General features: G+C 45.9%; 1 protein-coding gene and 1 long non-coding RNA gene across 4 annotated transcripts; both read left to right on the top strand.

Moving 5' to 3' along the window:
- Window positions 1-14,532: 14,532 nt before the first annotated feature.
- LOC143435355 (uncharacterized) lies at window positions 14,533-24,757 on the top strand. The gene is made up of 3 exons (XR_013105586.1): window positions 14,533-14,866; window positions 18,701-18,986; window positions 24,342-24,757. It is a non-coding gene; the product is annotated as an uncharacterized LOC143435355 (long non-coding RNA).
- A 5,234-nt stretch (window positions 24,758-29,991) lies between these two features.
- On the top strand, window positions 29,992-68,051 carry Cdcp1 (CUB domain containing protein 1). 3 transcript variants are annotated; one of them, XM_076918051.1, is made up of 9 exons: window positions 29,992-30,082; window positions 48,675-48,884; window positions 53,122-53,484; window positions 54,695-55,063; window positions 56,037-56,258; window positions 57,973-58,350; window positions 60,504-60,869; window positions 62,524-62,608; window positions 65,261-68,051. In XM_076918051.1, exons 2-9 carry the CDS (start codon window positions 48,722-48,724, stop codon window positions 65,682-65,684), a joined length of 2,370 nt encoding a protein of 789 aa, XP_076774166.1. In that variant the 5' UTR covers window positions 29,992-30,082; window positions 48,675-48,721; the 3' UTR covers window positions 65,685-68,051. The 3 variants fall into 3 exon arrangements, with proteins under 3 accessions (XP_076774166.1, XP_034340037.1, XP_076774167.1); XM_034484146.2 differs by lacking the exon at window positions 29,992-30,082 and adding an exon at window positions 30,090-30,289; XM_076918052.1 differs by lacking the exons at window positions 29,992-30,082; window positions 62,524-62,608; window positions 65,261-68,051 and adding exons at window positions 30,090-30,289; window positions 61,087-62,512.
- Window positions 68,052-71,489: the final 3,438 nt, after the last annotated feature.

The following is a 71,489-nucleotide window of genomic DNA, read 5'->3' as shown; positions in this document are numbered from 1 at the left end:
AACTCAGCAGTGTGGTGATTGTTGCTGACTCAAGGGCCAGTCGGGAGTGTCCTTAGCGCCTGCAGGCTGGGAAAATCCTTTGTCTATTTATCTTCCGATATATTCCAGCTTCTCTCCCAGCCCTCCCTGTCCGCCCACCCAGTGTGACGGAGGTTCTCCCAGAGTGTTTGATAACTCAAAGACTCAGAGATGTTTTAATCAGCCGCCCTTCTTTGTCAGTTTCTGATGGGTTTTTATGTTCTCTTCACGCGGGAGGTTAGCTTAGTTCCGTGCCTTTTCTAGGATGTGAGCATCCTGCAGGAATGGTGGACGACGGTCTCTGTCTACAAATTAAATAGAGATCGGGAAATGGCGCTGGATTGGGTGCTTGGCACGGGGGAAGATTGGGGATTAAATCAGGTAGAAGAACTGGGAAAGTGTGGATCAGGAGGGCCCAGTGAAGAACAGGACCTCTCCAAGGAAAGTTGGAAAGAAAGATTTCTCCATGTTTTAAAGGGCAGTTGCTGTTGTATTTCCCAAACAACAACAGGGCACCATCTCCCACCTCACCCCCACCCTTGCTCTTCCTCAGATCTGTCCTTTCTTCAGCATAAGCTGGAATATAATGCATCTCCCCCTGCTGGTGATTATGGGCTGGCTCTGATAACTGTTTGATGACCAGTCAGTCCATAGATCAAGGGTGAAGGTCACAGGACTGATTCTGGAATATAACTCACCTCCCCTCACTCTTAAATTGTTTTCTTGGGTGGCTTACCATAGCATGAAAGGTCTAATATACCATCATGGTTCCGACACAGAGGCAAAGAGGCCAGTCTGCCTCACGGCCAGGGCCCCACACTGCTTTCTAACCCTGAGCCAGGTGTTCTGGGCTCAGGGCCTCAGAAACAGCTTCAGTTTTTTTTTCTTCTCTATCATGACAGGAATACAGATCCCACTGCATCCTCTAGTCTCCCTCAGCTCTCTCTTCCAAACATCTCTCCCACCCTCCTTACAGTTCCACGCAGACAATGAGATGCTGGGTGCTTACCGAGTGGATTTCACATACCTCACCCTGCTCAACCCACCAGAAACCGCTAACTGGAATCACTCAGCCAGCAGCTGTACCCACCCACAGTATACACTGGATCTTTGAGGAGCTAAGAATTAAGGGCTTTTAAAGCTATGTTTCTATCTGAGTAAAGTGGTTTGTGACTGTAATCCTAGCACTCAGGAGATGGAGACAAGAGGCTCACCAGTCTATGGTCCATCCTTGGCTACAGGGTGAGTTCCAGAGCAGACTCAGCTACAAAGTATGACACTGTCAAGAAGAAACAAAACAAAAGCAAAGCCCAGCAGTGGTGGCGCACGCCTTTAATCCCAGCACCTGGGACGCAGAGGCAGGCGGATTTCTGAGTTCGAGGCCAGCCTGGTCTACGAAGTGAGTTCTAGGACAGCCAAGGCTATATAGAGAAACCCTGTCTTGAAAAACCAAAAAAAAAAAAAAAAAAAAAAGCAAGGGGTAGGAGAGCTACTGAATGCATTGGTGAACACCTTTAATCCCAGAGCTTGGAAGGCAGAGACAGGCAGATCTCTGTAACATTGAGGCCAGCCTGGGCTAGATAGTTCCAGGACAGCCAGAGCCGCACAGTGAGGCCTAGTCTTGGATGTTTTGTTTGGGTTTTTGTTGTTGTTGTTGTTTTTAATGAAATGGAGGTGAGGCTGGGGGGTGCCACTCAGTTGGTAGAGTGCTTGCTCTGCATTCAGGAAGCCCTGAGTTCTAACAGAAGAGGGAGTGGCAGCTGTTGTGTGACAAAACTTTTCCTGGAGATCCTTTCTACCCAGGCAAGATAGGGAGTCCACGACAGACCAAAGTGTGGTTACCACCAAGTCCGACCTGGTAGGGTTACTTATAGTTGCATCACCAAACCCACCCCAGCACGGTGGCAGCTCACAAAAGCTCGGAATCCTCAACATACACCACACAGCCTGAAGCAACTCAACAAGTTGGAAAGTATCCTGTCCAACTAACTCTAGTCTCACACCTCTTCCAGGGAGCTCAGCTGGTATCTGCTTCCAGGCAGCGAGTCTGGTCTCAGTCTTGTTTTCTTGCTTAACTTAGGGAGGAAGGGGCCTAGAGAATCTGGTGAGTTTCAGGAACTTCCTGAAGCTGTTTTGAATTGTTTATCTCACTGCTTAAAGAGTTTCCCTGGAGAAAAGATGAATGTTTCAACCTAGAAGGAAAATGTTACACAAGTGTGTCACATGCCTAAAATTCCAGTGCTTGGGAGTCAAGGGAGGAGGGTCAGAAAGTCAACATCATCCCCAGCTACAATGCAAGTCTGAGGCCAGCCTGGGCTACAAGAGACCTTATCTCGAGAAGAGGAAGGAAATTAGAATACAAAACCTTCTGGCAATTAAAGCTTTTATTAAAGCTTTTTCCGAGTAGGAATCTTCCACAGTGGATACTGCACACATCATTGTAAGTTTCTCTGCGCTTAGGCAGACAATGTGTCCGTCATGGTAACACACAGTCTACAAGCCTTGTTGCTTTTAAAATTGCATTTAAAATTATATCATGTAGTGACTGGTGAGATGGCTCAGCTCTGCTCTTCCAGAGGTCCTGTGTTCAATTCCCAGCACCCACATGGCGGCTCACAACCATCTGTAATGGGATCCGATGCCCTCTTCTGGTGTGTCTGAAGACAGCGGCAGTGTACTCAAGATACATAAAATAATTAAGTAAATCATTTTTAGAAATTATATAATGTAGACTGGGGTGTCTTTACACCATGGCACTGAAACCAGGAAAGAGCAAAGGGTATTTCCACCGAGGCACTGGGAGTCTGAAAGGTCAGCTGCGGCTGTATAGAACGTTTTTATTTTGGTTTTGGTTTTGGTTTTTTGCAGCCACACAAAGAAGAATCTGAGCCGAACGCTCATGCAAACTCGCACATGCGTGCGTGTGTGTTTCCACCACACTAGTTCCCGGCCTGAGCGTCTACACAAATCGTAAGGACAAGGAAATGATTTTCCTAGATCTTATGGAAATCAGACGTGGAAAAGGGTTGAAAACCATAGAAATAACTCTAAAGAGTCTGGGACAAAGACAAGCCTGATGTTAGAACTAGGTGCAAAAGAAATCTGAGTAGGGAAGACTCAGAAACAGCCGTGAAGCTGACCCTGGCCACCACCTGCCAGGAGGTGCCATGGCCTCTGAAATGTCCACATTAATGGTTCAGCATGACTATGGCAGATGCTTGGCCACTTCTTAATGGCTTCTCCATCAAAGTCACTTTTTCTCTCTCTCTTTCCTGCTCTATTACCCAGTTGGGAATAGGAGCTCTGCCCCTCTTTTCCATTTCTTCTGGGACCCCAAAGATAACGCTGTAGTTGCTGATAGGTTTAAGACACAGCTCAGCTTTGTACTGTATTGTAGATGTGCAGGGTCCTAAGTTTTGAATTAGAAACAGAGGTAGAGAAGTGGTCCAATGGTTAGCGCTCGATCAGTGAGTTGGCAGATGGCTCACAAAAGCCTGTAACTCCAAGGGATCTCATACCCCCTTCTGGCTTCCAGGGATACCTGCACATGCACACATCACACACACACACACACACACACACACACACACATATACACACACCACATATACACACACCACAAAGGCTTTTTTAAAAACTGGAAATAGATCAAATTCAAAGTGAAGGCTGTAGATCTGATGTTTAGGGCCAAGCTCGGGTTTTCAGATTCTGGCCTTCCTCTTGTCTCACCAAGAGAGGAATGCCAAGCAAGTGGGACATTAAATGCTGCTGTGCAATACAGAGGACAAGCCAGCTGACAAAATGGGCACATGTACCAGTTTGAGCCTGTTTCCCGGTGTCTGCATTTGAAACCCTCTCCTTTTACTCTCAAGATACCTGTCCTGGATGATGAATTACGTGTTGTTTCTTTGGAGTTCAGACACAAGCTTTTGGGGGGTTTGGGTTTGCTGTTGTTTTTGAGACAGGGTCTCCTGTAGCTCAGGCTGGCCATGAATTCGAATGCAGCCAAGGCAGGCAGGCCTCAGGCTCCTCATATTCCTATGTCTGCCTCCTAAGGGCTGGTACCACAGGTGCGCATCCCAACACTCAGCTCGCACAAGATTGTTTAAAGAAGGCAATTCAGATTCAGAAATAGGCAGACGCTTGGTTTTCACTATCAAAAGAGACTTCTCTGAACTCCAAGTGCTTAAATCCACAGCTACTGCCATAGGTGAGGAGGAGGCAGGTCGTGCCAGATGTGTGCGAGGCATAGAACCGAAAGTGAGAGAGGAAAGTTTGGCTGGCAAAACAGGCTTTGCTAGTCACACGTCCCACCGCATTAGGGAAAGGCTGGATCGGATCCTGTGATGTGGTCCAGTGAGTATCTCAAGACGTAGCCACAGCTTCTTATTCCCTGGGAGCAGCCGTATAAGGAGGGAGGCTGAGAAGCCCCCTCCATAACAGACATTGAATCCTGGGAGTGCCCCCCCCCGGGAGTTACAAGATGGGGTTCACGGATCCCAGGAGGACCTGAGATGTGGGCCATCTTTTGTTCATGTTAAATGAAATAAGCTAGGCTCAGAAAGACAAATCCTGCGTGGTTTTCTCTCATGTGCAGATTGTGTGTGTGTGTGTGTGTGTGTGCACGCTTAAAACTAGAAAGGGGACCGTGAGGTGAGATACACAGATCTTAGGAGGAGAAGATGCTGGAAGAAAGGAAAGGGTAACAAAACTCATGTGACATGGCTGCCAAAGGCACCCAGAGAGGGAAGGACAAGAAAGGTGGTGAGGACGGCACAGAATACACTTAAGTCAGACACCAGACTCAGGGATGTGTGTCTGTAGTCCCAGCACCCCGTGGGGTGGGAAATGGGAACAGAGGGACCCTCCAGAAGCTCACAGCCCAGCTCAGAGTGCACAGTGCAATAGGAAAGAACAGAGGACCAACATCAGAGGTTGGTCTCTGACCTCCACACGCAGGCTGAGGCATTCCTGTACCTTCTTCACATACACCTTGTATACACATACATGCACAAGCATGAATAAATATTTTAAAAAAAGAACAAAGCCTCATGACCTTTATATGAAAATATAATGAAACATATCACTTTGTATACTAACTTAATTCAAAAAGTAATAAAAAATAGGAACTTGGAAATAATGAAGGCATAAACGAATGGATGAACCAGAAAATACTTTTCTACAGAGGAGCACGTGGACAGAGCTGCCAGCGTAACAGGTGATTGCAGCCTCCTGCTTCCCTTACTTGACAGGTTTTCCTCTAGTTCCCACTCAGCATGGAGGGTTTTGTTTTTGTTTGTTTGTTTGTTTGTTTGTTTGTTTTAGCTAAGATCTCCAGACAAGATGTCCACAATAAACTACCATGGATGCGACCGAGTTGACCAAGAATAAGCAGAAGTTTGATGTCGGGGGAAGACAGAGATGGATTCCAGTGTGCAGCTCACTGCCCCCCTTTTATCCTCCTGGACTGGGATGCAGTGTGACCGGCCGCCTCCCATGCTTGCTGCCGGGCCTTCAGGACGTGAGGATGCTACCTTAGAGTGTGAGCGGGAATACGCCTTTCCTCGTGTTGCTTTTATATGTAATTAAGTACTGTGTAGGCATGGCTATGAGGTCAGGGAACAACCTGCTGGAATAGGTTCTTTCTCCCATATGGATCCTAGAATCAAACTGAGGTGCTGTTGGGCTTGGTAGCAAGCATCGTTACCTGATGACTGACCTCACACACACACACACACCAGACACATACACACAGAGAGAGACACACACACACAGACACACACACCACACCACACACAGAGAGAGACACACATACACCACACACACCACACACACAGACACACACAGAGATACACACCACATACACAGAGACACAGACATACACACAGACACACACCACACACACCACACATACACACACACACACACCACACACATACACACAGAGAGAGACACACACAGAGACACACATACCACACCACACACAGAGAGAGACACACACACACACCACACATACACACAGACACACACACCACACATACACACACAAACACACACAGAGTTTCCCCTGGGAGCAGCCAAGAGCCCAACCTCTTTGGCATACTAGCTAACATCACATTTCCCCACATTCACAAGGATCCATTTCCTCTTTACAGGTTTAAGAATATCTACATTATAGCCGGGTAGTGGTGGCGCACGCCTTTAAGCCCAGCACTTGGGAGGCAGAGGCAGGCAGATTTCTGAGTTCGAGGCCAGCCTGGTCTACAGAGTGAGTTCCAGGACAGCCAGGACTACAAGAGAAACCCTGTCTCGAAAAACCAATATATATATATATAATTATTGAAACAAAAGGTTATCTGGCTCATTTGAGAAGCCTGTGGTTGAGCTCTCAGAAAGGGAGTGTGTCCCCTGCACAAGCCAGATCCAGGAAGCAGTTCCCCAAACAAACAGACGAAAAGCTGACTCTCTTCCACCACCCTTACAGTAGAATAGTAAATAGCAGAAAGTCCTGTCCTGTGTCAGCCCCCTGAGCAGACACTCACCAGCCTGCCCTCATTTGCGTGGAGGGAACTGTACTGGAAAGGCACGGTCAGCATCTTACCCTACCCGGGAGGCTCCCTCCACAATGGGACGCCCACGGTGCTGTGTTCTCCTATCATCTCCACTGCTGCTGCTCTTTTCAGTGTACTAAATAAGCTTGTCCTTCTCCCAACTCCGATCTAAACAGTAAATTCTTCCACCAATCCAGGAAGTTCCCCAACACAGACTTGGCAATTCAGCTTTTTTTCTTTTTCCTGATGCAATTCTCAAATACATAAATAAATAAAATTAAATAAAAAATAAAATAAGCCCGCTGAGCCTCAGCCTAGAAGAGAGCTTGCCTGAGGTCCTCGCTCCTGCTCTAACTGCCAAGACTCTTTGTGTCCCCTATAAACAAGAACAATACTTAGGTGCTCCTGTGGACACGGGCCAATTTGTGAGCTGAACTAACCAGGGCTATAGGGCTTGACAGTAATTATAGCCCTCAGAGTTACTTCTGCAGGGACTCACACACCATGGGTCATCGTTTTAAAAAAGAAGGAGGAGGAGGAGGAGGAGGAGAACGGGAAGGGGAAGGGAAAGGGGAAGGAGAAAAAGAGAAGGAGAAGGAGAAGGAAGTTCTATCTGCCTTCCAGGGACGGGCTGTCTGGAAACAAGTTCACATTGTGAGTGAGGTAGGGGTTCTTTAATTCTGGCTTGTTCTAAAATAACAGCTTTTAAAGAGTACTTTTGTGTCTGTGACTTAGTTTCCTAAAGACGGGCCTCCTTATCCACCAACTTCCCCACCCCCACGCCCACCCCATGCACAATAAATTCCCAAGTTCCTGATTGCCCTTTCCTGGAGGCAGATGGAAGCTGGCAACAAGGGGAGCCACAGGGGCTGGAGCGCCTGGGAGGCTGGCCAGGGACCTGCCCACAACACCTGGGGCTCGCCCCTCTTGCCTGTTCCCACAGGCTTCCCATTAAGCTGCATTGTCTTTTTCCTTCTAGTTCCCTCAGCCTCTGTGGCAACCCTCCACCCTGAGAGGAACTGAGACGTCGGTGAGTCTGCACATTGCCCCCTGCTGACTCACCTACCGGCCTGTGCTCAGTCAGCACCCATTCCAGCACTCAGGGCGGGTGTCTGTCTCTCACATCTGCATTTCTCTCTACCACATCCACTGGGCCAACTCCTTTAAGGGCAGCTCTAGCCTCACTGCCCACAATTCGCATGACCCCATGAAAGTGCAGAAACTAAAACTGCTCTCAGGTAGAATTCTTCAGGCAGCCACACAGAGCAGTGTCTCTACCCAGCATCCTTAGAACCTGGGTCTCTAGAAGGAGAAAGCAGCAATCTGGATGTTCCCTTGTGTCCCTGTAGACCTCTGCATGCCCTAAAATTGGGAAATTAGTTTAGATTGTCCCCACACTTGAGAACTACATTCCAAGTCAGAGCCTACAAAACTATCTTCTCTTTCCCTTCCTGAAGTGAATTTGAGCAGCCAGAGAGGAGGCTGTTTCCAGGACCATGCCAGCTCCATGACACTCAATGTTTGCAAGTTAGGCATGTCCATACCCTGCTCTTAACTCCCCGTGTTCATCATGACCCTCAAGACCAGCACACCAAGGAAAGATTAGACAAACTGGTATAATTAGAAAAAACGCATGGGTGTCATCAAGCCAAGCTGAGAAGGAGCAAGGCCCTGAGTGTGACTCTCACCCATCCAGGCTCACTAGATTTAACAAATGTGCAGCCCAGATGCCCACATAAAAATGAGCCTCAGATATACAATTGTTTTTATGCACACACACACACACACACACACACACACACACACACATTTTGAGACATAATTACTGTAAGGATTGCTTGTGGCTTCATCTGTCTACTGTGTGCCCTTGGGACACAGAGCAGGGTCTTCCCACGTGATTTGCACAGAGGCAGATTAACTGTATCACACCTGAGACAGCAAAAGGTTTGAAAGGCAGCGCGGTAGTGTCTGGAGTTAGAAGTTACAGCTGATTCAAGGCGAGAGCTTCACAGAAAATGACAGGTTTATTCATCGTTCCTCCCTCCCCAGCCCAGTGGTTTTAAGAAAGATGTCTGGAAAGACCAAAAGGGCTTCAGATGAGAGAACAAATACTGTCTTACATCTGCTTAAAGATGTAAGGGTCAAACAGGAGATGAGAAGAAGCAAAGGACTAGCTTTCTCTAAGGGCGGATTTCAGGTACCTACAAGCCAGAGGAAGGGTTGTGTGTGCGGAGGTGGGGACTTTCCCATGAGCCGGAAGTCCTAAGGGATTTGACTCTAACAGTCTTACAGCAAGCTGTAGCCCAAGGGAAGGGATTCTGGGGGAATGGAAGGAAGAGTTACACAAAGCACCATTCAAGGAAAGCTGCATGTAGTTTACGCCATGCCAGGGCCCTAATGGGCTGTGTGGCAGCTTTGACTGGTCTGTAAAGCGGGCATCCTTACATGTGTCGTTGGTCTCAGACGTCAGCTTGAGAGATGCCTAGGACTGGAGAAAGAAAAGTACCTGTATCTGTGAGACTGTTTCCAAAGACAGCTGACAAGTGGGATGGCAAGTAGTTAGAAGGGACCTTGAATGGGATTAACACCTTAAACAGGCCAGCTTCCTGGATGAAGTGGAATGGAGGTTTGGCTGTGAAATGGCTCAGCAGATAAAGAACTTGCTACCAGGCTCAACGACCAGAATTTGAGTTCCAGAATCCACATGGTGGAAAGAAAGAACCAAGTCCTGCAAGTTGTCCTTCTACTTCCACACAAGTGCTGTGATACATAACACACCCTGCACAAAACAAATGTAAAAAAAAAAATGTAGGAAGTAAAAGAGAGGCAGAGCGGTAAGCCAGGAGGCATCTCTCTGTTCTGAGTGACAGCAACTATAGCTGCTGCCACTGATATCAGTCAGACTGCAGTGTTGGCCTTTCATTGAGGACTCAGCACCAGCAATGCTCCAGGGAGAGTGTAGGCTTTGGGGCACTGGGTTAAGTCTGTTAAAAATAAAAATGGCCAATTTAAAAAAAAGAAAAGAAAAGAAAAAAGAAAAAAAAATGTCCAATTTCCTGGGTGGGAACCTGGTTCTCTACCATTCTAGTATGCAGATAGCCATTGTTGGACTATCCAGTCCATATCATGTAAGCCAACTCAAGAGAAACCCTTTTATAACACACACACACACACACACACACACACACACACACACACTTGGTTCTCTTCCACTAGAAAACCCTAATACCCTTGTTTTCCCATAAGGAAGCTGCAGCCCAGAGACTGCTCCACGGATGGCAGTGCCAATATTGTTACCCAGATTTGCTTGCACCAAAGTCTGGTGTGCCTCCCCCCCCCCCCCCAACCCCATCTCAGTCCTGTTTTAGCTTCAGGTAGCTTTAGGAAGATATTAAATTCTTTGCGACTCCAGCCTACAATAGATAGAAGGCTTGTCACAAAGATCTCTCAGCCTCTGGGTTACACATTTCTCTTTCTGTTAAGCGTCTATGCAGAGCTGCATATCCTCAGCTCCCGGGTCCTGGCCATGTCTCACCCCATAAAAAAATCACAGCTACCCAGAGTTCAGCACAAAGTAAAGGGGTTTGGATGAATAGATGAAAAACGATAACTGTCAGTATGATGATAGCCAATGCTATCCTTTTGACAGGATCTAAAATCACCTAGGAGACAAGGCTTTGGATAGACCCATGAGAAATGATGTATATTAAGTTAGACTCTGGCTGACCCTTCCAGGGATCACATTAATGAGCTTTCTTGAGATGAGAAGACTCACCTTAAATGTGGACAGTCTTACCACATACCACACCATGGGGTCTTGGACTGAATAAAATGAGAAAGCAAGCTGAAACCGCCCTTCATCTTTCTCTGTTCCCCCACCATAGACGCAACCTGACCAGCTGCCTCACGCTCTTTCCCTTTGCCTTCCCTGCCACAGTGTAACATATCCCTTCCAACTTGAGCCAAAATAGCCACTTTGTTTCTTTTGTATAGTTTATTTACTTATGTGAATTGGTATTTGGTCTACATGTATATCTGTGTGAGGGGGTCAGATCCTGGAGTTACAGACAGCTGTGAGCTGCCATGTGGCTGCTGGAAATTGAACCCAGGTCCTCTGGAAGAGCAGACAGTGCTCTTAACCATCTCTCCCACCCTTCCACTTCATTTCTTAAGCTGTTTTTATCAGGTGTTTTGTCACAACAAGACGCAAACCTTCCTTCTTGTTCTGCTGCTAACATCAGCTTTGCCTGCTGCACTGTGACTTAGAAACAACTTCCCTCCTGACATACATGCTTGCTAACAAAAAGTCTTGGGTCTCTATGGAAAAACACTGAAACAGATGTCTATAAACTATTGTAAACAAGCAGCTTTAGTGGAAATCTACCAGCTTGAGTAGTTATAGACCTTGTAAATAGGCAGCCTTGGCTGATAGTACCAACTTAGATAAGGAAAAGTGAAGCATAGGCAGAGTCATAGTGACCTGACCCCTGAGCCTTCACCCAGCTGATACCCTGTTCTGAAAGATATCTGTACTCCCCCTGAACACCTATGCTCCTGTGTCATCCCCTTCCCCACATCCTGCATTTTTGTGTTTATAACCCCTGTGTTAAAAAGTAAAAATTATGATTTGATAGTAATAAAAAAAGACAAAAAAAAAAGAAAGAAAAAAAAGAAATGAAAAGAAAAGAAATGACACACAGTGTCCCCCTGGCTCTGCTGACTTAGCTTCTGACAATCCATTTTCTTGTTCTCAGAAATACATTGAATTATAAAATGTTATTGTGGTTTTTATAGTATGCTGGGTAAAATAATTTTTATTGATTTCATTTTAAATTTCAAAGGTTGTAGTGAGTTAAAATGTCCTTCAACATAATTATAGGTCATATTTATTTTCATATTGTAAAATGCAAATTAATCTGTTGAACAGTTTTTTAAAAATGGATTCCTTTTTGAGAATTTCATATATGAGCACTGTATTTACATAATTTTTTTTCTCTCCTTCCTCTCACTCTTTCCAACCCCCAATACTGTTCAAATACATCTTATTTAATTATTGTTCATATATGTATGTATATATGTATACATTTATAAGTATGTATGTATATACAAATACTGATAAATAAAGTGTTTTGGGAAAAAAAAAAGAAAAAAAGGAAACAACTTCCCTGTAAGTAATTGCTGTTTTCAGAATTATAAAAGCAAAGCTGAGGCAGAAGGATTGCTGCAAGTTCAAGAGCTGCTTCGGCTATGTGGTAAGTACCAAGCTACCTGGGTAGCAAGACCTTGTCTCAAATGTCAAATAAATAAATAATTCAAATAATTAAAAATAAATATTAATTAATAAATGTAGACCGGGCATGGTGATAGAATCCTGTCATCCCAGTACTAAGGAGGCTAAGGCATTAGAGACCAGTGTGGACTACAAAATAATACTCTCTCAAAACAAAATTAAGCAAAACAAAATCACAGATGGAAGATAAGTATATTGAGAGTGTGTTTTTCAAAAAATCAAGAAAAAAAATTACTCTCCTACCCTGCCAATGATAATTATTACGCTCATTATTTCCTTCAACAAAAACTTATCGCAGGTTTTTGAAACCCAATTTAAGTAGTACTTTATAGTCAGTTGTGGTAATGCGTTCTTCACTCAGCACACACATTTTGTTGAAGTCTTCTTTCTGAATTACTTTGGTAGCACTGATTTGCTGAAATACTTTTCATTTAATCTTTTTATTGAGACAGCGTCTCAGGTAACCTAAATTGGTCTATAAACTCACTAGGTAGGAAAGGATGACCCTGAACGCCTGGTCCTCCTGTCTCCACCTCTTAAGTGATGGATTACAGGTGCTTTCACCATGCCCGGTGACATTAGAAATGGAACCCAGGGCTTTCTGCATTTAGGCAAGCACTGGACCACCTGAGTTACATCTCTAGACTGTTGAATCGTTACACTGTTAAACATTGAGGTTTAACAGGAAGATGTTTTCTCTACAGGAAACATCTTCCTTCCTGCAGGTTTTTCTGAGAATAGAATTACTTTTGGGGGGACAAATTTCTAAGAGAAGTAATGGGCCTGAAGCAACTCTAAAGAGATGTTTCTCATGAAATTATCAGTTAACTTTTTAAAAATATTTTATTTATTTTTATCTTATGTGCATTCATGTTTTGCCTGCAGGTTTGTCTATGTGAAGATATTGGACCCCCTGGAACTGGAGTAAGATGGTTGCGAGCCACCATGTGGGTGCTGGGAATTGAACCCAGATCCTCTGGAAAAGCAGCCAGTGCTCTCAACCACTGAGTCTCTCTAGCCCACACAGTAAATTGTAACTGTGCATTGTCATTGATTGTTGGAGAAAATCCTGCTATTGTCATGGAAACATTAGATTTTAGGAATGTCGTAAGAAGTAAAAATCACCCACATTTCACCCATTCAGAAGTGGTCAGTGACATTCGTGTGTTATTTCCTTTCCATTCAGTTTGAATTTGAGTAAGTAAGGGAAGATTTTTGTCTGTTAGTTTTAGTACACATGTGAACTAAAGTAATTATGACAATACCCTAAATAAATTAGAGATTGTCTTTTCTTTGCATGTAGCAGGTAAGTGTTTCCATTTCATAAGTACTGGATCAAGTAGAGTATAATTTCCTTTGAGTAGATGCAGTCTGTTTCCCATTATCTTATTTGAAGACACTTAAACAAACTCCAAACTTTTGCTTTTAGAAAGGGTTGCCATGAACAAACTGGAAAGTCATAGCTTAAAAAACAATCTGTGCTTTGAGTAAACAAAAATAAAACTTTTTTTTTTTTTTTTTTTTTTGAGACAGGGTTTCTCCATGTAGCGATGGCTGTACTGGAAGTTGATCTATAATGGATCAGGCTGGCCTCGAACTCAGAGATACTCTACTTCCCTAGTGCTGGGATTAAAGGTGTAGGCCACCACCTCTGGTTACTTGCATGAATTTCTTGACACCAGAAGAAAACCAGAGACAGAATCTTAGCCAGGAGCCCTAGCAACTAACTCACTACTTGAGAAAACTTTGACTTTCACTGTGTGGCTTCAGGCAAGTCACACAGCCTAGATCAAAGCTTCTTCAACTGCAGGCTGTGAGCCATACACATAGGGTAACGGTGCAGGGGAGGGGAGCTACAGGGTAGGGGGTTGGTAACACTAAAAGATTTCTGAACATAAAACAGACAAAAATTAATTTAAAAGTGTATGAGTTGGGCTGGAGAGATGGCTCAGCGGTTAAGAGCACTGACTGTTCTTCCAGAGGTCCTGAGTTCAATTCCCAGGAACCACGTGGTGGCTCACAGCCATCTGTAATAGGATCCGATGCCCTCCTCTGGTGTGTCTGAGGAGAATGACAATGTACTCACATACATAAAATAAATAAATCTTAATTTTTTTTTTTAAAAGGGATTCTGGGGGCACCTCCCAAGGTCAATTCCCTGCAGCTGTGGTTCTGGATACACCGCATGCACACTTTGCAGGGAGCAGGCTGCCATCCCACACAGGGCCAGTGAAGGCTGCCAAAGCAGCTCTGCTCGGTTGTGAGGTTATCCCAGGCTAGGATTGCACTGTTTGGCTGAGCATGCAAAGGTTTCTCCTCTTAAAACATAATGGTTTGATTATGGAAAACAAAGACTTAATCTTTTCCTGCCATCATTCCTCAGCATGTAAGTGTCAGATTAATATAATCTTTGGGTTGTGTTTTGTGAGAGAAACAGATATGTCCATCTCATTAACATGTAAATGATTTCATGTTTAATAGGACCCTGGTAAAAAGGGTGTAAAGTTTCAGATTAGATGGTGTAGGCCCTGATACAACAGGCCTCCTGGCTATTTCCTTATACCTGCCCACACCCTGTAAACAGATTTCTCAATACACCCCACTAGTCTCTCTGATATTGCCACCTGCTAGCTGCCCCACCTGGAGTCACAAGTATTTCCTGAGGCAGCTGGGGTGTGCAGAGCAGGGCCAGGGTGCTTCCCTGAAGGAGCCCGTCAAAACAGGTGGTGCTGCTTCCTATGTGTGGAGAGGGAAGGGCAAGCTTCCTATGCTGAAAAACAAAACCACCACCAAACAGACAACCAAAATACCCTCGGTGGGAGAGGGGGACAGAAAGCCAAAAACACAAATATTAAAAGAAAACTAAAGGAAAGAAGGATGGCTGATTGAAAGATGGATTAAAAATAATAATAAAATAAAGCCCCAGGCTTGGGGAAAGCAGTGAAGAGGCCACTGTGGGCAGTCGCCGAGCTGACTGCGTTATACCTTTACCCACTGAAGTGAACAGGTAAGTGATGCCGGTGTGGGGATGTGTGTGTGTGTCATAGCAGCAACAGAAGATCAGCATCCTTCAGTCTAGGAAAGGAAAGCTGTTACGTTCTCTTTAGAAATAGGTTTATTAAGAGAAAGGATTTCAAAACCATAATCAGGCCTCAAGGTGCTAGAGCATGCACACACAGGCACACACACACGCACATGCACATGCACATGTATGCACACTCACACATGCACAAACATACATGCACACGTGCATACATATGTACACACATGCACACACGTGTACGCACATCCACACATATGCACACATCCACACATATGCATGGACACACACACAGGTCAGACTTGACAGAAACTTTAAAGGGAAGGAGAGAAGGAGAGGCTTGTTTTTAAAATCTAGAGAGGAACTTTATTAGAAAAGAGATAGGAAGAGGGACTAGGGGGATGGCTCAGTGGTTAAGAGCACTGACTGCTCTTCCAGAGGTCCTGAGTTCAATTCCCAGCAACCACATGGTGGCTCACAACCATCTGTAATAGGGCCTAATGCCCTCTTCTGGTTCGTCTGAAGACAGCTACAGTGTACTTATAAATAAAATTAATTAATTAATTAAAGAGAGACGGGGTGGGAGAGAGAGAGAGAGAGAGAGAGAGAGAGAGAGAGAGAGAGAGAGATAAAGGTAGCTTTGAGAAGGATGGGAGTGAGGCCAGAAGAGCCTCTTCAGAGAAAATCCAAGAGTAAAATCCCAAGAACAAAGGAAATATTTGATCTTTATGGGTCTGAGATTCGGGGAGGGGGGAGTGGGGGAAAGGGGGAGGAGGCAGGAGCTACATGTCTCACATCATGTGATTTAGTTCAACATAGCCTGCATAACAAAGAACATGGAAAAGTCAGATAACATAAGACTGCTTCCTAACTGTCCCAGAGAGAGAGCTGCAGGGAAGTGTGGCCGGACTTCTGCACTGTGGGATAAAGCCTCTTAACAGTGACCATGGTCTTAAACAGCAGGCCTGTGTTCTAACAGGTAGGAGGAGGAAAGCCAGCTGCATAGCCTTCCAGACACTCATAGCTCAGAAACTGATGTGGGAAAGAAGGCTGGGAAGTGTGGGCGAAGGGAACAGGATGGGAACAGAATGGAATAGAGAGGGAAACGTCAGGCATCTTTTGATGGAACACCCTACCTTGATGGAACACCCTACCTTGATGTTTCACTTAGCACAGGCTTCCTTCTCTAAGGAAGCCTAGCCTGCCTTTCTCAACCTTCTCTTGCCCTTGTCAGGTATGGCCTGGCTTCCCACTGCAGCCTGGCAGTTACCGCTGGGACTGGGCTTGAGGATAGGACCTGAGACCCCAAAGCTTGAGCTAGAGCGCCACACAAGAGCCTCCCTCCTCAGCCCATGGGATACAGAGTCCCAGCTCCTGGCCAGGCCATAGCAGTCTTTCAGGGAAGATTAGAAGTGGCAGGTTCACAGTTTCTAGACTAATAAATTATTTCTCTGCTGGTGAAATGAGCCAATTTAAACTAGATTAGATTAAATTAAATACAGGTTGATTGGGAAGCTGCTCCCAGGCTCCCAAGGTAGGAGGCCAGGGAAGTCTCCTTGGGAAGAGAGAGAGAAGAGAAGGGGAAGAGAGAGAAAGAAAAAGCAGGCACATACACACACACACACAGAGAGGAGAGAGAGAGAGAGAGAGAGAGAGAGAGAGAGAGAGAGAGAGAGAACACAGAAGGGCAGCCCAGCCCCTGGGCTATAAAGTTCAGGGTTGGGGCAGGGTATGCCAGGTAGGGACTGAGGGATGATGGGAGAATCTGGAGGCCAGGTCTGCTATGGTATGTAAAATACCGTGAAACCAAACATAGATGTCATTTTATCTGTCAGGACTCATTTTTGGCGACAGAACCTTTATACTCAGCAGAATTCTCAGAAGAAAGATGAAGCAGATGTTCTGAATAACAAAGAGACAGCCATGGGGAGATCACCAGTGAACATAAAATCCTGCCCAGCAGCCAGGCATAGGAAGGATAGGAGAAAGCATAGACTCGGAAGCCCAGTCAGTCTCTGAAGCCTGAAATAGGCAGCTTCTCTGATTGACAGCTCAAAGCCTTTGAGTGCTGAGGGCCCACACATAGAGGCCAGGACTTGTGACAGCAGCTGGCCTTGGTGGTGACAGCATTATGGTTCTTATAAGATTAGGTGTGGAGACCCTATGTCCCAATAGCATCCAGAGTTAACAGTACTTGGTTCTTGGATATCAGGACTCTCAGCTCTTAAGGGGTAGCAAGAGAACAAGGACGCACAGACACAGAAACAGCTACGATTGAGTGGTCCAAAGTCTCAGATAGAGAAACCACAGGACCTTGGAAGCGAAGCATGCTTTTTATATATGGTTGAAGAGAGAGGCAGGATAATTGCATACAGCTGAACAAGGAGGTGGGGTTATTAATTGCAGATAAACAAGGTGTCAGGGTTTGGGGCATACAGCTAAATAAAAAAGACAGGGTTAGTTAATCTCAGTAGGAGCAGTCCCTGTAGGGGAGCCCTATCTTTAAGCTGCAAATATCTGGGGGTAGGACGCTATGGTGAACGTTTCTTGGCTCTCACTATCAACATTTACACAAGAAACCCTGAGAAGGCTTTGCTATTTTCCAAGGGGTCTGAGGCTGGGACCCTTGACATGGCAGTGCCTATGTTAGCCACACACATTCACTCCCAGCTTCCTCAGCTCCCCACACTGGTCTTCTGCTCCCCACAACCTTCCACATTCCTCAGTCATAGCTCCCCATTTCCTCTTGGCTGCTTCTGCTGATCTTCCTTATCTCAGGGGCCTCTCCCACCCTCACCCTCCCTGTTTCTGCCTCCAGTTACTCTCTGGAACTCTTCAGAACCCTTTCACCTCTACCACGGTGTCCAGGTTTCCATTGTTGTACTTCGCACCATTGTCTCCTTTGTGTTAGCCCCTCAGCCAGCTCTACCTGTGATGAAGAAAAGACCGTTCATGAGAAGCCTCTTATTGGCTTCAGTGAGTCAGAGGCAAGAGGCAGGTTACTCCCAAAGACTTGTGGAGAAAGACCACTGACCCAAATCATCGTGGCCAGATTAATTAAAGCAAGCAATTAACTAAAGATAGCTTTTTTAAAAAAATTCACGTACATGGGCTATCTCTCCCTAAGGCAAGATTCAAGAGGTTAGCATTGGATGTGAGAAAGATAAGGTTTTTATAGCTCAGGATAGGGAGTTTCTAAATGGGGGAGCAAAATAGTCAGGGTTACAGAAGTAGAAAATAACAAAGTAGTCATAACAACTTTTTGAAACAAAGATAGGGTTGCAAGATGGTTATATTAACTTTTAAAAACAAAGGCACACGGTTGTCGTTTCCTGGAACAGGCAGTACAGAACCATTTGTAGTTAAGCTTACAGTTGAGGCAGAGCCCAATCCTTGAGAAACAGAGGTTTAATCATAAACAGGAATGAACCTAGCCTGTCCTTACTATAAAATAGCTTTAAGCCTAAGATGGAGGCAGGCTGGTTCAGCAGCAGCACAGCTGTTTCAGAAAGTGAGCTGAACATCTGGGAAGGTGAAGTGGCATGCAAATAAGGCTTGAATTTGGACCAATCACAGCACAGCTTCTACTCCCACCAATCACCAGCTTCTCGCTGAGTTAATGAGGAGCTACTCCCCCTCCCATCTTCATTTAAAGTTTTTTCTCATTTGTGAAATCTAGATTTAAATATAAATGCATGCATATATATGCCAAACATGGACTGTGTGTGGAGGGGGAGATCCGAGGGGAGGGAGGGGGAGAAAAAAGAGAGAATAATGGGGGGAATGTTTCTCTCATTGCAGTATGTGTTTGACATGAAAGCAGAAGGGAGACTGTTTTAGGGTAAAGGAACCAGGAAGAAGCTGGAAAGAAGGAAAAGAGAGAAGAATATGAGCAAGACAGAATGATATTTACATATGAAACTGTGATGGTTTGGTGGGCAGAAGTGCCTGCTGCCAAGTCTGACAACCTGAGTTCAAACCCCAGACCCCACTGTAGAAGACAAGTGACTCCCACTGGCTGTCCTGATCTCCACATGTGCTCCATTGTACATGCGTGCTCAGGCACAAAGAAAAAATACACAAATGTGTAAGTTTGTTTGTTTTTAATTTTCAAGGGGAAAAAAGGGAGAGGGTGTCATAAAGAAAGCCATTATTTAATGCTAACAAGATGGCTCCCCAAGTGCTCTACGCCTGCCCCTATACTCTTCTGGTGTAAAAAGAGGAGTCCAGCAGGAGAGGCGTGTGGCAAATTCCTCCCCAAAACAACCATGGGAATGACAGAGATTCCCAGTAAACACCATGTTGGCTGGCATCCAGCAACTACAAAGCTGTATTAATAGTTTGTGCTCTGGTAAGATAAACTAAATTATCATTTAATCTCTTCAGTCTTCCTGGTCCAGAGCCAGTGACCCTAGTATAGCCAAGAGAAAACCACCAGACAACCAGGTATGGTGGTGCTTGAGGGAGACTGAGGTAAAAGGATCACCACCTTACCCTACCATCTTCTCCCATCCCTTCTCACTTTGCTGCCAGGTATCTTCCTGTCACCAACCTCCACACTGCAATGACTAAGGCAATGAGGGTCTTTGGCCAGTCTGGAAAGAAAAGTCATAGCAGCAGTGGTTTAGAAGCCAGGCTGTGCAGTGTTGTCACTGGAGGCTGCAAGTGATGAGAGAGTGGGGTAGGCACGGGAAGCTGGACAGCCAGATGTGCAAGCCAGATGTGCCAGCCCAGTTGGGAGCCAACTTTTAGCAGAAAGCAGCTAGAAAGCAGCTATCCACATGCTAGCCACGCCTCCAAGGCTTCCATCATATCCACATGCCTACAAGGGGCGTGGCAAAGTGTATAAATACCCCAGATTTCCCTTCAATAAAAAAGACTTGAGACTTGATCAGAACCTCTGTCTTGTCTCCATTCCTTGCATCTCTTCCCCTTATCCTCTCTCTCTCTCTCTCTCTCTCTCTCTCTCTCTCTCTCTCTCTCTCTCTCTCTAGACCCTGACCGGAAGACCTAAGCGGCAGTTTGAAGATGGGCAGTGGTGGCAAACGCCTTTAATCCCAGCCTTTGAAAGGCCAAGCCTGGCAGAGCGGAGCAGGCCACAACATAGTAACTATTCAGGCATTGTTAAGTCTTTTGTCTCAAGCCAGGTAGAGTGGAGCCAGGTCGCAACACTGGAGGAACACCTGGGTTCTACTCTGAAGGTCCCCTGCTATGTGACCTAACTTTGCCATGTATCTTCTCTAGAGCCATGTCCATAAGAAAGGCGTCATAAGGCATCAGCTGGGTGAGACCCAAGCACTGTGGTTACACTACTTAACTCCCTCTCTGCCAGGAGGGAAATCCCTGAAAACCTCACACGCACATAACAGTTATCCCCTTTCTACACACAAAGCAACAACAGCAAAAGAAGAAGTAAGGCTGGCAAGCTGGGCCTGACAAGGCTCTGGGTCATATCCGAGGGCGGTGTGGTCTCCAGAACTAACAGGTCTGGCTCCCTCTCCCCCACAGGCAGGTGACTGAGAGCCAGTTGCACAAGCTTAGGAAGGAGCTGTCTCTAGCTCTGTGCTTCCCTGTTCTGCCCCTTGCTTGGTACACTGACCTCTTGGATGGTGCAATTCATGGAGTGCTGTGCCTGTCTGGGCTTTGGGTCACTCTGGGGTGACCACAGAGGTGCTCCCTGCTTGCTGTGGAGTTCCTGAGTCACATGCATGAGTTCACTCAGCCCCCAGCCTGTGACAGTGCGTTCATGGCTCAAGGAAGATTTTTCTTAACCTGTGTTACTCATCCTAAGATTAAAAGTGCACCAGGTGGTTCCCCTAGGGCAAATTACCCGCAAAATTAAGGCCTGAGAGAAGAACTCCTCTGTGTCAGGTTCACAAAGGGGTCTTCATCCAAATTATGACCTGTTCCTCTCAAACTGCACCGGGCATTTGCAACATTAAGAACTGTTTGTGCCCTGAAAGAATCTCCCTCTGCAAACCAGATTGAACCATTTCATTCAAAGAAGCTTCTGCCAGACTCAGACTGACATTTCCTCTCTCTTTGTTCCAATCTGATTAAGTCCTGACCTAGCTGTCTCCAACCAGTCCAACAGGTCTGGGTCCAGATTGGACCACCATGGCCTTGTTTGGGAAGCCAGAGGCTCTATTATCCTCCTTCCTTTTTTGGGAGGAGGGGATACAGTGAGCAAATAAAGTGTCTCATGGACAAGCAACCTACTACTGAGTAAACCCCAGATAATGTGTTTGGGGTTGGAAGGGGCCCACACGGTATCAGGTCCTCTAGAGCTGGAGTTACAAGTAGTTCTGAGATGTCCAGTATGGGTGTTGGGAACTGAACCTCAGTCCTCTAGAGGAACAGTAAGTGTTGGTATCCAGAGCCAGCTTGGCAAACCTGTTCCAAATTCAGGAATGTCACACATAGGCGACATCTATTGCCATGACAACCCTCTGCCACATGGAACTGCTTTGGGCTGGTGTGGTCTATCTGGATGCAAGTCACCATTCCAACACAACAGTAAGTATTCTTAACCCTGAGCCATCCATGGCTCTAGCCCCTAGCCTCTTTTAAAATGGCAGCTGGATTTACTCAGAGTTGCAAAGTTCGAACAATAGTTGGGTAGCAGGGCAATCTACGAGTTCTTGGCCAGATTGGTTCATGGGTCTTCTGTTTGTTAAGCTCTCCTTAACCAAACAGGAATGTAAAGATGAGTAAGAGGAAGACAGCTTCCTGCCTGAGCGCTGACACTTCCAGGTGTAAAGGAAGCCTTAAAGAAGTTTGTCTCCAGGGTTCTCTTTTAGCCGCACACACCTCTAAGCCCAGTACTTGGGAGGAGGCCGAGGTAGGAGGAACTGTATGAGTTTGAGGCAAAGTGAATCCCAGGCCAGTCTTAGCTATAGTGTCTCAAAACAAAACAAAACACAAACAAACAAACAAACCAGAGGGGTGTGGCATGTTCGTGTTAGCAGCTGCCAAGTCATCCCATCTACTCATGTTCATCAAAAGTCTTTCCCAATGTGATGACTAGCATCTGTTTTCCCAGCACCAGCAGCATCTCCTGTGCTTAAGATAAGGCTTGAGTCCAAGAAACTAAGTGTTTAAAGAGGTGGAGGCAGGGCTGAGACATGGTTCAGCTTTTAAGACCACTTACTGCTCTTGCAGAGGACCAGGGTTCAGTCCCTAGCATCTACACAGTGGCTCACAAGCATCCATACCTCTAACTCTAGGGGATCAGACAGGTCTTCTGATAGCAGTCTCCTGTACATACATAGTGCACAGACATATACTCGGGCACACATAAAATTAAATCAAATAAATATATTTTTTTAAAAAAGAGACCCAAAGCTTAAAAAGAGATATCTCAGTCAGTAAAGCACTTACCTTGCAAGCACAAAGTTCCAGTCTCAGAACCCAGACAAATCTACATAAAAACCAGGCATGGTAGTGTTCCTTTGCTGGAGAGGCAAAGACAAGCAAGATCCCTGGGGCTCACTGCCAGCCAGCCTAACTTACTTGGAGCCAGTAAAAGACTCATTCTAATGAAAGAGGAGGAAGAGAAGAAGGAGGAAGAGAAAGGGAGAAAGGAAGGGAGGGAAGGAGGGGAAAAGAAAGAAAAAGAAAGGAAAGGAAAGGCAGACACCTAAGGAATGGCACCCAAGGCTGTTTTCTGGATATTCTCTCTCTCTCTCTCTCTCTCTCTCTCTCTCTCTCTCTCTCTCTCTCTCTCTCTCTCTCCCCTTTCCCTCCACACTATCACAGTTTCCTATAGAATATAGTATTATTGAATGACTTCAGGAGCTTTGGGACCTGACTAAGGGAATGTTAAATTCTTGATGATACATTTCACTGAGGTTTGGCAAGAGGTGTTTACCTAATTCACAGTCACCTTATAGTTCAATTGTCGTGTAACCTACTACTGTAGTAATGGCTTCGATGATTCCTCCATCTACCCACTGGGCTGAGTCACAAGAACAAGTCCAGAGAGGTATCCCCTTATGACTTGCCCAAACCTGGTCAACATCAGAAGTCTATGGGTAGTTCAGGAAGATGAATGCAGCTCAAAGTGGGAAGAGCCAGAAACAGCCAATGAGTTTTTTAGAGACAAAAGCAGGCAGATCTCTGTGAGTTTGAGGCCAGTCTACATAGCAAGCTCCAGGACAGCCAAGGCTGAATACTAAAACTTGTTTAGGAGGAAAAAAAAATATGTAAAAGAGCCAGTGAGGTGGCTCAAAGAGAAAAGACTCTCACCATTAAACCTGACAACCTGAGCCAGGTATGGTGGTGCATGCCTTGAATGCCAGCACTCAGGGAGGCAGAGATAGGTGGATCTCTGTAAGTTCAAGGGCAGTCTCGAACAGCCAGGGCACTCAAAAACAGTGTCTCAAAACAAAACAAAAACCAAACCAAAACAGCAAAAAACAAAAGCCTGACAACCTGAGTTCAATTTATAGTCCCATGTGATAGAAAAAGAAGACCAATTATTCTCTGACCTCCACATGCAAACTATGTTACAGGCATTTTCATGTACAAATTAAATAAATACAATGTACCTTTTAAAATGACCTGAAATAAAAAGCAGTTACTGGTAAAAGCACTATGTTTCCTGAACTTTCCTGAATTTGGAGACATTTGTGATCTTTCAAAATTGTTTCCAAGTTTGTAATTTGTTGTGACTTCTTTCCTTATTCTAAAGAAATGGATTTTGTATCTGTCTCGGGGTTGGGGATTTAGCTTAGTGGTAGATCGAAAGCACAAGACCCTGAGTTTGGTCCTCAGCTCTGAAAAAAAAAAAAAAAAAAAAAGACAAAATAAATTTGTAACTTTTTTAAAGCTGATCAGTTTTAACTTGTAGAAACTTGTGTCCATCCTGCCTATGTTTCGTGTAATTTTTTTTTTTCAGAAACTGTATTCCACTTATTTATTTGTATGTGTGTGCAGGCACAAGTAGACCATGGTATACATGTTGCAGTAGGAAGACAACTTTGAGGAATTGGTTCTCAGCCTCCACCATGTGGATCTTAGACCACCCACTCAGCTTGTCTGGCTTGACAACAAGTACTCACTAAGCCATCTTGCCAGCCCTTGCCTATTCTTATTTTAATGGAATGTGTCCCTTAGTATTGTCCTATAAAAAGGTGTATGGGACCCATAATCTTAAGAAGTCAGCCTCTTTCAAGTTTTTGAAAGTATTGTCTTCCAGCTTAGACAAATCCAAGTGACAGTCGTGCTTGTTCTTTTTGGAAAGGCCCATTTCTTATCTCTGGAAGTTATAGAATCTGTTTGTTAGAGGTTTCTGAAATCTCACCACGGTGTGTCTTAATGAGAGTCCATGATAGTTGCTGTTCAGGACACTCCATAGGATGTCAAATCTGGAAGCTCATGTCACTCTTCCCTGATTGAATGTCACTGTTGGTGACCTCTTGTTTTATCTGTTATTTTCCAGGGAACCTACTGGAGTTCCTGAGTTCGAGCTCGATGTTCTTCCCTCAGGTCTTTTGTGTGCTGAACAAGCCCTCTCCTGCTCAGCTGCACACACAGCATGCCTGCTTGGTTTTAAAAACATGTACTACTGTTGCATTTTTTTTCCCAAAAATTTTAAATTTCCCTAAACAAAGCAAAAAAGAAAGAAAGAAAGAAAGAAAGAAAGAAAGAAAGAAAGAAAGAAAGAAAAATTTAGCCAGGTGGCAGTGTGGCACACACCCTTAATCCTAGCACTGGAGAGGCAGAGGCAGGCAGATCTCTGAGTTTGAGGCCAACCTGGCCTACAGATTTGAGTTTTAGAAAAGCCAGGGCTACACATAGAAACCCTGCCTGGAAAAACAAACACAAGAACAAAATAAAACTGAACAAATCTCCCTATGCTGTTTTATTATAACCTGTTTCTATTTCATAGCTACAATGTTGCCTATAACTTGCTAAGGGAGCTAGCAATCATTTTTGTCTGACTTTGCTCTTTCATCTTCTTCTGTATAGTCTTTCCCCACTGTGCTAGTTTTTCTTATTTAATAAGTCAATTTTCAAAGTTTTCCTCAGATGTCAGTTGTGGTGAGAGTTAAGAAGTGAGAGGTGCATTGTGGGTAGATGAATGAGCTAGGATCTTCATGGAAGGGGCTGGCCAGCTCCCCGAGGGTCAGGTTCGGTCAGGGGCCTGCTCATATTTTGAAAAGATCCAGCAGGGAGGATGAGCAGCTGGCAGGCCCTGAACCCCCAACGTTCTAGATGCATACATTTTCTGAATCTATCTTTAGAATACTTCCAGGCCCTCAGCTATGCCAGCAGCTCTGAGCACAAATCCCGAGAATTCTGTGTCTCCAGAAGCAGTTGCTCAGCCAGGAAGAAGGCAGGAAACGGCTCCAGCAGCTAACTATAGGATCTCTCTGCAGCTCTCTGCCAGCCTTCCTTATTTTAGCAGCAATAACTAAAAACACCTTCTCAACCCCAGTTCCGGAATTCGAGCTGCCATTTTCTGAGTCAATTTTCTTTTCTTTTCTTTTCTTTTCTCTTCTCTTCTTTTCTTTTCTTTTGAGGATTTCACAGTGTAAATCCTGTTGTCAACCTCCTCCTTGCTAGATTGGGGTTCTACTTTCTCTCTGTTCCCAAGGCTGATTTACAGCCTGTTCACTCTCTTTCCAGCCTCTAGGATCAGTTTTGCTGCTATTTTTCTTCTCGACCTGTGTAAACGTCTGTGCTTTTTAAAAATCTCTGTTCTTTTAGCCTTTGTAGAAGAGTTTCAAAAGAAGTCAAAATGAGGTGAGTCTATCCTGTTCTATGACTTTGTTTTCTTAATTGAGACAGAGTCTATGCATAGTACAGGATGCCCTCAAACCTATGATCCTCCTGTATCAGCCTCAGCATGAGCCAGCCATTCACAGGGCCTATTTTAAATTTTAAAAAAGAAATGATACATGTGTTTATTTTATGCGTCATACATGGCACAACACACATACAGAGGTCAGAGGACAACTGTTCCTGAGAAAGATGAACCGATTCTCTCTTTCCATCATGTTGGGCTTGGGGATCAAATCCAGAATCAAGACTAGTGGCAAGTGCTTTTACCTACTGCTAGACCCACAGGATCTATTTTAAAACTCACATCTCAGTTCACCATTTCTCTCCTGCAGCAAGCAGGTCTAGCTGCCTACATTTTCTTGACTTTTCCCATTCCTCCATGTGACAGAGGATGCTCATAACTAGCTGGTACTTTTTTCCAAGACCCAGAATATCATCTCAGGAGATCTTAACTAGTGGTACAGTTTGGTCACCAAACATATGACTTCTTGCTTTCCTCATCTCAAATTTGCTGCTGTTGTCTGGACCATCATTAATCTTCACATCTGGGAATGACTTTCCAGAAAGTCAGTGACAACTGATTCAACCATGGAAGTCAGTTAAGCAAATGTGGGAGAAATGAGTTGTAAATAAAGTAACTTGTTCCTTAGGCTCAACTTGTCAAAGAACATTTTTGATAGTTCTCTCCCTCTTGATACTTTCCCTGGGAAACAATGTGTTTGTTTAGTAATATGCAACTCTGCCTAATGGCACAAACCACTTAAACACCAATTTCAGTCAAATAAAGATGGTTTATTGAACATCACACCCCAGGATTGAATGATCAAGGCCACGGGTCAGACTTGGGAACTGACTGTGACATTGAATCAAGATCCCATGGGGCTTTTTACACTTGAGATCCATAAACATCCATGCCAAGTTATTCTGCCCACCAGGATTTAGGGATAGGAGGTTTCCTTAGGAACATGTCTTTGTTGTACATTTATCCTGTTCCCATTGATTGGGATAGTCTACTGTGACGGGAGACTTGCCTTGTCTAACATTCATGTCTTAACTTGTCAACCAGGATGGGACTTGTCTAACATTCATGTCCTAACTTGCCAACCAGGATGTCAGTTACCCATGTACATGTCTCTTTCTGCTAAATAGGATGTCAGTTCCCAGGGAGAGGGAGGTCTTGGGAACTTAAACTCTACTCAACCCTTATTCAAAATGGAAGTCTTATTCCAAATAGTTTCTTATATTGCTGCAGGTGTCTCTCCTATGTTGGGGTCTATGAGGCAGCTTATAAAAGCAAATACCATAAAAGGTTATACACACAGGTGCAGAAAGTGCTGCTGGGTGGTTGATTCCAGTCCAAGCTTACTCTGCGTAACTATACAAAGCAGTTCTACTGACTTCCATTGTATTTGGTTTCCAAGGGCACAGAATGTAATAGAATATGTAATCGACTTGGGCATGAGAAAGTTTCCTAGTAACAGCAGAAACAACATATGTGAGAAAATTTCCTTATAATATTAGTAACAGCACAAAATGTCAGGCTCGGCAGATAACAATTACCTAGGCCTTAACATTTTACCTAGACCTTAGCAATAAGGAAAAGATATTTCATAGTTTGGTCACAATAAACTTTAGTTAGTTAGTTAGTTAGTTAGTTAGTTAGTTAGTTAGTTAGTTTTTTCCAGACAGGGTTTCTCTGTGTAGTACTGGCTATCCTGGCACTTGCTCTGTAGACCAGATTTGCCTGAACTCAGAGATCTGCTTGTTTCTGCCCCTAAGTGGTGGGATTAAAGGTGTGTGCCCACCATGCCCAGCCATAAGCATTTTTAAAAAGTTTAGCTTTTTCATCAAGATTTCTTTTTCTTGCTGGACATGGTAGGTTACACCTTTAATCCTAGCGCTTAGAAGGTAGAGACAAGCAAATCTCTGTTGAGTTGAGACCAGCCTGGTCTACATAGTGAGTTCCTTTTATTTTATTTTATTTTATTTTTTAGATTTTTTGAGACCAGGTTTCTCTGTGTAGTCCTGGCTGTCCTAGAACTCACTCTGTAGACCAGGCTGGCCTCGAACTCAGAAATCCACCTGCCTCTGCCTCCCAAGTGCTGGGATTAAAGGTGTGCGCCATCACTGCCCAGCTACATAGTGAGTTCCTAGCCAGCTAGGGCTTCATTGAGAGACACTGACTCAAAACAAAACTGAAAAGAAACACCAAATAATAATAATAAAAAGTTCTTTCTATTAATTCAGCAGAGAACACAGAATAGCCAGTGAGATACCCAGACAGAGTTATTAATTTAACAGGCTGGCAAAACAAGGATGGGTAAGATTCTGCACAGAGCCTTACCAACCTAAGACATAAGTGCATTGCTTTTGATAATGCATATTCCATGATGGGTAAGAAAGGCATTCTTGTCAGAATGACCTAAGACAGGCTCAGTCATGTTTTTGCAATAAAAAAGAGGGAGATATGGAGAGCTTTTGGAGCTGCCTGGCAGGAATCTGACATTGGCCAAGGACAAGGAAGTAGGCTTCAGGTGGGAATCTAAATCCTAGGCTAGAACAAAGAAGTAGGCTTCAGGCATAAAAATGACTGTGGGCTAGGACAGGGAAGTAGGCTCAGATATTTTGGTCATCTTGATAAGCCCTTAGAAATAGTGATCACGGGACTCTTATTTACTGCCTTACTTGTTCTTTGACTATCGGGGTTGATTATCTTGCTTGTTCCTTGGCTATCTGCATCTATTGTATTGCTAGTTCCTCAACCTAGAACTGACCTTAATACTTGCATGAAATTAAAATGGTATAAAAACAAAACGGGAGGAGGAGGGATGGGATGGGAGCTTGGGGGAGGGGGAAAATGGGGAAAGGGGATAACATCTGAACTGTAAATAAAGAAAATATTCAATTTAAAAAAAAGAATAGCCAGTGAAGTAAATTAATTAAGAGCCAGAAGTCTGAGACACCCCCCACTTCCCCAACCTTCAGTTTATAGGCCCTTCTGTAGATGGAATTGTGTTAAAGATCTTGCCTCAGGCTGCTCAGAACTGGAAAGTGTTTGCTTCTTCAATGGAAACTGTGAAGGAAGGGATGAAGCTCTGGAGACATGACTTCTTATCTCCTTTGACTATTAGCTCAGCTTTTTCAGAAGCTAAAGAGAAGTTGGGGGGGGGGGTCACACTTTGACTGATACTGGGGAATGAGCTTCTGTTCCTGTCCAAGGTTCCTGGAGAGGTCTGAGTGACCTTGACTCATGAGCACAGTAAACCCATAAGGCCACAGAATCCTTTGGGCTGAAATCTGGCTTGCCAGCCACAAGGTCCCAGACCATCTACCCTCACTCCCTGTGATTCAGGACATGGTATAGCCTAGAGCAGTGGTTTTCAACCTGTCCATTGCGACCTCTTTGGAAGGTCAAATGACCTTTTCACAGAGATTGCCTAAAACCATCAGAAAACAAAGATATTTACATTATGATTCGTAACAGAAGCAAAATTATAGTTATGAAATAGCAATGAAAAATTTCATGGTAGGGGGTCATCACAACATGAGGAACTGCATTAAAGGGTTGTAGCATTAGAAAAGTTGAGACCCTCTGGCTTAGCGGATAGAAGGAGACCCCACAGGACCTCTCAAACCGGAGGTATGTAGCCCAGCTATATCTGAGAAGGGACTGGCTGCCAGCAACACTGGCAGGACAGACCAGCTTCTGATCTGAGTCCTTCACACACCCCCACTGCCCAGCTCAATAGCGCTGTGCACTCTTCTGTACTCAGCCCATTGTGGACCTGCTTGGGTTTCTTCTCTTTGAGCTTTTCCAGTCCCATGCACTCACTCAAATCAATCTTCCCACATTCAGTGCATGGTTTCTGAAGTATCTCAGTACTAGCACCCTTGCCCAGCATCTGTAAAACACTTACTTCAATAAAGAACAACCCAGCGACTTGGCAGAACCCTCCCGGTGCCTTCACATCTGTCCTAACTTTGCCCTGCGTTGGCAACTTTGGGCTTGTCGCCCAAATAGGAAAGCCTATCTTGTCTGACACTGGGAAAGGCTGATGAGCACTGGACGCTGCAGGGGAGAAGCTGGAGCGGCCGAGGCCCCTGTCCAGCAACAGAGAAAGTCAAAAGGTTGAGGATCAGTGACCAACAGGAAGACTTCCCTCCTCAACCGGCACACCTGGACAGCGGAGGGAGGAGGCGCTGGCTGTCAACAAAGTATTTTGGACTTTGAGAAAGGAACTGAAGCCTGGGAAGGCGGGGACAAATTTGCCTCAAGGCCACCGGGCAAGGGAGGGTAGTAGTACCTGAGCTGAGGCAGGAAGAGGAGGAGGCCACAGAGGAAGCGTGGGTCACCCTCGCTCTTGCTGAGCGGGCGGGGCGGGATCCTGCGCGCAGGTGAGCGGCGGGGCAGGGCGGGGCGCAGCAGCTGCGTTTCGGTGCCGGGGCGCCACTGAGGCCACTCGCAGACACAGGCCACAGTCGTTGCCCTAAGAAGACTGAGGCGCCCCCCACCCCCAGTCATGGCCGGCTCGGCCTGCGGGTTCTCGGTCGCACTGCTGGGGGCCCTGCTGCTGGGCACGGCCCGCCTGCTTCGCGGGACAGGTAAGAGCAACCTGTGGCCAGGGAGGTGCGTGGAGGTGGCGCGTGTTCTGGGGTTGCGCGATCCTGACCGGGTAGCACAGTCGGAGATGGTGGGGTGAGGTCCTCGGGACGATTCGCCCTGCGCTCAGGCTGCGGCACATGGGAGAGCCCTGGACCTGGGTGAGCTCCGCTGGCCCAGGAACAAGCCTTAGGAGGACGTTCTCAAGGTAGCGCATCGTGCCGTGGGGACTTTGCTGAGACTCTTAGGGACACTCAGAGAAGTGAGTGCAAGAAGCGTTTGAGTTCCCACCGGGGTAGCTCTTTACCTGTGCGGGCGCCCGCTTATCCTGAGGTCCGGGAGCATTATTAACTCGAAAGGACAGCTTCAAGTGGACGCTCACCGGCCGCGTGGACAGCAGCGGGCATCCAGCTGCAGAGACCCCACAGGAGCCCCACGTCTTCCCTGGTGGAAGGCTGGAGTGTAGTTCCATGGAGCCTGTGAATTTCGAGTAGTTTGGGCTGGGAGTAGATCTGCTCCAGGAAAGAACCGGAACTGTGGGCCCTAGGAGTAGAATACCGCGACTAAAACTAGTTTTCTTCAAGTAAACTTTCTTGTTTTTTGGGTTTTTTGTTGTTGTTGTTGTTGTTTTGTTTTTGTTTTTGTTTTTTGAGGCAGGGCCTCCTGGTTTCTTGATGTGAGGCTCTTTCTCAGACTCGCACAGGTTTTTATGTTTTAAAAATAGTACTGTCCAAATCGTAATTGGGGTCTGTAATATCAGTACCTAAGGGGCGGGTGTTTATGTTCGACAGGTAGATAAATTAGCATACATTAAAGAATAAAATTGAAATGGTGTGGTTAGACTTGGGCGTAAAGCCGCAGGAAAACTTCCTGGTTTCTTTTTCAAACATTAGGTGACAGACATATAACTGCATGGTAAACAGGAAAACTTAAGATCTTTAAAACTACATGCACGGACACACTGCGGTATGTGTTTTGTTACCGCTGGAGTTTGGTTTCTGGGGTTTTTGTTTTTGGTTTGTTTTTTGGTTTTTTGGTTTTTGATTTTTTTTTTTTTTTTAAGGCAGGGCCTCCTGGTTTCTCCCAGGCTGGTCTTGAACCCACTGAGGTTCATGCTCCCACCCCATACTCCTGGAATTCATTACAGGTGTGAGCCACCACTTTCTCAGAAGCGAGTTTTCAATCCATTTGAAGGGCAGAGTAGGTAGTCCAGTCTGTAGCGTGCCTGCCTAGCATGTACAAAGCACCGGGTTCAAGTCCCAGCACTTTATAAACTGGGCATGGTGGCTCATACTTGTGCTCCTACCATTCTGGAACAGAGGCAGGAGAGTCAGGAATTCAAGGTCATTCTCAGCCTCACTGTGAGTTCTTTACAGGCCTTGGAAATATGAAATTTTGTCTTAAAATCATTTTAAGAGTAAAAAATTAGGAAAGAAATATATGTGTGTATGAGCAGAGTGGGGAGGGTGTGTTAGCACTCTTGGAGGCAAGTGACACTCTAGGGATTGTTTTGAGGTGTTTCTGACTTTCTATCGTAATAGTAAAAAACATCTCCAGTGGGAATATGGTGTAAATCCAGTAAATCGCTGAAGACAAGACCTGCAGTCTGCTCTGAACTGGCTGTTGTCTGTCTACACCTCAGGAGAAGTAGAGTTTATTCTTAGACCAGTAGGAGTGACTTTAGTCTGGGAACATGGATTCTTGAAGTGGTTACATGAACTTTCATAGTCACAGAACAAAAGAAAGTTATCAATCAATGCATTTACTTCGTACATTGTTGGGAATATCAAGTAGGTGGGTTACAGCCAGGGTTGAAATCCCTGGGCAAGGTCTCAGATGCTATCTGATGACATTCCTGGCTATTGGGTTCTTAGAAACGAATGGTCTCCTAAGTGAATATAATCAAAGAGTTTTAACTGACAGGAAGAAAGATGTTAGGTCAGATGCAGAGGTGAATGATAAATGGCTGGTAAGGGGACTAAAAGATTGTCCAAGATAATTTTAACTCTCAATCTGCAACATTCCAACTCTCCACAATTAAGAAGTTCAAAACAGGCCTGTCAGTCTGCAGGATTTTCAGCCCAGATGTGGGTTTTCAAAGAGTTTCACCTCACATATCACAGGTCTCACTCCCCCGGACACGGAGGCTGCCATTTAGTTCCCAGGAGCTCCACTCGAGTTCTGTCTTCCAGGAAGCTCTGGGCTGGCTGAGTTGTGTAAATAACAGGAATTTAACCAAATCACTTTCTTCATCTGTGACCTCGGGAGCAGGGCCCCACGAGGTCACATAACAGGCCGACTGGTCAGTGGCCTAGTTTTCCTGAACTCAGGCTCCAAGGAGCTGGTGAGGCCTTTGAGTTGTTTGTACCAGAGCTGGTTACAGTGGATGTGTTAACACAGTGGGGATGAGCATGGTGTCACTGTAGAAATGAACAGCAAAGGGAAACATGACTGGGAGAGGCATACTTGGTAGTCCCATCAGCCCCTCCTGGCCAGGAGGGAATGATTAGAATAATAACCTTTAGAACACCATGCTGACTGCTTTCAAGAGCCACCAGGTACCAGAGTGCATGTCTTGCTGCCACTGACCTCCCAAAACTGTAACTGACACAAATTCAGATGGGAGCCCTGGCTGTTGTCTGGAATGTGTTACTAGCAGGAGGTGGAATCCCACAGCCCTCTGCCACACCCCACAAGTTTCCCTAGGGTGAGTCACAGGAGACAGTCAGGGCTTCATGTCACCCACAGGCTCTCCGCTCAGAGTTCACCTTTGCTCACAGATAATGTTTTGTTTCATTTTGGTTATAAATATTACAAACTTTTCTTGAAAAATTATGATACTTTAAAACCTTTTTTTTTTAGAGCAGGGGAATATAGCTCAGTTGGCAGAGCTCTCAAGCTTGGTTTAATTCCTAGCACTGCATAAATGAGGCATGGTGTTGCACAAGTGTAATCCCACCACTTGGACGATGAAGGCAGGAGGATCAGAAGTTCGAGGTTATCCTGCATAACAAATTCCAGGTCACACTGGGTTGTATGAATGAACACACACACACTACAATTTTCATTCTGATAGGCCTATCAGTATTAAGATTTACATGGCACAGGGCAAGAAAAAGTTTGGCTCAGTGGGATAATAAGGCATTTGTCACCAAGACTGAGTACTTGAGTAGTACAGGATTCACATCGTAAAGAGGCTACCCTCCAAGTTACCCTCTGACCCACACACACACTCACACACAGAGGCACACGTGCATGCACACACTCTCATATAGAGGCACAGAGGCACATGCACACACACAGAGGCACACACAGGCACATGTATACACACACATAAAGAGACACACAGGCACATGCACATACACACAGGCACACACAGGCACATATAAAGGCACACAGGCACATACACACACACACACAACACAGAGGCACACACAGGCACATGTACACACACTCACATATAGAGGCACAGAGGCACATGCACACACACACACAAACACAGAGGCACACACACAGGCGCATGCACACACAACTCACTTATGGCACAAACCTCAACTCATTTTTGCCCAGCAGTGCTAATGGAGATGAGAAGGAAGGATGAGGTCATTTTGAGGCAGTAGAGAGTTGCCAGACCCCTGATGTGGGGACTTGTGGCCGAGGCCCTCGGCTTTGTTAATTAAGAAAGGTTCCCACCCTTTAATTGTAATTCCAAACTGTTAAAATTATCCCTGCAATCAAATGGTCTCAAGTCACTCACCGCAACCTTGTAATTAGCCATTGCCTTCCGAAAACACTCTAGACAGCCTGACAAGGAGAACCCAGTCTCACCTCATCTCTTCACAACCTTTCTTTGTATTTGGGTCAGTCGTCTTGTTTTTGTTTTTAATAAGCTTTAATTATCAGTATGGCTCTGAGGCCCTGTCTTACAACATCTGAGCCAGAGCTGCGTTTGTAGCTTCTAGAACTACTTGCTACTGCTGCTCTCCTCAGCAGCGAAGGCATCACGGAGCATTTTCTGTGACAGCCACTTTACTTTGTGTTTGGTATCTCTACTTAACAACAGTAATCCCTTCCTGAAAGCCCGAAGTCTCATCACTTCATGGGAGGGGCAGCTATAAATCTGTGGTTCGGCCATGCAGAACTCCCAACAGGTTCTGAATGTGGAGTAAAACATAGAAAGACACTCACATGTAATTAACAACTAATGTTATCAAGGGTAAAGTCCATAAAGCATTGACTGGAGACTGCCAGGCCATATATGCAGCTTATCACAGATGGTCTCTTGGCATAGGATAACCCACTTCATCTCCCTCTGTGGACACTCAGGTCTCTGTTGGCTCCTGACCTTCTTAGTTTCATGATACATGGAACACAAAAAAGCAGACTCTCGCACATTTTTTAAAAAGTGTTGTTTAGAGAGAAACATGTGTTTGCAAAATAGACATTGGTCAGAGTAATTTTGATGGGGAAATAGAAGTCATAATGTTTAAACAATTAAAAATGAGGTTTTTTTTTCTCCTGAAAAATATGGACAGGGGAGGCATGAGTGGATCTTCGTGCCCTGATGCCTCTGTTCCCAAAGAAGCAAGCAGTGCAGAGAGGTGAAGTAACTTGCCTGAGGCACCCCAGCTGGGTTATAGAGACACTGAAATGGTGCCTGTGATTTTTGGTCAGCTTTGAAGCATTGTCTGCATCCCAGAAACTGCTTTTGATTTAAAAAACAAACTAACAAAAGCAACAACAATGAAAAACCCACACAGGACTGAGTGCTATATTTTCATTTGTTCTAGGAATGTTCTCTCTCTCTCTCTCTCTCTCTCTCTCTCTCTCTCTCTTTCTCTCTCTCTCCTTAAAATTTCTTTTATTTTTATTTTAATTTAATTTTATCTTGTTGGTTTTTGAGACAGGGTTAGCCCTTGCTGTCCTAGAACTCACTATGTGAGTTCTATGTGAGTTCACTATGTGAGTTCTAGGCCAGGCTGGCCTCAGACACAGAGATCTACCTATCTCTGCTTCTTGGGCGCTGAGATTAAAGGTGTGTGACATTATCTCCCAGGTGTAGTGTTATAGGTGTGCTGTATGAGATGACTGATTTGTGGGCTATTCCTGGCTTACCTTTCCCAGCAGAACTCCTTTTCTATATCCCAGAGAGTCTTCTAAGCATGGTAGAAGAGCAGGAACATCTCCAAGTGTTTTCTTGAAACAGCATGCAATTTATTCCATTGCTTTAAGATCCGTGGCGATCCATGTTGCTATTAGCACTTTAGAAACACCAGGCTGAAGGGCTAGCCTGAAACAAGTTACTATGTAGAAATATGCAACTCCCCCAGCTCTCCCAGTGCACGGCCTTTGGCCACCTGCCAATGGGTATACTTGTGTGTGTTGGGTTATTGGTGATGCTTTTTGAGATGAGATCTCACTATATATTCCTGCCTGGCCTGGACCCTGTATAGCCCAGGCTGGCCTCAAGCTTGTAGTGATCTTTCTGATTTTTCCTCCGGAGTAGTAGAATTGCAAATGTGCACCACTGTACCTATGTGGTAGGTTCTTTGTTGTTGTTGTTGTTGTTCATATTCAAGAATTTTAAAACTGTTTAGAAACAGGGTTGGTTCAACAACAGGCCATATAGCCAGTAGTCAGCCCCTGAGATCACAGTGGAGATGAAGTTACTACTGTCACTCATGTTTGAGCTAACTTGGTAAAGTTTAGTTACATACCAATGATTAAATATATAGTGTCTGTAGCCTAGAAGATAGATACAGTGGTAAACAGTGAGGCAGGAACTTGTGTGTTTATTATATACATATGCTGCTACTTTAGGTTATAAATATGTTGCTACATTAGATTATTCATATGGTTGCTACTTTCAAGTGTTCCTTTTCCTGTACATCAGTGTTCTATGTGATACTATCAGTTACTCCCGTTGTTCCTTGACATTATCAAGAACCAGGCCCAGCAATGGCTCTGTGCCTTCTAGGTTTGTTTTGATACAGTCAGTGACATTCTTGCCACTGTGGAATGGCCAATATCACATTTACCAAAATGTATCCCACCAAATGATGTATGACCACAGGGCAAAATAGGGGATAGAGGGCTCAACCTCACTGTAGCAGGGAAGGCGTAGTGGCAGGTAGGGGAAGGATGGTGGCAGGTAGGGGAAGGATGGCGGCAGGTAGGGGAAGGATGGCGGCAGGAGCCAGAAAGCTGGCTGAGCACATCATCATCTGCACGTAGGAAGCAGAGAGGGAGAGAGAGAGAGAGAGAGAGAGAGAGAGAGAGAGAGAGAGAGAGAGAGCAGGGAATGTGTCCAGACTATAAATCCTCAAAACCCATCCTCAAGTGATATACTTCCTCAAATACATGAGCCTGTGAGGGACATTCCTCATTCATAATATCACATTCTTTCACCCCATCATCTGGCTATTTGCTTTCTAATTTGCTTCTTCTGGTACACTAACACCGATGGCCTAACACCCATGGCCTGTGTCCCTTCTGGTACACTAACACCCATGCCCGTGTCCCTTCTCCTGGTACACTAACACCATGGCCTGTGTCCCTTCTCCTGGTACACTAACACCCATGCCTGTGTTACTTCTCCTGGTACACTAACACCCATGGCCTGTGTTACTTCTCCTGGTACACTAACACCCATGGCCTGTGTCCCTTCTCCTGGTACACTAACACCATGGCCTGTGTCCCTTCTCCTGGTACACTAGCACCCATGCCTGTGTCCCTTCTCCTGGTACACTAACACCCATGGCCTGTGTCCCTTCTCTTGCTACACATGCTTGTGTCCCTGTGTGATGACTCTTCTCACTCCTCTAACAGGTGTCTAAAGAGTGTCTGAACTCAGTCTTCTCTCCTTCAGTTCCCTTGCTCCTTCTGTGTACTAAGTGTCATTCCCAGCCACACTCTGTGTGTTTCTCATCCTTCTGGGCCATTTCAGAATGTTACTGTGTATCGAAAAGCTGGGCTCAGATCTGGGTCTCTAGTGGCTTACAATTACCAACCATGCATGGTGAGCTTTGAGCTAAGTCTGATGGTTTGGGCGAAGCACACCCTGAGCTGCTGAAACTCAGAACAGCAAATGTGCATCCTGGCTCACACATTTCTTTGTGAATGGGGGCTGGGCATATATAAGTTTCCACATGTATAGTCTGCATTTGTGCACATGTGTGGAGGCCAGAGGTCAACCTCAGGTGTCATTCCTTAGGCGTCAGCTACCTTGTTTGTTAAGACAGGGTTTCTTACTGACCTGGAACTCACCAAGTAGGCAAAGGTGGCTGTCCAGCAAGTCCCAGGAATCTACACCCATCCCTGCCTTCCCAGTGCTAGGATTCCACGCATGTGCCATCATGCCTGGCTTTTTTCTTTTTCTTTCTTCTTTTCTTTGTGTGGGTTCTAGGGCATCAAACTCAGGTTCCCATGCATACAATGCAAACATTTCCCAAGACATAGATGTTTATTTCTTGTCCACGGGAAACACAAAACAGGGGCTGGAGAGATGGCTTAGTGATTAAGAGCACTGACTGCTCTTCTAGAGGTCCTGAATTCAATTCCCAGAAACCACATGGTGGCTCACAACCATCTGTACTGGGATTCGATGCCCTCATCTGGTGTGTCTGAAGACAGCTGCAGTGTACTCACATATATAAAATAAATAAATAAATCTTTTTTAAAGAAAAGAAAAGAAAATCCAGAGGCTGTCCTCTAAGCAGGGACAAGGAGACCTAAGGCCCTTATACTATCTGACCCTCCCACCTTCAGCCTACGGCTCTGTGTTCATCTGCGTCTAGCATCAGGAAACATCTGTCTACTGCCCAGCTCTCTGTATCATATGTCCTGGGACTGAGAGCCTCTGGTTCTTGGCACCATGTGCTCCAGTTGGGGGTTGTGAACAGAGTAGGACAGCTCTAGTCATGGGCTACATTCATCTAAACAGACCCTTGGACTATTCACATCTGGAGGTGCAAATATCAGCCTATTGCACACGTAGGCTCCAGAATAGCTTATACACACTTGGCTCCAAGCCGCCATGATATGCATGTGCCAGGAGATGGAGCCCCACACTGGGAGGACTTTGGCCATATGGAACAGGCAAGCCCTGGACTTCTGGGCAAATTCTCCCGACAGCCAGAATGGGGAGCTGCTCTTGAGTGGTCAGACAGCCTCTGTGCATGCTGGCAGTCTACCCTGTTGGAGACTCCAAGATGACAGATAGAGATGATCTTGGGGAGGGTTCTATCTGAGGCCATAGGCCATCTGCTCTCCATGGTCCAGCTGACAAAGCATAGTTTATCATCATAGAGGATACTTATGTCCAGGCTTCCTCAGTCACTATGCTATTTGCTTCTGGGTCTTGTTTACTGTTGTAGTCCCCAGATCTTTAGACAATCTCTCACATGGTGGCAAAGGCCCCATCTCTCTTTCTGGAAACCAACTTGTTCAGCAGTTGGAGTTGGAGATGTCAACAAATGTCTCTTCACCCCAGATAGCATATGAGTGATATACTAAAAATTTGATTCCACTCCAGTCTAGTTGAGTGGACCAGTGAGTTTATTGGGGTTACTGACAGGAACCTGAGTGACTCAGGCAGATGCATCACTGGGAAGCCCACTCCAGCACAGGAAATGGCTCATGAAAGCTGCATCTCTGGAGCTCCCTGTACAAGTTGCAGGAAAACCAAAGAGTTTCTCTCAGCAAGGTTTAGTGCTTTGTAACCTTGGGATGGGAACTAGTAGAAGGCGTACCTTTCAGAGTTTCTGGAGCCTAGTAAGATTCCTGGGTCTTCACTCCAGGACAGAAGGTCTCATCTACACAGTAACTGAGCAACCCTGGGTTCAACTCATGACACCACTGCTTATTAACTAGGTCAGCTGGGCAAGTTACCTAACCTAAGACTGACCTGAGGGACAACATACAAATAGCCGTACCTGGAAGCTGTCCAAGGTCCCATTGGGAGGGTGTGTGTAAGTCACTCCCCTGCTGACCTAGAGCAGGTCCCTCCATTGCTCAGAACTGTGACAGCTCAGGTCATCTTAACCAGTTCACCATTAGAGACTCAGTGCTTCAGCCCACTAGGTCTCACTTTGGGCATGTATGAGGTCTCCCAGGGGAAATTCCTAGAAGTGAACTTGCTGAATTAGAGGCCCTAAGTTGTTTTGCATGACACACAGAACACATTCTTAAACATTGTTTAAGCAAGTGTCTACTCACCCATGAATTTCCTGTTAGCCAGCTGACTGACCAGGCAGGTTCTGAATAGCTCAGTCAGCACACTCAGTTGGAATACCCCCACAAATCTCCAAGGACTGCAGCCTTCCCTATGACCAAATGCTACACACCCAGGCCGGGCTAAGCAAGCTGCATGTGAAAGCAGAGCTGGCTGGCCCTGGAAGCCCTGGCCTTTAATCCCTTCATGGTGAGAGATGAGGTGTTAGTCCAGAACGGGCCTGGAATGCTGACAGTCTTATCAGACACTTCAGCCTTTGGGTTAAATTTCAGGAGCAAACTCTTATCTTGTCAGAACAAGAAAACATGATTTATATAGTAAACAGTACTTGGGTCACCTTACAGAGGCCAGCCTCAGATGCTAGCAATGCAGCTCAATGGTAAAGCCTCTTGCTTAGCATGCATGGAGACCTGGGCTCCAGGCTTTGGTTTTTGTGGTGCACACATGTAAGATGTAATTGGGGGTGGGAGGCGTTGTTTAGACAGGGTAGGGTCTCGTATGGTTAAGATTGGTCTCAAAATCTCTATGTAGCTGAAAATGACCCCGAACTTCTGATCCTCCTGCCTCTACCTCCCAAATACTAAGGTTACAGATATGTGCCACCGTACCTGCTTTACGCAGTGCGAATACTGAACTTCTGGCTTCATGCTACATCCCTAACTCCTTTAGCCTTGAATTCACATCTTCTAGACTGAGGCCCGTGTCCTGTGCTCCTTCTTCCAGCCATGAGGCAGGGAAGCTGGGGAAGCATATCCCAATGGAAACTTCCAACTCCAAGTAAGCATTTTATCCTTGGCTAGTGCCTGGAGATTAGAAACAGCCTACAGGTCCATTATTAGAAGGCAAGTAGCTGGATCCTGCTTTGTTATAACCGCTGCGGTACCAGGTAGCCTTTGAAAGAATGAGGTGACACTGTATAAACGACTGTGGAGAGATGCCCAGGCAGGAAACACAAGTCCCAAACAGCAACTACGGTATGCAATCTCTGGCAACAAAAACTCAGTGGAGATGGTAAAGCTGTACACACAGCCAGAGACCGGCTCAGGAAGACCACGCCTGCCTGATTGCCTCTGGGAAAAGAAGCAGATATAAGAATAAGAGAGAGATGTTTGGCTGGTCAAGCCTTTCACTTAACTTTATGCCTTAGGTTTTATTTATCTAGATGTAAAAGGTGCTTTAAAAAAAAAAAAGTTCTACTGAGACACCCATCTCAATGGCTTAATTGACCTTGTGCTGCTGAGTGTGAGTTACTTTGGAAAAACTCCCCAGGAAGTTCTTCATTCTTTCTGACCCCTTTACAATCAGTTCCTGTCTGGCAACCACTGATTTGTTTTCTATTACCAGAGTTTTGCCTTTAATACAACACACACACACACACACACAAACACACAAACACAAAGAGTCTCATGTAGCCAAGTAGCCAAAGCTGCTATCAAATCTACTATGGCCAAGGCTGGCCTTGAACCCCTCCTTCCTCTACCTTCCATGTGCTGAGAGTACAAGTGTGAGCCACCACACCCAGCTAAAATATTTTTAAATTAAAAAAAAATTCAAAGCTAGCAGTTAGTAGCTTTGTTACATTAAAATGAATTTACTGAAGTATAGCCTTATCATTAGAAAAGTCTGAGATTTCTTTCTCCAAGGATTTATTTGGCGTGGGCAAGTGTAGCGGCAAAGGGGTGGGGCAGGTGGATCTCTGTGAGTTCAAAGCCAGCTTGGTCTACCCACTGAGTTCCAGGTCAGCTAGGGCCACAAGCAGAGACCTTGTCTCAAAAATTAATTAATTAATTAAAATGTAGGTGTGCAGCCCAGTATGGTGTTACAAGTGTCCAGTGTGGTGAGTATGACAAAAGATACCTCATTTATTTACATTCGAGCTGTTGCCCCTGAGAGTCCTCCCTCCTACAGTTCCTCATCCCATTCCTCCTCCCCCTTACCTCTGAGAGAGTGTTCTCCCCTACCTGGCCTCCTCCCTCCCTGGGGTCTCAAGTCTAAGAGTAACAGTAATCAGTCAGAGAGATGGCCCAGCAGTTAAGAGCATGTAGCACTCATTTAGATGACCTGAATTTAATCCCCAGCACCCACACCAGGCAGCTTACAACTGCCCAAAACCATCTCCTGAACTGAAGCACCTGCACTCATATACACATACCTGTACACACATACACACACACACACACACGCATGCACACACATACACATAATTTGTTTTAAATCAAAATAGTTTTTCTTTTAAAAAGGCAGACGAGATACTCTGATGCCTGAGGCCTACAGGAAATTATTAATAAAATCATGGGACTAACCATCTGATAGCTATTATTAATCACCTGAAGTCCTAAAGTGTTCTGATGTTTAAAAGGCTATCTTCTGCCAGCTCTGGCTGCCCTAGGTCCAGCCACATGTAAGTAGACCAAGTTCAGGGTCAGCTTGAGCTAATCACAAGACCATGTTTTAGGAAAACAGAAGGGAGAGAAGAAAAAAACAGGGGAGCAAGAAACCCAGGAGCTTCTAAACACCTAAGCATGTGGGGACGAGGCAGGGCAGGCCACTGTCCCCTGTGTCAAACAACGGATGAGCGAACTGTTAGAACCACCTTCTGACTCTTCCTGCTTGACGCTGCGGTTTGCACTGACTTTCGTGACCCACATTTAGAGGTGTGACGGAGTGAATCTTTCTAACATGTCATGGGCTGTCGAGATGACTTGACGTAGTCCTGTAGTAGTGTAAGCCTGTCATCACCAGTTATGTCCAGAGGTCAGAGGCTGAGGTGTTTGCTGCTTAACCTCCACTCATCATGTTACCTGTCATATTATCTTCTTGACTTCAGTTATGCCCCCTGATCTCGCTTCTTCACCTGGTGTGGGTTGAGTCAATCTGGAGTCTTGTCCTGCTGTCTCCAAATCACCCCTGAGAATATAGTGGGAGTGATCAAGGCAGGGTGACTAGTATGGCTCGTTAGGTCTAGTTTGAAACCCCCCCCCCCCCAATTAACAAGGGGTTTCATGGTCCAGATACCCAGGATAGATGGGAGACTCTAATCTGGGAGCATTTCCTACCAGACCAAGGCCTGATTAAATGTTTATTACCCTATCTTGAATACAAGGAAGGCGGGAAGGAGAGGGGAAGGAGGGAGGAAGGGAGGAAGGGAGGAAGGGAGGAAGGAAAGGAGGGAGGGAGGGAGGGAGGGAGAGAGAGAGAGAGAGAGAGAGAGAGAGAGAGAGAGAGAGAATATGAATGGGTGTTGGCTGGGGAATTCTATTCCCAGAAATGTTTCATTCTGCCTTGGCTTACCATGTTAGTGGGAACAAACCATTCTCATCAGAAAGTTCCTGGCTGTGTATGAAATTCCCAGGACAGAATTAGATCTGTGAATACTCATTCAGCCTGCCCTGGGAGCCAGTATCATACCTCTGATGTTAACCTGGCTTTGCCTCTTCTTAGTCATAGAAACCTGGGTGACTTCCTTAACTTGTCTGAACCTCAGTCCTCATCTGTAGGCTGGGGACTGGTAGGAGAGCCACTCCCTCCCTGTTAGAGCAAGTCCTGTTAGAACGGGTCATGTTAGTGATAACCCCAGCCTCTTGACAGCAGCCAATAACTCTACTTACTTCCTAAGAATGGCAGCCGTACCCCTTCTCTGGATAGCTTGGCAGCATGGAGAGGACATTTCATTTGTGGTCTCTGAGTAGGGAAGGTAGGCAGTCCAACTGACTCCTAAGCTCGACACGAGTAGGGAAGTGAGGTCATGTCTCTGGGTCACATGAGTCAGCAGGTATGGGAAAGCCTTTACGGACAGTGAACAGAGCCATGAGGCTGACACAATGTGAGGACTCATGGGTACTGTAGAGCCTCAGAGTGACAGTATGCTAGGAGTTTGTCCTGAAGGTGCTACCTGGGCCTCAACCAGGCCCTGCCCTGATAGTCAGGATTCTGGGCTCTGGGATCAGGCAAGCTGGTGACTCTTGGAGTGTGCTGGACCCCACTCTCTAACACCCATCACTAACGATGGCAGTGAGAAGTTCCATCGATAATACTATCTACAGTAAACTTGGTGAATGTTGATTGACTCTCCAAACCCTTCTAAGTAAGTGCTGTGTGGATACTTAACTCACTCAGGCCTCAACATGATTCCCTTTTTATACCTAAGCAGTTTGCCCAAGCAAACACAGCCAGCAATAGAGCAACCCAATTCTAAATCTACTCTGTTCACCCCAAAACACATCTGGTTCCAACAAGTGAAACCCATGCACCCCCAGACAACTGATGGCTAGCCCCCAGTATCTTCAGAGTACTTTAAACTTGCCTGGGGGGGTCTCAGGTTACTGATTCTGACGGGGTCTAATAGCTAAGCCTACTTAGCTATTGGTGCTGAGTGTGTGCATGCATGTGTGTGTGCGTGTGCATGTGCGTGTGTGTCTGTGTGTAGGTGGGAGAAATTGCTGATATCATGTGAGTGTTCTTTCGTGATGGATTCTATTGGTGCCACTCCCCTGAGTCCTCCTAGTATAGCACCCCTTTCTCTGAGCAAGCTATCAGTTAACGAAGTGTGGTTTTGCAAACCCAGCTCTAGAAGCAAATCATTCATTTATCTCATATTCAACCAAAAAACTTGGACCGAGGTATGGAAGCAGGAAACCCTAGCTGGTGAACCCATCGAGTAAAGAGGATGGTCCATAATGTGGTGTCTTTTAAGAGGGCAGCATCAGCATCAGCCTCCCATGAACTGGCTTTGGACCCTGATTCCCACACAAGCTAGGCCTGATCAGCCGGGCCATGTCGTTCTTCCTTGACATTCCGGGTATTCCTCCAGGGCATCATGCCTGAAGGTACCTAGGCTTAGCCTTTTCCCTGGCTGGACCCCGCCTAGTGCATCTTGGTTGGTCGGAGAAAGCTAATGTGAGCCAAGCCACAGAGGAAAGCACACCGAGTGTGAGGGGAACTAGTTCTGACACATCTAAAAGTGTCTAAATTGTGTGTGTGTCGATGTTAGAAACTGTTCGATGAATATGGGAGGAAAATGGCTCCTTGGCACTTAAATCCCTGTTGTGGAGAACTGCAAAACGGGACAGTGGGGGAGAAGGAACCACAGGGGCGACAGTGAAGCGTCCAGTGACACGTGGATAATGGAAGGGTTAATGCGAAGAATGAGTTAGAAACATCGGAAATTCCCACCTGAGAGTCACAGCTGAGGTAGGATGAGTGAGAATTGCCTAATAAGGAGAAGTAGAGCAGCGGGGAGCTAAAGAGAGCTGTGACTCAGGAGCTGAGCTGGGGCCTCGGAAGCTTTCCCGGGGGCCCCACACCTGGGCATCCATCACTGTTCCCAAGAAGGTTGGCTTGGCTTTCTTTCAGCCCAGAAGACTTCAAAACCACACCAGTATTGGGAGTGTTTTCTGCGTCTCTCAGGACTGGCGTCCCAAACCTTTTGGACTTTCCACCAGTGAAGTATAAAGTTCCCGCAGAAATAAAAGAAACTCAGAAGAAAAGTCTCTTTCCTCTCCTCCAAACTTTGGCACCTTCATCAAGGGCTCTAGTATGCCAGGCCCAACAGAGGAGTAGGCGGAAAGGCTGAGATTTTACTTCCAAGAGTTGGTTTTTCCAATTTCCAAATGATAAATGGTTGAGTGGGTATAAGGAAAAACTGTGTGAACAAAATGTTCCTAGATCCCAAGTATCTGTGAGTGAATAAGCTTCTGATTGTTATGCAAGCAATACTGTTCCCATGATGCCTCGCTATGGTGGAAATAATGGCCTCCAGATCATGATCCTTCACTGTGGTGAAGTAATGGCCTCCAGAGTGTTGGAGCAGGATAGGAGCCCCCCAGGTGGAATCCTGACCTCCTCATTAGCTCGCTGCCATTCCTGTTGCCTTCCAGGTCATTCAGAATGAAGGGAGTAGATCCACATGGTAGCCATGTGAGTCCTTGATGGTGCCTCTGGAAAATAGCCTGTGAATGAAACCTCCTCCTTCTGCTGTAAATGTGGTTGAGAACCGGTCATGCTGAGCACGAGTCTGTAGCTCAGTATTTCCTTTGGAAGCTGAAAGGGACCACTAGGATCTAATGGTCTGGGTCAGTGAAAGATAATGTCTAGTTATCTTTCCCACGGCTGCGTCTAGAACACCAGGGGAAACGGTGTAAAGGAAGACATAGTTATTGACTCACAACCCCAGAGGGCGCAATTCACGGTTGCTTGGCTGGTGTGTTTGGATGAAACATCACAACAGCAGAAAGATCGGCTGAGGGGCTTCTTCGTTTCGTGATGGATGGGAAGGGGCCAGGGAAGAGTCGCTCCCACTTCCTCCAGGTTTCTACTCCCTAAGGTTTCCAGAACCTTCCAAAATCCATCCATGGGGCCAAGCCACAGGGGTCTTTGGGAACGCTTCATATTCACATTGTAACAAAGACACAGAGGCTGAGCAGTAGAACGCACCAGAGTGGAGCTTAGTTGGGTGGTGGTCTGTTGGAATCGGGTTATAATGGATTCATGTGAAAATTTGGGTATGTCCACAACAGTGGCAGCTGTGCTTTGTGAAGGAAGGACTGCTATGCTCACTAGTTAGGTGGGAGTGATTGGCTCTTCATATGGAGAAATAAATAAATAACTATAAATGAATCCCAAAGTGCTAAAAAACAAAAACAAACAAACAAACTTCCAGGGGCAGGGGAGAGGTTCAGTAGTTAGGAGCATTCACTGGTTATTCTTGAAGACTCACATTCAATTCCCAACACCCCCATGGCAACTCTCACCTTTCTCTAACTCGAGGTCCAGAGTGGATGTGATGCCATCTTGTGGCTTCTCCTGGAATGCACATGGTGCTGGCACACAAATGGTGTGCAGACATACAAACAGGCAAGACACCCATCTTCCAGTACAGATGAACAAATCTAAATGTCAGGCTCCTCAAGACTGGGGGTGTTGTTACTTTTTTTAAATTGACAAATTAGACTATTAGCTCCCTTGGGACAGGGACTCTGAATATTCCTGTTAATTAATTCATTAAAAAATTATTTAAGACAGGTCTCACTGTATAGCCTTGGTTGGTCTGAACTTACTATGCAGACCAGGCTGGCCTTGAACTCACAGAGATCTTTCCTCTGCCCCCCCAAGTACTTGGATTATAGACATGTGCCGTTATGACTGGTTTGTCAGTAAATTATTTGCACCAAGTGAAGTCCCTGGAATATGTTACAACCCCCCAAAAAAGTCTGTTGGATAAATATCTGATTTCAAAAATTCTAAAATGCCTAAATTTCTAAAAGATAATTTGCCAATATTACTTTGAGCCTGGCTTGCTTGCAAATATGAGCTACCTGAGAGCGAGATTTTGGTGAGCTCAGTTTTGGTTTTCTCTGAATCTAAAGAGATCTGAAATGTTTACATACATCTTGAGAGAAGATAGCCCCCACAAAACATTAAAGTGTATTTTAGATATATTTATGACTTTTCATCAATGCTTTTTAAAAATGCATTAAGGTGTAACATAAAACGCTGTCACATCTGGAGTACAGAGCGATAGGTATTGGTATACGTACAATACAGGCCATCATTACCAGAGTGAAGACCTGCAGCAGCTGCATCTGCATCCTTCAGAGCCTCCTGGAACCCTCCTTCTCGACTCCAGCTCCACAACTGTAGGTCCTGGCGTCTAACAACTGAAATGATACTAATTAGCAGTGATAGTGTTTTCAATTATGGTTTGGCTAAAAAGTGAAAAAACAGAAGTATTAATGAAGAAAATTGGTATTTTCACAATCTGCTTGCCCTTGATGCTGAATTAGCTTGGCTTAGCTATCCAGGGTTGGAGGCTATTGTGAAGGGTAGGGCAAGCCTAGAGAGAGGATGTACTGCAGGCTTTTACAGTCACTATGAAAGACATTTTTACAGCATAGAACCACACAAGGGTTGTATACAGGGCTCAGATACAAAACTGACCACCATAATTCTTAACATGGATCTCCACTCCATCTGATGTCTCCATCTGATGTCTTAAGAAGTTCCTCGGACTTTGAGTCTGTCTTGGAAGGTTCAAAGGTCATACTATTTCAGGACAAAGCATTTGAGGAAACCCATTTCTCTCTCTCTCTCTCTCTCTCTCTCTCTCTCTCTCTCTCTCTCTCTCTCTCTGTGTGTGTGTGTGTGTGTGTGTGTGTGTGTGTGTGTGTGTGTGTGTGTGAAGTTAGGGGGAGTGGTCATATATTTGAGAGCAATTAAATTTAGGAAAAGATGCAGCCATGGGGACTATACCTTCATATAGAATTGTTTGTGGGCTTGAAGTTTTCCATGTCCTGTGGGCACCTGGCATCATCTGGGTCTTGAGACTGAGCAAAATGGTCAGTTTTCTGTCCTCCTGTGGGGCCTTGCCTGCTGGTTGCAAGAGGAGGCAACTTGGGCAGATGGCAGGGTGCCCTTCGGCTAGAGACTAGATCCAGAGGAACAGAGGAGAACACAGGGCAGCTGTGTGGGGCAGGATCACTGTAGAAGGTTGGCCAGAGAAAGCAGCTGTGTATGAATGGGACTCTTCTTGGCCACTTTTCTCATCTGTGACCAAATACCTGACATGAAGTGTCTGGAGGAAGGAAAAGTTTTTCTGAGACTACACTTGAAGAAGAGAGATGTAGCCCATGGTGGCAGGCTGGACAGCAACAGCATAAAGTAGCTGGTTACGCTGATCCTCCTGCCTCAGCCTCCTAAGGAGTTGAGATGATAAGCCTGTACTGCTAGCTGGGCCAGCATGCTTTACCTCTAATTTTAGCAAATGTCCTCCTGTACCCTGTGGTACAAATGTATGTTTGTAAAGCATCTATGGCAGGAGGTAGCAGCAGCAGAAGCTCTTTGCAAATAAGTGTCTCTGTAGGCACATGGCATCTGTGTGGTGTCATGGGTGTTATGTCTGATCCCAACCCCCACCCCCTGTCACAAAGAAAAGAGAAAGGATAATACCTCTTTTTGTCAGTGATGCTGCATGTCTGAAGACACACTGCCCAGGAGATCAGCAGTGTGGTAAGAGTAGCTTTTATTTTTCTTATTAAAGTTAACAGCCCAAACAAGAGGCAGTATCCTTACCTTCATACTGTCCCCTTTTCCAAGCCAAGGGACCACAGGATGTTTCCTGCTCTTATCTCTTGCTCATAACATTTTTATCTTTCTTTCAGAAGCATCTGAGATTGCTCTGCCCCACGGAAGTGGCGTTACAGTGCACATGAAGCTGGTGAGCCCAGCCCTTCCCGTGAAATCCTGCTCCATCATCATGTCTAGACAGCATATGACCGAGTTGATTATCAGACCTGGAGAAAGAAAGTCTTTTACCTTCAGCTGCAGCAATCCGGAGAAGTACTTTGTCTTGAAGATTGAGAAGAATATTGGTGAGTTAGCCCTCATGGGCTGCTGTGTGAGTCCCAGTCCCTATTGCTCTTTCACAGGCTGTACCAGGCTCTGGTGCTGGAGAGAGGTCCATTCTAAAGTCTCAGCTCCCTAAGCTGGCTCTTATATGGCCAGTCATAGGCCCATGTGCTTCTCATGGACTCATGGAGCCCAGGCAGACCAGACAGGGGCTCTCTCTCTCTCTCTCTCTCTCTCTCTCTCTCTCTCTCTCTCTCTCTCTCTTGACTTTTGAGACAGGCTCTTTCTACATATTCTTAGCTATCCTGGAGCTCACTATGTAGACTAGGCTGGCCTGGAATCAAAGAGATCCACCTGCCTTTGCTTCCCAAGTGCTGGGATTAAAGGACAGCCAACTTTAGTCTTTTGTTCTTAACTATTTGGCCACACGGTCTCTTCACAGAGCCCAGGAGACACCCATGAGCTACAGATCTGTAGGTCTATGAGGCTCTGGTTCATGTGCTCAAGGGATCTAAAAAACAAGGGTCTCACCATAGAACTTTTTTTTTTTTTTTTTTTTTTTTGCTGCTATAACACAGTCCCTGAAGCTGGGTAATTTACAAAGACCAGATGTATATTCTTCTCACAGTCCTAGAGGCTAGGAGCTCAGGGTAAAGGCACAAGAGGTGATATCCCTTCAACTTGAACCTCTCTGTAAAGGCACCAATGCCATCCACCTAATGACTTAATTACCTTGAGATGCATCATCTCTTAATGTTGCCATGCTGGGAATTAGGTTTTCACCTGTGGATCTTAGAAAGGACACAGTTGTTCAGACCACAGTAGAATGGACGTGAGAGAATTAGAAGAAGGTCAAGGAGGTAAGTGTGGTGCCCTGGGCCCTCCTCCTGTTCATCTCCGCCCCTTTTGTTATTGTCATTTTAAAAGCATGTGTTACTTTGTAACCAAATAAGTTCATAAAATGACTTTAATTTTGAAAGAGGTCACCAAGGAGCCGTCTTGGTCTTTCTTCACTAGGATGCCTGAATCCCTTGATGGGTAGTGAAAAATGCACATTTCTACCATGTCAAGGTGGTAAGAAAGTATCAGTTCTAAAAATAATAGATATAGACCTGGGATTGGATCCAGTGGTGTGCCTGCCCCTTGTTGCCTTTCCCAACAGACATCTGGAAGCTTTGAATGGAGTTTGACATTAGTTCTAACTCTGCAGTGGTTCCATGAAAATGTATGAAAGTAGAGAAAATGAGCTATGAATCACTTCTGAGTGACACATCCCTCTCTGGATAGGAAGTGACATACTTAAGTTTTTTGCACTGAGCAGAATGCAGGAGATTTATAGCCACGCCTGTCAATGAGCCACTTCCATCTCTGTGTCCATCCTAAAAACTAAAGCTTTTAGTGACAAAGGACAGTTGCACTCCCCTGCAATTCCCCACACACACACCCCCAGTGTTGAGTGTAGGGACAAAGCTGAGGCTAGAGACTAGGTTCTTGACTGAGTTCTTGGTATAGAATCAAACCAGAAACTGTTGAGTAGTCCAAGCTATGGATAAGTCTAGGGCACCAGATCTCAGGAGCTCTCTCTTGGTAAGGGCTTAAGATCCCACGATAGACTGGGGAAAATAAGTGGGTGGCCAGCAAGCTGTCTCAGTGGGTAAAGGCACTTACTGCCAAGCCCGGTGAGTTTGATTCCTGGAACCCACATGGTGAAAGATAGAATCAATTCCTATAAGTTATCCTCTGGCTCCCAAATGCTCAGCAACACACACACACACCACACAAACACACACACACACCACACAAACACACACACAGTGGAAAGCTAAATGCCCAGCATGCACACACACACACCACATACACACAAGTGGAAAACTAAATGCCCAGTGCTCACGGGCACACACACAGAGGCACACGCACACACACGCACGAGTGGAAAGTTAAGAGCTGCCCCATTCACACAATGACGTTCATATGAGGTCCTAAAATATCTACGGTCTTCATTGACACATAAGTCTAATTTTGGCCACATTAATCACCACTGTATCTGACCCTATTTTATTGGATTGGCTGTGCAGGGCCCTGACATGAACACAAGCTGACCACAGACAGCCCAGTCTGGCTTCAGTGCTGAGTCAGCTGCGACTGCAAGTGACCGAGTGCTTCTAGGGTTGCTTTGCAATAATGAGGGGTTTGGTGCGGATGATCTCAGAGGTCTTAGGCTGCTCTTGATTTCTCCTAATTCTATTTGGAGTTCTGTGTGTGTGTGTGTGTGTGTATGAGCGTGCAGGTACATCCATGCACATGAATGTGAAAGCCAGAGTTCGATGTCCAGTGTCTATCTTCCTCGACCGTTCTCCACTGTAGTTTTTGAGACGGGATAGCTCTCTGAACCTGGAACTCACTAATTAGCTAGGTTGGCTGGCCATCAAGTCAGCTCTGTGACTACAGGTCTGCATCGCCCCACCCAGGTTTTGAGTGTGTGTAAGAGGTATATAGATGCACATGAATGTGTACATACACAGATCCATGCGGGCACATGCGGAGGCCAGAACCAAACACTGACTGTCTGTCTTCCTTTACTGCTCCTATTGCCTTGAGACAAGATCTTTCACTGGCTTTTAGAACCTTGAGTGCATTTGTCTCTCTGCCCCTCAATGCTACACTTACAGGAATGCACTGCCGGAACTTGGTTTTGTTTATTTATTTATTTTACCTTTTTTTTTTTTTTTTTTTTTTTTGAGACAGGGTTTCTCTGTGTAGCCCTGGCTGTCCTGGAACTCACTCTGTAGAAAGAACTCAGAGATCTACCTGCCTCTGCCTCCCAAGTGCTGGGATTAAAGGTGGGTGCCACCACTGCCCAGATGCCCTGCCCACCTTTTTATGGGGTACTGGTGATTTGAATTCGGGTCCTCACTCACAAAACAAACATTTTCCTGAACCCCAACAATAGTACTTGCCAACACCCAAGTGGAGCACACGTAAGGAGCTATGGGTTCTTATTACATGGCCAAAGGCCCCTGTACCTTCGCATCCTCTATATACAACACAAAGACCCTGAAATGGCTTTGCCCGCTTTCTTTTATTTCAGTCTTCTCTGAATCCTCCTTGATAGTAACAGTCCTGTCGTTTTCAATGGCTGAGGAAGCACAATGTATCAAAGGAGGTAATTAGTTATTAGCTTTAAGATGGTTCCTCTGCAGTGCTGATGGAGTCAAGAGAGCCTCAGAGCGGGAGGCTCACTGCTTCGGGAATCAAGTGATTATGCCCAGTATGTTAATGAAATGTAGAAGCAAAACGAAGCTTAAAAGGTGGAGCCTGGCATCATGCCCTCAAAACCATGAAATTAATTTCCAGATACAGGAAGGAAGTTACCCCAAGGTGCAGGCTCCCTGTAGCTCCTTTAGAAGGCCAGCTGGCAACAATTAACCAGATACCAAGCACTGAGTCTGGGAAACAGTGTTCGGTATCTTCAGTGCAAAGGTGGATGTGTGTGTGTGTGTGTGTGTGTGTTACTTATCTCATTGTTGTGACAAAATGGCCTACAAAAGCAACTTAAGGAAGGAAGGGTTTACTTGGATCAGAGTTTCAAGGGATTCTGTCCACCATAGTGGAGAGACACCAGGAGCAGGAGGCAAGTATTTACATTGTATCTCTAGTCAAGAAGCAGAGGAAGATGAAGGCTGGTCCTCAGCTCACTTTCCCCTTTTTATTCAATTCAAGACCCCATCCCACATTCAAGGCTGGTCTTCCCCCCTTAACTAATCTAATCTAGAAAATCTCTCCTAGACAGGCCCAGAGATTTGTTTCCATGGTGATACCAGACTCTGTCAGGTTGGCAGTGTAGATTAACCACCACAAGGGAATGCCCCCCAGAAGCAGCAGCCCAGCCAGAGGGAAGTGAAAGAGGGAGCAGAGGAAACTGAGCATGGAGTGATCGTTTTTGCTAAAGTCCAGCCTCTCCTGGGTGAAACATAGAATGTTCCAGGACTGAAGTGATATTCTGTCAGCCCCAGGTCGTATCACCCGAGGCAGTGGAGCCAGGCCTTCTGCAGCCCAGAATGAGAGCATAGCCAAGCCTTAGGCTTCTCTGATCCAAAACAACTCCCCAGCCAAGGCACTAAAGGCCACCAACGAGCATTAGGGGTGGTAACAGCACCTGGGCACAATCCCAAAGAGCCTACTTTAGGGGCTGAGGAGGAAGGGCAGCACGAGCCTTGCAGTGTCCGTGATCCAAAAATTGTCTTTGTGTCTATATTACAGACTGCATGTCAGGCCCATGTCCTTTTGGGGAGGTTCGTCTTCAGCCGTCCACATCAGAGCTGCCCATCCTCAACAGAACCTTCATCTGGGATGTCAGAGCTCATAAGAGCATTGGCCTGGAGCTGCAGTTCGCAACCCCTCGACTGAGGCAGATTGGGCCAGGCGAGAGCTGTGCAGATGGGGTGACCCACTCCATCAGTGGCCGTATAGATGCCACTGAAGTCAGAATTGGGACCTTCTGCAGTAACGGCACCGTGTCGCGGATCAAGATGCAAGAGGGTGTGAAGATGGCCTTACACCTGCCTTGGTTCCACCCCAGAAACACCTCAGGCTTCAGTATTGCAAATCGATCGTCTATCAAACGTGAGCATGCACCTCCTAACCCCACTATGTGGTCAGATGGCTGTTTGCAGAATGTTCCAGGGTATTCAACATGCAGTGTCAGCAATTTATTTGTTTGTTGCTTGCTTGCTTGCTTATTTGTTTGAGACAGGGTTTCTCTGTGTATCCTTGGCTGTCCTGAAACACACTCTGTAGACCAGGCTGGCCTTGAAATTCACCTTCATCTGCCTCCAGAGTGCTAGGATTAAAGTGTGTGCCGCTACTGCCCAATAGTTATTTATATTTTAAGACTGTGTCTCATGTTGCCCAGACTGGCTACAAGTTTACTATGTAACCAAGACTGACCTTCCACTCCTGATCTTCCTGCCTCCGTCTGCCCAGTGCTGGTATTACACATGTGTACTGCCAGGTCCAGCTTCTTTGTCCCTTTGCACATAATGTTTGTTTCACAAAATGATATGGGGGGGGAGCAGGGTGTGGCAGCTTTGATCCCAGCACTCAGGAGGCAGAGACAGTCGAATCTCTGTGAGTTCAAGGCTAGCCTGAAAAGAGAGTTCCAAGACAACCCAGGGCTCTTACACAGAGAAACCTCTCGGGAGAGGGGTGGAAAAGATATGGGTTTGGTTGTAGAGCCCCACTTTCACAGAGCACTGCTGACTTTGTCACCTGCCATCTGTCTTCTCTGCGTATGTCAGTGAGTCAACTGCTGTGTTGGTTTTTCCTCACGGGAGAATCAATCTTGAAGGGGGCAGTGATCAACAGCTCGGCATTACAAAAAGTAACATTGTAGAAACTTGTAAAGTTTCTTGTAGAAACATTGTAGAAGCCAAGTAAGCCACCTTACTCAAAAGCTAATCACTTTTCCTGATTCTGCTATAGCCTAATGCTCTCTCAGTGATATGTGTGTGCCTGTGCATGTACGTGCGTCAGACCCTGCTCAGTTCCACATTCAGATCTGTTGGCAGCTTTAACTGAGTCCTGGGGACTATGTTAACCCCAAGGAGATGAGAGTACACTGAAGAAACTGGCTTGCTTCCAGCCCATTCAGTTACTAACCATTCGCTCATACACTGCTAATGGGTCTTCGTTCCTAATCACTACCCTCAGTATAAATATTATGTGCAGCCTTACTCTTGAGCCCTGCATGTCCCCAGTACCCCTCCCTCAGTCACAGACAGCCAGGACAGGCATCAGCTTCTCCTTTCTTTCTGTTTTGGATCTGTCTCAACAGGCCTGTGCATCATTGAGTCAGTATTTGAGGGTGAAGGCTCAGCAACCCTGATGTCCGCCAATTACCCAGGAGGCTTTCCTGAAGATGAGCTTATGACCTGGCAGTTTGTTGTTCCTGCACACCTGAGGGCCAGCGTTTCCTTCCTTAACTTCAACGTCTCCAACTGCGAGAAGAAGGAGGAGCGCGTCGAATACTACATCCCAGGATCCACCACCAACCCGGAGGTGTTCAGGCTGGAGGACACGCAGCCAGGAAACATGGCCGGGAACTTCAATCTCTCCCTGCAAGGTTGTGACCAGGATGCCCAGAGCCCAGGAATCCTTCGGCTCCAGTTTCAGGTCCTGGTCCAACGTCCACAGAATGAAAGCAGTGAGTGATCTGTGCCCTCCCCCCTGTACCTTGTGTTGCTTAGGTGAGGTGGCTTCCTCTTCTGCATATATAGAGCAGCCAGGACATGTGGACTCTGGACACTGCAGGAGTTTCAGGAAGTGAGTGTTACACGTGGAGACAGCCTCACGGGTAGACACTGAGCAGACGCTTTGACTTTAGCACAGTAAGAAGCAAACAGTCCTGCATTCAGGGTCATAGCTGGTTTGGTTTTTGGTTTTGTTCTTAAGGTGTGTGTGTGTGTGTGTGTGTGTGTGTGTGTGTGTGTGTGTAAACTGTGTATGTGCAGGTGCTATTATAGCAGTTCTGAGCCACCTGATGTGTGTGCTAAGAACTTTGCTCAGATCCTCTTTTAGAACAAGTGCCCTTACTACTCAGCCATCTCTCTAGCCTCAGCTAGTCTGTTTTCAATGAGGACATTAAAAAGTTGCCTTGCAAGACCTCTCTTGCCTTGACCCTGCAGTGGGGACCAGAATGTCAGTCAACATCATTCAAAACAGTGAATAACAGTGAGGAAGTGACTATCATAATTCTTGGCTGAACACCACCACCCCCACCATCACAACCACCCCACCACCACCTTGGACACACTCACTTTAAACCCTGTGCTAAACATACCAAACAGTACGTAATCTTAGCTAATTCTAATGAAATCAGACAATTCAGAGGCACATGGAACTAGCCTTGACACTGTCTTGAGTCTTACAGTTCGACAACTGTAGAGCAAGCTCAGAACCCAGAGCTTCTCAGAGGAAGACAGTGGCATAGGAAGTTCTGAGAAAGTGTGTGTGGTATGTGTATCTGTGACATGTATGTATGTGTGTGGGGGGGGGGCAAGGTGTGTGCACACTTATGTCTGAATATGCTCATTCCACAACAGGTGACTTGTCACTTTGGTCACTTCACAGGGTAGCTGCCTGTCTATGACTCACACCTTGTCTCTTTGTGGTTTCAGATAAAACCTACATGGTGGACCTGAGTCAAGAGCGATCTATGTCGCTCACCATAGAGCCACGGCCAGTCAAACATGGCCGCAGGTTTGTTCCTGGATGCTTCGTGTGTCTAGAGTCTCGGACTTGTAGTACCAATGTCACCCTGACAGCTGGCTCCAAACACAAGATTTCCTTCCTGTGCGATGACTTGACACGCCTGTGGGTGAATGTGGAGAAAACCCTAAGTATGCCCTTACCCAAAACCCTGACTGTATATATCATTACCCAGAAGCCCAGACTGCATAGGTTCTCCCCATCCCTTGCCTCAGCCACACACACACACACACACACACACACACTCACACGTGCAAAGGGTCAGAGGATAACTTGTGCAAATCAGTTTTCTCCTTCTGCCATGTAGGTTTCAGGGATCAAACTTAGGTTGTCCAGTTTGGTGGCATGTGTCTTCACCCACTGAGCCATCTTACCCTTAGTGGAACTTAGTAGGTGGGTTGTAAAGGGTGTAGTCTGAGTGACCACTGAGGGAAGGTGAACAAGATCAAGAGAGAGAATCTGCAAGTGTTGGCACGCCTCGTTAGGACAGGTGTGTGATGAACATTCATCCCTCAGAAGGTCACAGCAGGCTCTGTATCCCTGCTTGTCTCTGCCCAACCTGCCAGCCTCCCCCGGGGAAGTCCTCTCCTCCTTTGCTCAGCTGCGCCGTCCCTGTCTCCACTTGCCTACATCCTGATTCCTTGTCTGTTGAGAACTTAGACTGCTGGGAGACGGAGATGTAATTTACTTGGTAGAATGCTTTCGTACCGTGCATTAAGTCCTGGCTTTAGCTACACAACTTCAAACCTAACCTGGGAAAGAATGAGAACCTGACAAACAGAATGGACCTGGCTCTTTCTGTAGCTTGTGAGATTCTTAACAAGTGCAGCCAAACTCATACTCAAGACCAGACACGAGGGTCAGCTGGTATAGTGTTTTCCTAGCACTCACAACACCTTGGGCTCTCCCCGGCCATGCACAAACCATGCCTGCACCCCTGAAATCTTAGTACCTGAGAAGTGAACACAGGGGGATCAGTTCGAAGTCATCTCTGGCTACACAGAGTTTCAGACCAGCCTAGCTATATGAGATCCTGTCTTTTAAAAACAAAACAAACAAAAAACCTGAGCTGGGTGTACTAGTGCATGCTTTTAATCTCAGCTCTAGGGAGGCGAAGGTCGGTCGATGTGAGTTCGAGGCCAGCCTGGTCTACATAGAGAGACTCAGGACAGCCAGAGTGACCTAAAGAGACCCTGTCACAAAGAAAGAAGAAAAGAAAACTCAGTCACCTCCTGCTGAGACATCATGATCTCTGACAGGAAGCTGAGGGTTCTGGAGCTAGAGTAGCATGAAGCCACCCAATTAAGAGGTGGTGGTGGGACTGGAGAGATGGCTCAGCGGTTAAGAGCACTGACTGCTTTTCCAGAGGGCCTGAGTTCAATTCCCAGCAACTACATGGTGGCTCACAACCATCTGTAATGGGACCCAATGCCCTCTTTTGAAGTGTCTGAAGATAGCAACAGTGTACTCACATACATGAAATAATAAATCTTTAAAAAAAAAAAAAAAAAAAAGGTGGTGGTGTACGGTGCAAGCTGAGATGGCCGTGATGTCACTCATAGCTCTAACATGACACAGAAATGTGGGGACATGTTGGGTAGAGACTGGTGTCTTAGCATCCCAGACAAAGGAAGAAACAAACAAGAAGAGGTTTTTCTGTCCTGAGTACTCAAAGGAGATTGGCTGCAAAGGATAGAGAGTAGACAGGAGGGCTCGTGAACAGTCATGAACAGAAAGGAAAGCAAGCAGACCCCGATTTTGTCTTTAGACCAACCTGCATCCCAAGGAGGGTGCACTCCACTCTCCACCCCCTTGCACATGGATACCATCAACTTTCTCTTCCAGGCTGTCTGGAGTACCACTACTGCTACAGGCCTTTCAACCTGCAGGTGCCTAAGGACATCCTCCAGCTGCCTGTGCAGCTGCATGACTTCTCCTGGAAGCTACTGGTACCCAAGGACAGGCTCGGCCTTATGCTGGTGCCAAGCCAGAAGCTGCAGCAGCATACACGTGAGAGGCCTTGTAACGCCAGCTTCAGCTACCACGTGGCCAGCGTCACCCCTGGCCAGGACCTGTACTTTGGCTCCTTCTGCCCAGGAGGCTCCATCGAGAAGATCCAGGTGAAACAAAATAGCTCAGTGACACTGCGAACATACGCTCCCAGCTTTCAACAAGACATCTCCAAGCAAGGCCTGACAGTGTCCCCCATACCGTATTTCAAAGGTCAGTGTTCCCTTGCTCATCCACCACCATCCACCCTAAGCCATTCTTGTTAGGCATTCGTTGCCTCTTGTATAAGCCTGTATTAGTTACTTTCCTGTCGTGTGATCAAATACATAAGAAGGAGCAGCTTAAGGAAGGGTTTATTTTGGCTCACAGTTTACAGGTACAGTCCATCAAAATGAAAAGAATCATAATTTAGAGAGAAGGGATTGTTGCCTGAGTTTGTTCTTCATTAGAAGTGCAGGACATTGGGTCCTAATCCTGACTTTTCCATCGACCTCCCATGGAAATTTCCAGATCTTATAAATTTGAAAAATGTTTCTGACAGTGAGAGGTATGGCTGGTAGACAGCAAGGTAAAGAGTCAGTTCTAGTCTTTCAGGGGACGCTGACAGGGGAAAGAAGCCCTCCTGTCTACTCTCTATCCTTTGCAGCCAAGCTCCTTTGAGTACTCAGGACAGAAAAACCTCTTCTTGTTTGTGTCTTCCTTTGTCTGGGATGCTAAGACACAAGTCTCTACCCCAACATGTCCCCACCTTTCTGTGTCATGTTAGAGCTGTGAGTGACATCATGGCCATCTCAGCTTGCACCGTACACCACCATCTCTTAATTGGGTGGCTTGGAAATGACAAACCATTCCCCAGTCCTGGGTTGTCTATATGATTCTACTATGACAGTTCATATTCTACTGTGACCGTGGAGAGCACAGCAGGGGAGGGGTGGTTACTGGGGAAGAAACAGCAGGCACAAAGGTCCTGTTCTATAAGGCAGAGACAAGGTCAAGGTCCGAAGTGCTCTGAGGCAGAAATGAAATCTGAATGGCTCTCTGGGGTCACCTGAATGCAGCTGATTGCAAAAGTCAAATCACCATTACACGTTGCTCAAGGATGGTTGTGTTACATTTGAGGTTAAGGATAATAGTTTTACATGAGAGGTCAGGGATGGTGGTATCACATGAGAGGTCAGGGATGGTGGTGTCACATTAGAGGTCAGAGATGGTGGTGTTACATTAGGGGTCAGGGATGGTTGTGTTACATTAGAGGTCATTTTGAAATTGGCTGAGACCTTTATTTGAGGCTGACTTTTTTGTGGCACAGTGGGAAAGAAATGGATCTTTGGCGATAGATTAAGGTCAATTCAGGTTGACCTTATTACCATCTCCAAAATTACCAGGGAATCCCCTTTGGGAAGCCTTTGAAAATCAGGGTTATTCTCCCCAGGACCAAATGTTACTTCTTATCTCATCTAGAGCGACATCGGACCTGCGGGCACGTTGGAAGCCCTTTCAACATTTCAATTCTAGATTTCTGCCCAAACCTGCAGTTTTTATTTGTTCTTTGGGGCAGACATAGACATATCCCACTCCCACAGTAGAGTAGGGAAGGGGGATTGCCACATTGGGAATATTTCTGAGAACCCTCATTTGGGAAACTGTTCTGATGTATGTTTGTTTGTTTGTTTGTTTGTTTGAAATGAACCTGGGTACCTAGTCTAATAAAGAGGTATCCTTCACTAACCAATACAGTAATCACATGTAAACCAAAATCAATGTTGAATGAATGAAAATTATGAGCTTCTGTTGTATTGGCTTTCCATTGCTGAGGTAAGGAACTTATATGCAGGAAAAGGTTACTTTGGCTCACAGTTTCAGACTGAATGCCGTCCTTGGTTGATCCAGTCACTGCTGGGGTCTGTGTTGGAGCAATACATCATAGTAGAATATGTAATGGGAGAGGCTGCTCACCTCATGGTTATCAGAAAGCAAAAAAAAGAGTAAAGGACAGGGTCCCAATAGCCTCTTTAAGGGTATGTCCCTGGTGACCTAACTTCCTTTTACATGACCTCTTCCCTTATAGGTCCTATCATCTCCCGGTAGTACTATGGACTGGTCCTGGGCCTGTACTACACAGCCTTTAGGGGATAACTTAGATGCTGACTGTACTACTTGGCACAGCAGGCACATAGTTAGTGCTCACCAGGTCCACATGAAGAATGGCTACCTACTGAGCAGTCAGAACACAGAACATGCCCATCATGGCAGAAAGTTCTGTTGGATGGAGCTGGTGTAGGCTGTCCTGTATCCCTTACACTCCCTTTTCTCTCTATTCTGTTGAGTGAGACAATATTTGTTTGGATCTCTTCCTTTCCCCGCAGAGGAAGGCATCTTCACGGTGACCCCAGACACAAAAAACAAGGTCTACCTGAGATCACCCAACTGGGACCGCGGCCTGCCTGCTCTCTCCTCAGTGTCTTGGAATATCAGTGTGCCTAGCAACCAAGTAGCTTGTCTGACCTTCTTCAAAGAGCGCTCTAGCTTGGCCTGCCAGTCGGGGCGTGCATTCATGATCATCCAGGAGCAGCAGACCCGGGCAGAGGAAATCTTCAGCCTGGAGGAGGAAGTTCTGCCTAAGCCAAGTTTCCACCGTTACAGCTTCTGGGTTAACATCTCCAATTGCAGCCCCGTGAATGGCAAGCATCTAGATTTGCTCTTCTGGGTGACTCTTACCCCGAGGACTGTAGGTAAGAACTTTCAGAGTCTCCTGGAGATGGTGAAGGAAAGGTAAATTGGCACTCGAGGGGCAGGGAACAAGCTTTCCAGGCAAGTCAGGAAACAGATTGAGTCATAGCTATCCATGGATCAGTCAGCTATTATACAGCATTTATTATTGTTCATACATTGTCTGGGCAAGTCTGTTCTGAGCTAGGCTTATTGGTCCCACTTATTATTCATCTGCAGGCTGTACAGGGTGATTGCAAGACTTTGCTGATCCTGACTATATACTGACTATATACTGACATTCACAAAGTCCCAGCCAAAATGATCTGAGACAGTTGAGTTTGCTTGACTCTCCACTGCTGGCCCTGTTGAGAAATGCACAAGACACCAAAGGAAGCGTAGAAGGAACAAGCAGAACACATCTTCTGCCACATTCTCTTGACTCATCTGGATCCTTCTGCTACAATTCTTCACTCTTGAACTCCACGGTCTATATAGGAAGTCTCTTCACTCCTGTGATTGTCATCTGTAGAGTGAAGGATGAAAGATCATAGGGGTTCAGTAAAGAGGATTAAATATGAGGACCTAGAGATAGAGGAAGGAAGGAGGAAGGAAGGAGGGAGGGAGAGAGAGAGAGAGAGAGACCACTACTAAGAACTCCCACCTCTGAGGTTACCACTTGGGCCTTCTACCTCTCCTGCTGTCCTTTTCAGACAATTATTTCTGTGTCCTCTGAATCTGACCCTTTGTTTCTTCGTGAGCAAGCAAGGAATCTTAAATCCCTGTCTGGTGTATGTTCCTTCTCGGATCTGTGCTCTTTTTCCATTGTGCAGTATGGGAAAAGACAGCCCAGATGAAATGACCTGGTACTTCACTCCTTCTGATGTTTGAGTCTCTGCTCTCCCATCTGGTCCTCTGCTCTTCCTTCTCTAAGACAGCCTGGTAACCAGGGAACACACCCAGTGGAAGCCAGAAGTAGCCATTGGGTGGATGGTAGGTGCCCCACCCCCATCTGTTTTATGTATCTAAGTGCTACATACAAACTGTTCCAAATTGTAGTGGCTTAGACCGGTGGTTCTCAACCTGGGGGTCACAACTCCCACAAGAGTGGCCTATCAGATATCCTGCATATCAGATATTTACATTATGATTCATAACAGTAGCAAAATTACAGTTATGAAGTAGCAACAAAATAATTTATGGTTGGGGGAAGGTCACAACAATATGTTAAAGGTCACAGCATTAGGAAGGTTGAGAACCACTGACTTAGACAGTAACTGTTTTAATAGCTCATAACTATGGGTCAGAAATTCAGACAACACAGGGGTTCATTTGCATGTACCAAACAGCTCAAATAGAATAGTTCAACTGGAGATATGAACCTGGGGCCTCGGCTTTTCCTCTTAATTTAACTGAGTTTTGTACCCAGGGAGACTCTGCATGGCTAACATGAGTGGCCGCTTCATAATCAAACTTGTAATATACTGGCTGGCTTCCTCTCATGGAAAAGTACCAGCTAACAGTTCCTTTAAAGATGAGGCTCAGAACTGACCCAGTCACCTTCAGTTTTATTGCCTCTCTATTCAGAGAGAAGCAGCTGGGGACCGTGGACCTATCCAATTCTTCCTTACGCTGACTCTCGTGTCTCTTCTTTTGCCTTCCTGTCTCGGCTCACAGATTTGGCTGTCATCATTGGTGCAGCAGGAGGCGGAGCTCTGCTGCTGTTTGCCTTGGGACTCATCATCTGCTTTGTGAAAAAGAAGTAAGTGGAATCTCTCCAGCTGTCTTTAGTTGATTTGATGCCTCCTTGGATTATACTCGGTGGATGGATGGATGATGGGTGGATGGATGGATGGATGGATGGAGGAAGGGAGGGATGGATGATGGGTGGATGGATGGATGCATGCATAAGTGGATTTACACAGGGTCTCATATATCCTCAGCTGGCCTTGAACTTCCTATCCTCTTCTTCCTCCTTGGGTGTTAGGATTATAGGCATGTCTCCTCATCTAGTTTATTCATGTCAATGATGTTGGGGGTTTTGTTTCCCAGTTCCCCACAAAGATCAATGTTAAATATCCTTACCAAGGGTAAATTACAGTTTCACAGCGAAGGCACACCTCTCACACATGCGCGCACGCACGCACGCACGCACGCACGCACTCGCCCGCGCAGTGACATCCTGGCCCCAGCACTAGTCTCCTGTGCTTTCTTTTAAAGCTGATGGTAGCAGGAGTGATTTCGGCGGGAACCACGCCCACTGCTACCTGGAGGGTAAACAAGCCTTTGCTCCAGCTTGTTCTCCTTTGGTTTCCTAAACAGTTTTGTGCTTGTCTGTGGGACTGCAAACCAAAAGGTGGCCCTAGAGCTACGAGGAAACAGGGCCTAGTTAACAGCAGCTTCAAGTACTTGAAAGGTAGATGACTTTTTAAACAGAATCTACTTTGACATCTACCTCATCAACTCTCCTATGTCTGATTAAAATCAGAGAGGAGATCTGTTTACTTTATCATGATTTGCACCTTCTAGAAAGAAAAAAAATATTTGTGAGTGTGCAGGTGTGTGTGGTACACACGTGTGCTCTGGTCATGTTGTAGAAGCCAGAGAACAACATATCATTTCTCAGTTTGAAATTTCTTTTTATAATTTTATTGTATTTTGTTTATTATTTGTGTGTGGGTGCATGTGTGTACACACATGCACACACACACGCACACACGCACCCACACATACTCATGCCACAGCCCATGTTTGGTAGTCAGAGGACAATCTGTGAGAATTTAATCTCTCTTTCCACCATGTGAGTCCTGAGATCAAACTCAAATTACTCACTGGGCTTTCTCAGCTGTGAGCCCCCCACAGTATGCCTGTCTCCTCCCCACACTGGGATTACAGACACATGCCACCAAACCCCACTTTTTACATGGATGCTGGGCATCTGACCTGGGTCCTCATGCTTGCATATCTTCTCAGTCCCCAAACTTTTTATTTATTTATTTTTTTAATTCACTATGGCCCTGGGCAAATTCCTGCTGTGCAATGTGACTATCTTAAAACGTCCAACTATTGAGAAATGCTTGGCTCCTTCCTGGTCCAAGAAGCCTTTTCCTGTGAACTGCATGTTACTACATAAGAAAGCAAGCTTCCTTCTCTGGGGGACACAGCATGTCCCACTAGCTGGGACACATGCTGGTAACACTGAGTCCCTTGAAGATTTGGATTTGGTTGAGAGGAAGAGTCCAGCTATCATGCCTCCTTCTGTTTCTCCAAACTGTTTCAGATTGACCTGAGACTTACCAGAACAGCAGTCTCGCTGTGATCTCTGACTACATAAGGCTGCGGGCTGACTTGCTGGCATGAAGCCCCTGTCCCAAAGTTGTGTGTGTGTGAAAGGGGTCAGGTTCTGTAAGGACAAGGGGAAATACAGACGCTGAACTTGTTTCAGCTGTAGGTGTTTATTGGGGGTCTCCTCGGCACTAGGATCATGTAATTAATATACTGGGGATAAACCAGGAGCAAGAAAGAGTCTTTTCCACAATCCATCAGTAGAGGACATGAGGGAGGGATGTCTGCTGAAGACCTCATGCCTGGGGAGTTGGCCAACACCAGATGGATTTTTACCTCACAAAAGCAGAGTCTGGCCTTTGCATTCTACAGCCCATTACCCTAATTGGACTGACAGCCTCCTTCTGAGTCAGCTATTGTCCAAATCCCTGCTGCTTTGTTCATGGAAGGCAAAACTGTGTGCCCAGGGCAGACATGCCAACAATCGTCCATGATCTGAGTACCAGAAAACACCACACACCCAAAGCTAATGGCTTCCCCGAATCCTGGATTTTGAATGTGCTTTAGCTTTTTTCCCTGGTGGCTGCTGTTGATGGCACGGGGCAGAGCCACTCAGTTAATGATGGGCTGTTCTGTCCTCAACTCTAGCAGAAAATTAGCTGGCTTGTACCGGGCTCTCTTCCCGAGTCATGGACATTAACTGTTTGGAATTAGTTAATCAGCTTTGCTCTGTGCAAAAGAGGCAGCAATATGGGGTAGTACTGAATGTTCTAGAAGGTTGTCCTGGGCATGCTGAGCTGATGTGGTTTAGAAAGGCTTGTGCATTCCTATTACTGGAAAGAAAAGGGGGGAGGAATTACCAGGTATCTCTATTGTTGGTTTCCCTGAAGTCTATCAGAGGCAAAACAAATTCAGTCAAGTCACCTCTTCTACTTCTGATCCTTCAGTATCCACCTTGAAAACCAGAGTCGAGAACTATTTGCTTAAGGATAGCCCCTAGTATAGTTTCACTTTCAAATGCTAACAGCCTGCAAGGGCAAGGTGAGCTAGGCTTAGAACCTGAATCCCAAGAACTACCGTATGTTACTTATCGGTTTCCTCATTCTGTTGTGTCACTCTCTACAAACAGGAAGAAGGTGGACAAGGGTCCAGCTGTGGGCATCTATAATGGCAATGTCAATACCCAGGTGCCCCAGACCCAAAAGTTCCAGAAAAAACGAAAGGACAATGATTCCCATGTGTATGCTGTCATCGACGACACCATGGTATACGGGCACTTGCTTCAAGACTCGGGTGGATCCTTCATCCAACCAGAAGTGGACACCTACCGGCCCTTCCAGGGCCCCATGGGAGACTGCCCTCCCACCCCACCCCCTATATTCTCCAGGACCCCAACTGCAAAGTTCACTTCAGATGAGCTGGCTCCTAGTAGCCCTCCTGAGTCTGAGAGTGAACCCTACACCTTCTCACACCCCAACAAGGGGGAAGTAGATGTCAGGGAGACTGGCATCCCTTTACTCGACATCCAGGGACCAGTGGAGACTGAAGAGTAATTTGGCCCCATTCCAAAGACTTTGCCAAGATGTGTGGCACCAGGCCTTGAGACCTGCAGAACTGTCCCAACCAGAAGTCAGAGGGAAGCACAATCAGCTAGAAAAAAGAGTAACTTTTGCCAGGTGCCATCAGATCTTGATCTTCTGGCACACTGCTTCCAGTGATGAGCAAATCATGGTTTCTGATGGGGATGCCATCCTAAAGCTCAGGCCTTCCTGAACTCAGGTTGTGTTGGGGCTGGCCACAGGGACAGAAGAGAGACACGACCCACCCAGACAGGACTACAGTGAGCCCTGGATTCCCGGGTGCCCAATGACTAACAGAGACTTGGCTGATTGCCAGGAGGTCCACGAGAGGTCTCTGCTCTCACTGGAGTCCTATGGATGAAAATGACAATGTGCTTTTTTATTAGTAGTAATTGTATTTATTTGGCAGTCCTGTATGTTTTTTAAAAGTTGGATGTTGAGCTGAGAGTATAGCCCGGTTGGTAGAGTGCTTCCCCAACATACACAACGCTCTGGGCTCCATCCTCAGCACTGCATAAAAGCAGGCAGGATGGTGCACACCTGAAATCCCAGGAGGATCAGAATTTCAAGTCATCATCAAGTATGCGGTGAGTTGAGGTCCCGTCCCGCCCCTGGTCTGTGCAAGATCCTCCTGAGAACACACACAGCTCTTTTGACTGCTGTAGTAATGACTTGTGCTAACTGGTTTGGACAGCTGTGCTTTGGTTTTTGCAGACCACTAGATAAATGTGCACCTGTGGGGAAGAGGCTGTTCCATCTACCCAGCCAGAAGAGTAGCTGTGTGTCTGTATCTCTTACTCAGTAAGAGATTTCCCAACCCTCTTTGACTGCATACAGCTGTCCCCCTGCAGAATTTATCACAGATCCCCTTGTCCACTACTCCTAGAAATACGAGAAAGTTCCTTGAGATGTCCTGTGTGGTGTGTGGCTCTCCCAGCTGCGGCAATACTTTGACATGTAAACAGAAAATTTGAGAATAACTTGATACTTTAAAAATATATAAATATGGGCAGCAGAGGTGCGTGCCTTTAGTCCCAGAACTCGGGAGACAAAGGCAGACGTAATCTCAGTGAGTTTGAAGCCAACCTGGACTATATAGTGAGTTCTAAGACATCCAGGGTTACACAGAGAAACCCAGCTACACAGAGAAACCCTTTCTTGACAAATAAAACAAAGAGAAAAGAAAGAAATACTGTAACACACACACACACACACACACACACACACACACGAGAGTAGCTGTCTGTATCAATTTCGTGGTATTACATGAGCATATCCTCTGGTGGCTTAAAAACTGCAGCAATATAGTCCTGGAGATCAGAATTCCCAAACTTGACTGAACTAAAATCAGGGTGTCGTTAGAGCTATGTTTCCAAGACCATCAGAATTTCCTTGCCTTTCCCAGCATCTAGAAGCATCCATGGCTGGGCAAGTCTGTCTATCTTGGTATGGCTGGCCACTAACTGAACTACTTGCTACTTTCACTGGCAGATCCTGTGTAGTTTCCATATCAACAGCCTTAACCTAATCAGCTGGGAAAAGTCCCTTTACTGCGTTTCAGGTACAACATCCACTGGCTGGGAAGTATGAGCATCTCTGAGGGTAAGAGGAGGACATTGTTCTGCCTCTCCCACCCTCCTGCCACTGGTACTCAATGGAGATCATACAAAATCGCCCAGACTAAAACGTGTTTGGTTTAGCCTATATATAAACCAATTTTTTTTCCTAACAATCCAGCTTGGAGGACTTGTTCGTGCTGGATGCATATCCTTGACCACAGATGCCCAGCTAAAGTGGGTCACAGGTAGCTCTGGCCCTCAAATAGGACATCCATGGTAACATAGTCCCCATCTTGCCTGGTTGCCTCTACTCTGTGGCTATGCACTTGTGGCTTAGATTGACACTGAATTGAAAAGCAAAGGAGGAGCTTCCATCACGGAGTGAGGAGACAGCAGAAGTTCCTCCTGCCATGATGTAGAGGGAAAGCCATAATCATGTAGCTTAGCACATTGCAGAGTTCAGGACTCTGGCAAACCTTCTCCAGGAAGTAAGTGTGACTACGATGCTCAGGGAGTTGACCTTGGAAAGGCTACATCTTGCCCTTGCAGCCTCTGAGACAGAGCCCCTGGCCCTCTTGAGCTCGCTCCAACAAGGTTGACTTTTCCATGGGGACAAGCCAAAGTCCATCAGCTGTAACCTCAGTCCAGGTTGGAGGACCAGTCTGTGGATCTGCAAAGCATATATGAAAATTATTTATTTAATGACAGATAACATCTTATTCATTTACTTTTATAAATAAACAGATATACAAAATAAATAAATGCATATCCATTTGTTTAACGCTGCTGTCTGTACCATTTCTGTAGAGCCACCTTGTTCGAAAGCCATTTCTTTTCACAGGACCCACATTGGACAAGTGACTGCCCTGTCCGATGTTCACCAAGGGTTTACTGCACAGGAAGCCAGGCTTTATGCTGCCATCTCTTTGTCTGATGCCATGCTCAATGGGAAGCAATTATTTTTGTTTGAAATAAAAGTGAGACCTAGCCAGGCATGGTGATACATACAGGTGATCCTACACTAGAAGACTGAGGAAGAATTGTTGAGTTCAAGGCTAACCTGGGATACATAGTAGAAAAAAATTTTACATTCTGCTGTCTATTTTGAGGTATATGGCAGCGGCAGTGGGGCAGGCCGTGGCTGTAGTACCACCCAAAGTAGCCCACATTATTTTTTTAAGGCAGGTATTGTGCTCTAAGTAATGAATGTCACGAAGTCACACCATGAGGCATATCTCAAGTGGAAGATTTTTGGGGGAGGGGGTATACAGAGGCTGCCTCAGGATGAGGATGGAGGGGGGAAGAGACTGACCTCTCACAGAGGGATAGAGCACATGCACAGAGAAGAATATGCAACTCATTCATGGTGACTGGAAATGTGTCACATCTTGGCAGCTAGTGATGATACGCCCTTATGTCCCTGGGTCCCTAGGGCAGATGTCAGAGATACTTGTTAACATCAGGGTCTCTCACTGAACATGGAACTCCCGGTCCGGCTAAACAAACTGGGCAGTACACTTCGGGGATCCTCCAGTGTTGCAGGGTATTTGATCAGTGAACTCTGAGATTGTGTTATTTACTGAAAGAAAAAAAAAACTTTTCCAGTTGTGTTATGGTGCACACCTTTGGTCCCTCTGGCTGGAATACACACATGCCCTTACTACACACCTTTAATCCCAAAAAATGAAGGCAAAATTAGTCTGTAGAAAGAAGCACTCATGTTTGAAAGTGATGTCTAATTGAGTGGCTGACAACTGAGAGGCAGTTTTACCAGGACAGTTGTACAGACAGGTTGAAGAAAAACCAAGTTAGAGACAAATGTAGACAGACTGAGTCAGACAAGGAGCCAGAAAGTTAGAATATATTAGCAAAGTTAGTATGAGGCCAAGCAGAGCAATTCAAGAGATGCCTACAGAGAGAAGCCAGATTTTAATTGGTCAGCTTGAAGAGGAGTTGAAGCCAGAATGGTTGAGTTGATCCAGCCAGCCAGAGCTCAGAAAGAACTCCAAAGGGTGAGCTTATTCTCAGAAGCTAAAAACATTCTAGGCCTAAATAAGACTGTACAGAGGCTAGAAGCTTTTAGGACTAGGCCTCGGTTAGCAGACTGAGGCAGTGAGCCTCAGAGATGACAATTACATAAGGTGAATAAAAGCTACTTTTACACTCAGTCTCTCCAGGGCTGGGATTATAGGCACATATACCTGCTTACCTTACCTTTTTTTTTTTTAATTTTTATTTTATGTGTATGAGTGTTTATGTGTCTGAGTTACAGATGGTGGTCAGCAGTCATGTGAATGCCGAAAAAACAGAATGGGCGTCCTCTTCAAGAACAGTGAGTGCTTAAACCCACTGAGCCGTCTCTCTGGCTCCTGTGCACAGCTTCTCCTCAGGGCCTAGGGATCTAAACCCAGACTCTTAAAATGCACAGCAAGCATTCTGCCCAGTGAGCCCAGCCCCCAAGCCAGCATTTACCAAAAGCAATTTTTTTAAGCTGGGCATGGTGGCACTCGCCTATCATCCCAGCACTGGGAAGGTGGAGACAGATGGACCCCTGTCCATCCAGCTCACTGGCAAAACCAGCTGAATGTACTTGACAGGCTCCAGGACAGTGGAAGACCCTGTCTCAAAAGAAAGGGGACATCTGAGGAAAGCCACCTGAACTATCTTCTGGCCTCCACACGTATATACATGAGATATACACAAACCCCAGAAGCTGAGCAACACATACACTTGAGCAAACGCTAAAGCCATGCCCTGAAGTCAAACAAACCCTTCTTTACAAAATAACCAGTGTCAGCCATTCTGTTAAAAGCAACAAGACAGATTAAGACAAGTATGTTCAGTTATCCCAACCCAGCCTCGTATTTAGGCTGCAGATAAATATTGATGAGTCAACTGTCAACTTGACAACTGTCAAGTCCCAGCAGTGTGTGTGTGTGATAGGGGGCAACTATGAAAGTCCCAGGAGAGAGAGAGAGAGAGAGAGAGAGAGAGAGAGAGAGAGAGAGAAAGAACTGAAGTCTCAGGAGTGTGTATGCGTGTATAACAAATGTGAAGTTCCAAGAGAGAGAGAGAGTGTGTGTGTGTGTGTGTGTACTGTGAAGTCTCAGGAGTGTGTATGTGTGTGTAACAACTGTGAAGTCCCAGGAGTGTGTGTGTATGTGTATGTTTGTGTGTGTGTGTGTGGTGAGTATGTGTGTGTGGTATGTGTGTAAAATCCCAGAAGTGTGTGTATGTATGTGTGTCAACTGTGAAGTCCCAGGAGTGTGTGTGTATGGTGTGTGTGTGTGTGTGTGTGTGTGAGACTGGTCTCATGGTGGCTGAGAGGGGAGGGGTGGGTGAGGAGCACCAGCCTTGATTGAAATATGCAGTGGGACAGTCCTTGAGGTGGAGGTGGGTAAAGAGTATTAGCCCAGAAACATTAGAGGACCTGGCTGCTCCGTAGCCTACAGATCAGCTCAGGCAGGGCTGTGTGTGGATAGCGGGCAACCAAGCAGTTGGTGTCTCGGAAAAAAGTGGGTTTGAGAGTAAGTTGCTCTCACCCAGACCAACTGATTGTAGGATAGGTTTGATACTTTAAGTTTGCAAAGTATATTCACAAACATTCATTTCACCTCAAACTTAGCCCTGAGCACACAAACTCAACCAACTCTGAACCACCTGCCGCTCAGGGAAGTACAAACAGCTAGATTTATCTCTCTCTCTCTCTCTCTCTCTCTCTCTCTCTCTCTCTCTCTCTCTCTCATCCTCCAATCTCCCTCCTTCTGTATAGTATAAGGAAATCTAAAGAATGTTGCCCAAAATTGTGGTCAGACCCACGTACATCGGCTTTCAAGTGGAAAGCCAATACCCTCAAGACGAGTGTCAATGGGCAGGAAGTCCAGTAAGCACAACAGTAAGCACTGAGAGAACTCGGGGGTGAGGGCAAGGACAGGGGGTATCATCTTAGGGAAGTCAGGGACACAGAGACATTTTTATAGAGACAGAAAGAATCATGGGAGTGACGGGCAGGAAGACCATATTACCCGGATCTTTGTCAGCATATCCCACCCCATCCCCCATTCTGACTGGAACAGTCTAACGAACCCTGACTTCTTGGTATTTTTCTACATATCCAACCTCTTAGCAATGTGATTGTTCGTGTTAGCTGATGCAGAGCTAGACTAAGAGACGACGATTCCAGTGAATCGCCGGAAGTGCTGGCTTTTGTCGGTTATTT

Source organism: Arvicanthis niloticus, chromosome 21 (genome assembly GCF_011762505.2).
Source record: "Arvicanthis niloticus isolate mArvNil1 chromosome 21, mArvNil1.pat.X, whole genome shotgun sequence".
NCBI lineage: Eukaryota > Metazoa > Chordata > Mammalia > Rodentia > Muridae > Arvicanthis > Arvicanthis niloticus.
Note: the sequence above shows the minus strand (reverse complement) of the source record. Positions and strands in the feature narration are given on the sequence as shown.

Coding starts and splice junctions, on each gene's coding strand:
- Cdcp1 (XM_034484146.2), top strand. CDS start 30,208: ATGGCCGGCTCGGCCTGCGGGTTCTCGGTCGCACTGCTGGGGGCCCTG. Junction 48,885..53,121: donor GAAGATTGAGAAGAATATTG/GTGAGTTAGCCC, acceptor TCTATATTACAG/ACTGCATGTCAGGCCCATGT. Junction 53,485..54,694: donor AAATCGATCGTCTATCAAAC/GTGAGCATGCAC, acceptor CTGTCTCAACAG/GCCTGTGCATCATTGAGTCA.